Source organism: Arachis hypogaea, chromosome 4 (genome assembly GCF_003086295.3).
Source record: "Arachis hypogaea cultivar Tifrunner chromosome 4, arahy.Tifrunner.gnm2.J5K5, whole genome shotgun sequence".
Lineage (NCBI taxonomy): Eukaryota > Viridiplantae > Streptophyta > Magnoliopsida > Fabales > Fabaceae > Arachis > Arachis hypogaea.
The window spans coordinates 117,909,564-117,981,652 of NC_092039.1; the positions used below are offsets into that span (position 1 = coordinate 117,909,564).

Below are 72,089 nucleotides of genomic sequence, written 5' to 3' on the forward strand. Positions count from 1 at the left end.
AAAATATCAAATAATTGATGCTTAAGCTTTTTCCACTTAATCTTTTTTTTTTTTGAGTGAAAGAAGATTCTTTTATTATTATATCGATTTTTTTACATGGATATATCAATATCAATAAAAAATATTATATAAGAAAACCTTTCACTGTAAACGTCGATTTTTTTTTTTTGGTTTCTCTAATGTTTGAACATTAATTATGCATACGCCATTAAATTATATGTAATATTATGGTAGATTTTTTTAACAAAAATATTATTTATACATTAAAATTAACTATTAAAATTAGTCACCAATATATTTGTATATAAATACATGTATAGTTTAATTTATTTTTAATGTGTATTTATATTTCACTATGCATTTTATATTAGTGACTAATTTTTGTGGTTGATTTTAGTATACAAATAATATAGTTGTTATCTAAAAAATAAAATATATTACCTCAGACTAGGGTAAATGCAGATCGAATCGGATATACCCAAAATCTCGATCCGATCCACACTAAAATCATTGGATCCAATGCTCATATTTACAGATTGGATCAAATTTCAGATATATCCACAGAACATAAAAATATTTTACAAATAAAATATCAATAAATTTTTTTCCCTACTCTTTTAAATATGTTCACTCTTAACATATTATTAAATATACTTTTTTTAAATAATAAAAATAAAATAATATAATATATATAATAATTATTAATTAAAATAAAATATAAAAATATTTATTTATTTATTTTTTTTTTTTTTTTTTACAGAACTACATATATCCACATGAAATCCACCGTCTAATTCTATTAGTGTACAAATGGAATCAAATCCAATCTATGATCACCCTCCCTTTTGGGCTACTGGATTTATGTTCTTAATCTCCTGGCGCGGATATTGGCAGGAATTGATTGAAACTTTAGCATGGGTCGATACGCGCAGCGCCTAGTATCCATCGTTTACGGCTAGGACTACTGGGGGATTCTCTTTGTAATGTATCCGAGATTTTTTTTGACTATTCCCACCCTTGAACTTTCCAAAGAAGTTCTAAATGTTCCTGAAAATTCTTGCTCCCACTGGACCATCTGTATCTACATGCATTAAGATCCCGATTGATTCGTTCTACGGACCCCTTAAAAATTAAGGAATTTGTAACTTGCTATCCTCTTGCCTAGCGGCAAAGATTTACCTCCGTGAAAAGGATAATTCAAACACCGTGAAAAGGATAATTCAAACAGAATCATCTACAGAGATGCGTTTGAGATGTCTCAAACGCTAAAATAAAAATAGAAAGAGGCTCTTACAAATACGACGAATTCACACCATAATCTTTCGAAGATAATGAAATATTCATGATAGCAAATTTAAAAAGAATAATATTACACATCTAAATATTTTGTTAATTAAGTCTAATTAAATTAGTCTAATATCAACAAAAATTAATTATAAATAACATTATTTTAACTCTCATTGTTTAATTTAATTTATAAAAAGACTTGAATTCGTAACCTTACTCATTTAAAAATATGGTAATGAGTAATGACAGTCATTTTTATTTTTTAAGGGGGAAATAAAAGGAATATAAAACTCAGCCATACATCTTTTCAATGCATCATAAAGTGGTCTCTGTCAATTTTTCTGAGGTTTGAGGGTCTAAATTACCCGATGATGTTTTAAAAGTTACGATGTAAACAAGTAAAGTGATTTTGATACAAGAATACAATACAGAACAAAATTGATAATGATATTAAATAAATAGTCAAAAGGTATGGTGATATAAACAAGTAGAGACTTTAATACAACAAAACAAACACTCCTTAATAGGATTCTCTTCCACAGAATTATTCATCCGCAAGTTTATGTTGGTCACTTTCAAGGTTTCAAACTCTAAAATTCAATGTTTCTTCTCTTATGGTATCCACATAAATTTACACACAACTTATTTACTTGATATCTAAATAAATATCACAAACTTTTCTTTAAATATTGCCAACCTTGACATGACCATCGCCATCTGATGAATTCACAGGCAACCTTGACCATGATAAAGATTCCCTTGATCCAATCATCTTCCTTCTTATCACTATTGATAAGCTCAAAATAATGCACACAGCAGCTGCCAAAGTAAGCAACAACCCTGAATAATTTCCCCTCGACCAGCTTTTCAGAACAATACCAGAACAATCCTCTCCATCAAAACTACCATGAGAGTTATTCATCTTCATAACCTCAACACCATTCAAGATACCATCAACAGCATGGGGAATGCTATTCTTTGAGGGACCTATACCAACACTCAAATCCCCACCTACATTGCCATCTCCATAATCAACCACAAAATCAGCATAAAACGGTGAAGCCAATGATCTTGTAATGTAAGACAGATCCAAATCTTCATAAGCCAAATAACCATTGACAAAAACATTGAAATAGAGCATATTAAGTGAAATGCTAGCAATATCACAGAAATGCAACCGAATCAAGTACTTATACCCTCCAAGAATTGGAAACGCCCAAGTCATGTTCACATTGGTAACAGAATCATTCACACTTCTGATCAACCTAGCACTATTATACACATTATCAGGTGCAACCTCACGGCTAGCACCTCCATCATGATACTTGATCCTCCCACCAAAAACAAGCCTTTCAGACCCAAAGCTTGATCTCAATAACCCATCATCAGGAACCCAAGTTCTCCACAATGAATCATTAAAAGGTGTAACTTTGGGACCCCCGACATTGACCCTATGCACAACTTCAAGGGCTTGTTTGTTCAACCCATCAAAATTCACCAAATTCCCTGAACTACCGATAAACTGTGCTGTTTCAGGGACAAGGTCGTTGGGTGCAGAAATCACCTCAATTGCGTTCACAAACGCCAATTTAGAGTCTCTACTAGGCACAAAAACTATCACGATCTTCTCATCTTCTACGGGGACAAGAAATTCCAAAACCTTAGGGTTTTGCCCTGTGCAATTCAAACGGGTGAAGTTGGTCAATACGACGTAGTCATCAAGCAAGACTCGAAATTGAGCTCGACCCAGATCGAGTTGGGGTGATTTGAAGGCGTGGAAGTGGAAACGAACGATGTGAGGTCCTTTGTCTTTGAGGGAGAAAGTGTAGCTAGCCGGACTAGTGAAAACCCTAGCGGTGTGGTAGATTGGGGAAAGGCCAGGGAAGGGGTTGTCGTTTCGGAGTGAAATGGCCGCACGGAGTGAAGGGGAGTGGAAGAGAGAGTTGGGTGTTCGGGCGAGGTCGCCGGAGAAGAGGCGGTGGTCGGCGGAGAGGGAAGAAGTGGCAGCGGTGGTGAGTGGGGCAGTGGAACCACAATCGAGGAGGTAGTTGTCAAGAGGGGAAAAGTGGTGGGAGAGGGAAACGGTGGAGAAGGAAAAGAGAAGGAAGAAGAAGAACAGGGTGGCGTGCTGGATGAAGAACATGGTTGAGAGTTGAGACTTGACAAGGTGAAGAAGAATGAAGGAAGAAGAGAGTGCTTTTGTTGGACGAAGAGCGAGTGGAGATGGGCCCACACGGCTACACGGTGTTCACAGCTTGGGTGACTGGCACACTACCAACTGCCAGCTCGGATCCACTTAAACTCAAAAGTGTTTCTCAACGAATTTTGAATTTTTAAAAAATAGAATCATAAATAATTAGCATCAGTTTGACAGTTTCACGAAATTTTAAATGATTTTTTAGATAATATTAAAAGTTTCTTACATAATTTTTAGATGTTTTTTTTTATATTTTTTAGATATTTTATTTTGTTAAGTTTTAAAATTCTTAAAATCTACAAAGGAGAGTGATCAATATTGGTTGGAGGTGGCGCAATGGTGTGACTGGAGTGGGAGAGGAAGGAGAGGGTGAAGTGTGAACGTCCTTGAGTAGTATTGGAAGGAAAGAGTGATGTGGTTTTGTTTTTTTTTTATTTATTTATTTAATGTGAGTAATAATAAAAAGTAGGTTTAATTATTTTGTTGGTTTCTATAATTTCATAAAATTTTTAATTAGGTCTTTATACTTTTTTTTTAATTGGATATTTGTATCATTTTTTTTAATTAAATATCTTTTGATAGTAATTGGTTTAATTTTATATGGACCCAACTAAAAAATATTTAGTGTAAGGACCCAAATAACAGAAAAAAAAAAGTATAAGGATCCAATGAAAAAAAAAATAATACAAAAATTCAATTAAAAAAAATATAGAGACTTAATTAAAAATGTTACAAAACTATTAGAACCACATAATAATTAAGCGTAAAAAGTAAAAATAGGATTAAATTTGAGTAAAGTTGTTGGATATTAGGCCATGCGAAAAATCCTTTGGATCAACGCTGGTATGGATTCGAGTCTCAGGACTTCCAATTTGGTGCTACCATGAACAAGCAATGCTGCGAATTGCTTCTGCAATAGGGATTCCGGTAAAAGTAGATTTGGCCACTAAGCTTGCAGAAAGAGGAAAATATGCCCGAGCTTGTGTTCAAATTAATCTTGAGTTGCCTGTAATCAAACATATTATAGTAGAGGGTGTGACTTATGAAGTGGAGTACGAGAGTTTACAGTTGATTTGTGCTACTTGTGCACGGTATGGGCATGATAAATCGTTGTGCATGGAGAAGGAGTCCTTGGAAGGAAACGGAAATTTCTTTGGTGATGGAAAAAATAATGAAGCCCCGACGCTAGTGCCACACAACAATCATGAGATTCAAAAAGAGGCTGAATCAGAAGCTCGTGATTTGGGTGAGAATCCTCGTAATTTGGGTGAGAAATTAGGAGTTGTTAAAGGGAAGGATGTGGTTATGGAATCATTGGCTCCTCACGTGCCTGATGGTCATGTTAATGAGGCATGCATGGATGATGGAGAAGGCTGGCAACAAGTGCTGCATAAGGGAAAATTCACAGTGGGCCAGTCATCAGGTTTGAAGGACCAAGATGGAAAACAGCACAAGTTTAGTTCGAGAAGGGCTCCAAGGCCCAATTTGCATGGTGATGGAGGAAAATCAATTGGCATTAGGATGGGGAAGCGAGAAAAACATGAAATTGCACCATCTTCATCGCGTAGAACTCCTGCATGTCGTGGAATTTCTCTACGGAAGCGTCCTCGGCCTTCCTCCTTGCAGAACTCGCTAGTTGATAAAAATGGTGGCACAACGGAGGAAACCTTAGTAGATGGAAGCATGGCAGGTGCAGTGTCTGGGGGTCCGAAGGTGGCAATTATTGAGGATCAGAGTGTGCCAGTACCGCAGGACAAACCACTTATTGAGGTTGGTGATTCTGTTTAGAGTTTATGTTCTTATTTATTCTGTCCCTATTATTTATGGATAGTTTAAATATGATTGTTTGGAATATTAGGGGTGCTTCTAATAAGTTAGCCCGGGTGCATTGTAAGGAACTTGTTAGGAAATTTAGACCTGTTTTCTTTATTGTGGTTGAAACTCACTCCCCTTTTCAGCATTTAAAATTATTTTGGGAAAGGTTGGGGTATCACTCTGTTGGTATAGTAGAAGCGGAGGGGCATAAGGGGGGTATTTGGTTTCTATCCTCTATGAAGGGTGTTTGTTGTAAGTTCATTGATGCTTTTGATCAGGATGTTACTGTGGAGGTTCACTTTGATAATTTAATTTGGAGGTGTAGTGGTATTTATGGCAGTCCTCAATTTAATAAAAGGGTTCTCCTTTGGGATTATCTTGTTGCGCAATCCATGGTTTTTCAAGGACCTTGGATTGTTCTTGGTGATTTTAATGAAGTCAAATTTTCTCATGAATCTAAGGGCTGTCAATTTTCTCATCAAAGAGCAGACATGTTTGCTACTTCATTAGGGGATAGTGGTTTGTTTGATCTGAAGACTATCGGGAGGCGGTTTTCTTGGTACAGGAGGGTGAAAAATTATGTTGACGTGACAAAAAAGCTTGATCGAGTCTGTATAAATAGTAGTTGGTTATCTATCTTTCCAGAGGCTTATGCAGAAGTTTTAAATAGGCTTCAGTCTGATCATTGCCCTATTCTGGTGCGTTGTAAAGGTCGTCCTCAGCCTAAAGGGAATCGACCTTTCCGATTTGTTGCTGCTTGGGCTACTCATCCTGGGTATAGGGATATTGTGAACCAGTCATGGTGGTCTGGTAATAGAGAGATTCATGGCAAGCTTTCGGAAGTACAGAAGAATTCACTAGAGTTTAACTCGAAGGTATTTGGTAACATTTTTGTTAAGAAATGTGAATTAGAGCAGCAGATTAATTACTTACAAAAGCGTTTGGAAGTGGTGGATAGTATTTATTTGCGTCAGAAAGAGCAACAGTTGCTTGATGATTATAATAATACTCTAGTGCAAGAAGAGCTTCTATGGTTCCAAAAGTCCAGAGTGCAGTGGGTAAGGTTCGGGGATAGGAATACAAGATTCTTTCATATTCAAACTCTTGCGCGAAAGAAGCATAATAAGATTCATGGCCTTTTTCTCAAGGATGGAGTGTGGGAAACTGATCCAGAGGTTCTGAGTCAAGAAGCAGAGTCTTTCTATAAAAGCTTATTCTGTCATTTGGATGATGTTGATTTAAGTTGCCTTGGTGATGGCCTCTTCCTTCTCTAAATGAGGAAGCTTGCAATAATCTTACGGCACCAGTTACTATGGAGGAAGTCAGAACAGCTGTTTTTCACATGAACTCTTTTAAAGTTCCGGGTCCTGATGGGTTTCAAGCTTTCTTCTTCAAAGAATATTGGGAGATCATTGGTCTTGATGTTTGGAAGATGGTTAAGCAGGCATTCTCCGGGGTTACTCTTGATCCGAGAATGTTGGAGACTTTACTGGTTCTCATTCCAAAGGTTGAATCACCGGTATCTATGAAAGATTTCAGGCCGATTAGTCTCTGCAATGTAGTTTACAAGATCATCACGAAGGTCCTTGTTAATAGGCTTCGTCCTCATCTTGCGGAGATTGTTGGCCCGCTTCAAGGAGGATTTATTCCAGGACGAGGAACTCCTGACAACATCATTATTGCACAAGAAGTCCTCCACTTTATGAAGAAGACTAAATCAAAGAAAGGCACACTGGCCTTTAAGATTGATCTGGAGAAAGCTTATGACAGAGTTGACTGGAGGTTTTTAGCTCATACCCTTAAGAGCTTTGGTTTTCCTATTCCTACACTTAATTTGATTATGAATTGTGTCACTGCTTCTTCCTTATCTATTCTTTGGAACGGGAGTCGTCTGAATGGCTTTACTCCTAGCCGAGATCTTAGACAAGGAGATCCTATGTCACCTTATCTTTTTGTGTTGTGTATGGAGCGATTGGCATGCTTTATTAGTCATCAGGTTGATTTGGGCTTGTGGGAGCCGGTTGCTATTTCTAGAGGGGGACCAAGAATATCCCACTTAATGTTTGCGGATGACTTGCTTCTATTCTGTAAAGCTACAAAGAAACAAGTGCAAAATGTGATGTTGGTTTTAGAGACTTTTTGCAAAGCATCTAGGATGAAGATTAATGTGGAGAAGTCTAAAGCGCTTTGCTCCAAGAATGTATCTGCAACAAGGAAAGAGGTTTTCACTGGGGTATCCTCTATTAGATTTGTCCAGGACTTGGGCAAGTATCTTGGAGTTACCCTTAGCCATTCTAGGGTGACTCGTTCAGCTTTCAATGGTGTCCTGGATAAGATTCGGAGTAGGCTAGCAAGCTGAAAAGGGAGTTTACTCAATCGGGCTGGTAGACTCTGCTTGGTTAATTCTGTTGCCGCCGCTATTCCCACGTATCAGATGCAGGTCTCTATTTTTCCCAAAGGAATTATTAGTAAATTGGAGTCTATGATGAGGAATTTTCTTTGGAAAGGACAAGTTGATGGAAGATGATTGAATCTTGTTAGTTGGAAGGTACTGGTTACTCCAAAAAAATATGGAGGTTTGGGGATTAGAGATCCTTATTGTGTAAATATTACTCTTCTTGGGAAGCTAGTTTGGACTTTTTTCCAGCAGCCAAATAAGTTATGGGTCCAATTGTTGGATGCCAAGTACCGATCATCTCTATATGACTGTTTTAGTTATTCTAAGAACAAGGATTCTCCCATTTGGAGGTGTCTTTGCAAGGCTTGGGAAGTGTTGAAGGATGGGTTTGCTTGGTGTATTGGAGATTTGAACCAGAATTTTTGGTTTTCTAGCTGGAGGAGAGAAGGACGGTTATCTAATGAGGTGGATTATGTTCACATTTCTGATTCGAATCTTCGGATACAGGATATTTGGTCGGTTGGTAGGTGGCATTTGGATACTCTTTATTCTCCTTTACCTCAAAATCTGAGAGATAATATTCTCTCTTACAATCCAGATGAACAAGCAGGTCCGGAAGTGGGTTGGTATTGGAGTGGGCCTGCTGCCAAAGTCTATGACTCACGCAATGGTTACTTGTGGTTGTGTAAGCAGCTGTTTGGTTGGGAGGAGCGGGAGAACTGGCTTTGGCTTTGGCGTCAGCTTGTTCCGGAAAAGCATAAGTTTTTGGCTTGGTTGTGTCTTAAGGAGGCTCTTCCTACTGCAAGTTTTCGCTTTAGAAGAGGGATGTCGTCATCGAATAGGTGTCCAAGATGTCTTTCTAGCCAGGAATCAGTTTTACATTGTATTCGGGATTGTCCAAAAGCTCAGCTTGTCTGGCATAGGTTGGATATTTCTTGTCATCCTTTGGATTTGAAGAACTGGTTCTTGTATCATAGCAGAGAGCACCCGTTCAAGTTCTTTTCAGGACTTTGGTGGATATGGCGAGCAAGGAATAATGACATCTTTAACCCCCATGAAACTTGGCCTCCGGAAAAAGTGATTTGTCTGGCATTAACTTCAGAAAAAGAGCTTCGGAATATTTTTGAATTACAACGTATGTCCCTTCCCTCTACTCTAAATGGTTTTTGGAATCCCACATCCATTGGTACTTTTAAGATTAATTGTGATGCTAGTTATTTTGGTTCGGGTGATAGTGTTAGTTTTGCTTGTGTTATTAGAGATTGTAATGGGAGCTGGCAAAAGGGGTGTTTGGGAATGATTGAGAGTAATAGTATTCTTCAAGGAGAATTGTTTGCTATTTGGAGAGGATATCTCTTAACTTGGGATGTGGGTCAACGAGATGTTATTTGTGAGACGGATTGTGTGGAAGCATTTAATCTTGTTACACAAGATGGTTTTGGGTTTAGTGATCCATTGGTACTCAAAATAAGAGATATCATGCATTGGAATTGGCGTGTTGACTTTCGTTTGATTATGAGAGATGCAAATACGGTGGCAGATACTATGGCAAAGATGGCGATGAAGTTACAACTTTCGCATGTGGAGCTTCTTTCACCTTGGGAGGAGTTTAAGAGTAGTCTTAAACGGGACTGTTCCCCTATTTAAGCAGTTCCTTATTTTATTTGTTTTGTATTTCTTTGTTTAATTTATTTCAGTCACCAAAAAAAAAAAAGTTGTTGGATATTTTTTTTATGTTATTAGATTTTGTTTTTATTGCCGTCTACATTATAATTGATAGAATTGGTTGATATTCTTGTTAGTTATTTAACAAAATTATTCACCAATTTTTTTTTTCTATTTCTCTCTTTTTTATTTAAATTTAGGGGCCAAGATTAGTTTGTGGAATAAAAATTTCTTAATTAAGAAAATTGTAAGAATATCACTAGACAAATGAAAATACGAATACAAATTTTTTATATAATTTGACTGATTTATAAAAACATATTTGTACACTAAATTAGATGTGTTATTTAATTTATTTTAATATGTATTTTATATTTTAATATATATTTTATATTAATAACTGTTTTTAGTGATTAATTTTAATAAAAAAATTTATTTATAAACTAAAATTAGCTGCAAAAGTTAAGCATTATGTATTTATGTATAAATATATGTATTATTTAACTCATTTTTAATAATTTTATACTAATAATTAATTTTGGTGACTGATTTAAATATGCATTTAATATATATATATATATATATATATATATATATATATATAATCATTAATAAAAAAATCTGTTTCTAAAATATAAATAAAGAACAATAATACTTATTTTCGAAAATTATTTTTAATATAAAAACAGAAATTGTGTTTTGGTTGAATTTTGATATTTGAAGTGTATTACAATAACATGCCCCTCATGTATGACAACAAAATTCACATGTTGACTTTTTATCTACAAAATTCATTCACGTATAATTATACCAAATAGTTTTATTTCCAACAAAAATATCAATATTTTTTTCGTATAAAAAAAATTAGCCACTTATTTGAATCATAAAAGTTATTGTTCATACCCTGACCCAATGATAAGGCCCAGATCCAAACGAAAGGCCCAATCCAAAGGATTGAGCCTTGCCTTATACCGACCTCCTCCCTACGAAGTCGGTTCTTACCACGACTTACCCTAAAGAAGTCGGGAACGAAGATTAGCTGGCAGATAAACGCTCATTCAAATGAATAATCGCCCCTAAAATCTCTCTACCCACTTCCAAGAGCCATATCTCAACTTCCCTAAGATAAAGGGATGGTTATCCACCTTAAATGGCAGAACTACTCTAACGGTGGTTATGGGTTCACCACTATAAATACACTGACACCTCTCAAGTATTTTATAAGTCCAATACTCTCTAAACCTGTCTTGCTCCTTTGCTGACTTTGGCATCGGTGTGTCAGGTACTACCCCATTCTCTCATGCACAAGTCGGACGGGGACCTTGGATCACAAACCCACTTGGATACTTCATCGTTTAGACGATTGGGCCAGCCAAACTAATTCAACCCATTAATCTCCGGTTACTTATCGTAACAGTTACATTTTTTTTTTAAATATTCTTTACTGTGGTATACTATCTTTTTCTTTTTTGGGAGTGCTATGCTACACGCTAACACAATGCTACCAAATTCTCCAAATAACATTTGAACATGATGATGTATGAAATGAAGTAAAATGAGTACGTGATTAAGGCATGAATATAACTATTTACACATGCCCGAATCTACAATTCAAGAACTTCATCTTCTCTACATTCCCTTACATCAATCACAAGAGTCCCTTCCTCTTTTCTTGGTCGAACCCTGCAACAGTTTCTTCTTGGAGCCTGCAAAATAGAATGAAATGGAACCAAAACAATCCTATAATGTAATTATTTCGGTTTCGAAAACTATGTGCAACTGTGCATGATCGATAAATATTAAGAGTGCATTTAGTCTATATTTTTGTCTGATTTTTAACATTTTGTGAAAAATTATTTTTCTATTTTAATTCATTGTTTTCTTTTTTTATAAATTAAAAAAAAAACCTAAATTCATCCATGAAAAAAATAGTCATGAAGTCACATACCTTCTCCCACATATGCGGGTCAGGTTTCTTGTGGACTTCTATTTTTCTGACCTGGGTAGGACCCGGAATTTTCCACCTACAATCCGGGTTCGGATCGACTCGAACATAGTCGCTTATCGTTTCATCAGCGAAGGCATCATAGGTGACATTAGAAAAGTAAAAAACAAAAGGCTTCTGGCAAACATTACGATTAGAAGGACGCGTGCTGAATGGAAATGCATCGTGATCGGATTTGCGATTCCAATTCGAGAAGGTTGTCGCCGGCAACTCTACATCCCGGGGCAAGAAGATGCCCCGGAATATTTGAACCGCATACCCCCAAGACACGGATATGGTCCAAACCCGGGTTTTGTCGTAGCAAATGGATTGTTGCATAAGGCCATAAGGGTCAAGTTTCATTGGGCCCTTGAGCCTCTGCAGGGCCTGGACTCTTGTCATGTTTGGGAATATGGGCTCCACTAGGTCCAGGTGATGAAGAGATATTAGTGGTGTAACTGGATGGGCTGCTAGGAGCCCAAATAGATTTCCTTTTAAATCGAACTGCACAAAAATAACATAGAAAATGTAAATGCAAGCCAATCCCAAAAAGAAAAAACCTATAAATGTAAGCTCAGTAGCTAAACTCAATTAACCAACAAGGGTATTACCAAAAAAAAAAAAAAAAGACAACAAGAAGCATGAAATTGTTTGGGTTTTTTTTAGTTAATTAATCTTAGGATTTTAATAACCTAATTGTTGGATTATACACCGATTTGCCAATGAGCTTTAGCTCAAGGGGTCTCAAGTTCAAACTTCATCTAGTGCAAACTTGACCAAAAGAAGGGAATATCGTGTGTGTGAGTGTGTAACCTAATATTGAGGATTTTCCAATCCATCGACCAAAAAAAAAAAAAACACCGATTTTATTCTTGATTTTTTTTACTTTTGAAAATGAATTGAGATTCATTTCTTGTGTTGGTATGAAATAACGTATATATTAAAAATTAGTGATTAAATTAATTATTAACGTAAAATAAATATTAAAATATATATTAAAAATAAATAAATGAATGCATGTATATTTTTCCCCATAAAATCAAGAACATTGGCCTCGTCAGAAATGAACTTGCGTAGGCCAACTCATCAAGCTGAATATTTTGACTTTAACAGACTTAAATTCTTGATATTCAATAGTCGGTCCATGCTATCTTATAAAGAGTGCCAAAATTAAGTAACAGGTGTTGCAACTTCTATATTCATGTCATAAAACAAACAAATCAAGTGACCTACAAATGTAGAACATAGAGCAATGTAGCAGGTGATATCATTTATCATTTTTAATATTTATCTTGAATATATATACAAATATGATGACATGAGTGGGGTTAATTCAACTAATACTTAGACACCTCACATCACCTCAGTATAATAAAATGCCACGTGTGACACACGTGGAAGCTGGTCAAGATTTATTAGATAACTCTAAACATTCATTCATCATGTTGAAAACAATTTGTTTTCTTTCTTCAGAAGTGGAAAGCAAAAGAAAAAGAAAAAACAAGTTGGTGTAGAAGCCAACAACTTTTCAGAATTGGCTTTTTATGTTTTCATGTTATGTATGTAGGTCGTGACATTTATCAAATGATGGTCTTGGTTTGGTAATGATAAGAGAGAGCCAATAAAGAGGGTAACAAACTTTAGGATTTTCATTTTCCAAGAACGCTTTAAAGTGACAAAAATAAATACTGTCCAATAGTGGCACTAGATCTTTACTCCAAGTCTCCAAAATATAAATTTTGAAAGGTTTTTAGTTAGACAAACTTTGGCCTTACTTAGTTTCAATAAAAAAATAATTCACTTGGATAAATTAAGATAGTTCATAGGAACAAATCAATGAGACGGAGCAGACCACCTTCTATTTTGTCTTATAAGTACTATTTTAAAAGTGCTTAATCCCCACTTCAATCATATATTTGACCAAATAAAGTCAAGAACCAAAGCTTCACTACTTAACTAACACTAACATTTCAAATATAGAAAAAGAAGTTTTTATTTTCATTATATATTAAAGAAACGATCATTCATGTTGGATAAAATATTGCTTCAAAGTAAGTAACCTAAAATACAATGCTTTCAAGTCTTTAAATATTACTAAATAAAATATATAAACCTAATTAAGATATATACTTCTCATGGACCAATAATTATGCGATCCCACCTTTTCTTTTGTCCTTTTTTATTTTTAAAAAGGTGGTTATCATTCCCAATTCAATTAATCATATGTTACCAAGGTCAAGCACTAAAGATCCCACTTAACTAATGCTAATTATTACCAAAAATCAAAATCAACTTGTTTTTCTTCTAAATATTTAATTTATTCCTCTCTAAGTCCCTTTTCCCTTTTTCCTATATTTCCTATATATAAATTATATAGCATTAGGATGAAGATGCATCTTTTTAATTTTTTTCTCAATTAAGATGATTAATTATAATTTTTTATTGTGCAATATATTCTCTTATATACATATTTTTATTATAATAAAAAATTACACTTGACAACATTAATTGAAAAAAATCTAATTTTTTTACTAGAATCAAAATTCACACATTCACTAGATATTTATTTTATTATTTTATATTTACAACCAATAAGAGATACATTATTTTATATAAGAATTTTACATAAGAATTTATTTAATTAGTTTGCTTTCTGATGAATCATATTTAAAAAAACCATTTTTTTATTTAATTCTCACTATATTTACATCATATTCCATGAACCAACATCCAATCACTATTTCTCCACTTTAACAAACAACCAAGCTAATAAATAAATTAATTAATTAAATAGAAAATTTCAAGGGAGTGGTAATTAATTAATTAATTAATTAATTAATTAATTAATTAATTAATTAAATTGATGACAAACCTGATGAAATCCATTCTCCTTAGTAAGTGGAACACCAAGCTCAGCCATGCAAGCTTGAATCCTATCATCTGAACCAAACAATGAAGGGTACCTCTGAATGCACCTATCTTGCATCTTCTCCAATGCCAGTGCCAAAGAGTAACTAATTGCAAACCCACCTCCTCCAAATGCCATGTTATATGAGAAATAAATGTTCTGCATGTGACTCTCTGAACTTGACCCTATGTAATAGAATTCATTATGATCATATTTTTGTAGCACCTTAACCAAATTCTCTGTCACAAACACTGTGTCATCATCCCCCATCACAAACCACCTCACGTTCTTCATCTTTAGCCTCACTGTCTCAGATACTATCCGTGATAAACGAATCCCTGACCTATATTATTCATATAATTCATAGTACATTAACAAAATTATGTTTATAATTAATCATTTTTCTTATTTATTAATTATTAGCCAATACGTGAACAAAATTAATTTACTGAATTATTCATGTACTAATTCAAATCCATAATGTCATCGGTCTAGAATTGAGTGTAATTGATAAGCAAGAAAAACAGGACACGGATTTCAAATGTCTCGGTGTTTCAAGTATTTTAATAATTGTAATCATTAATCTCAATTATAAACGATTGAAATTAGAGTTTATCTATTTTATGTTTTAAGGATTCATATTAATATTATTAATTAAAATTTTTTTATTAAAAATATAAAAAATTTAAATTTTTAATATATTGTTTTATGTTTATTAAAATTTTTTATTAATAATAAATTTATCATATGTCTGTAGAGCATATATTAGCTAAATTCTTAAAATTAACACTAAAATACTAAAATGCCTATAATATTTTTTATATTATATAAAAAAATAAAATATTTTTTATTAATATTTATTATTTTTAAAATTATTCATAATATTTAATTTTATTTATAATATTTTTTATTTATGTTAAAATTATTATTGGACATTTTTAATTTTATGTTTAACGTTTTAGATAAAATTAATATTTAAGAGTAGTTCTGTTGCAAATAAAAAATGTTAGAGATAAAATCAAATAATATTAATTATTAAAAATATTTTAAGAAAATCACAAATATTGGAAAAAAATCACTTTAGCGGAGATAGAATAAGACATATGATATATAGTTGAAGTTGATTGAATGGAGAAATTAAATTTCGTGAGATGACCTGTGTCCATTGGGGTGGTTGTACTTGAACTTGGAAGTGTCACTAGAAACCCTCAATGTTGGAAGCAATGATTCTTCACCATGTTCAATTTGAACCTTTTGGTCAAGCCACACATTACCCCTAGTCACATTAGGCCTCCACCATAGTTTAATGTACTGTTTCCTATGGTTCCAGAAATTTGATGTGGCTCCTATGCCAAACACTATGTGGGATAAGTTGGTTCTACTTTTGTGATCATCAAGAACAATGGGTTGATGGTGGTGTTGTTTTGTTGGGGTGGTGGTTTGTTGAAGAGATAGTGGTAATGGTGGTGGTGCTGATGATGGTGGGTCGGATATTTGAATCGTCATTGATGTGGGGTGATGAGAACATTGATTATTGTATGATGAATGGGTTAGGATTGTGAGGGAGGAGATGGAGATTATGAGGAAGAAGAAAGCCATTAGCTTTGTGATGGGCCATGATGATGTTTGAAGGAATATTTCTGATGTTGAATCTTTTGGACTTATTTTCATGGTGGTGTTGTTGGATTTCTGTGAAATAATTAAGAAGAAGAAGGGGAAATCAGAGGTGGCAATAACAGAGTGAGAGAGAGAGAGAAGGGTATGAACAATCTGAGAGGAAGATTTAATAAATAAAGGGGAGTTCACAAATCACAATTCACAATTTAATTTATTATTAATAATTTTTTTATATACCGAAAATGGTCGTTCTTAAGTATTTATTTTGAATAAAAAAAATGGAAATAGAGCATGACCGAGTTAGTGAAATTAGACTATTTATTCAACATATGACTGGCTGACATATATGGGAGAGACCAAGTTCAATTATTCAACATTTATGTTTAAAATAGCTTTTTTTGTCTATATAATTAATTTTAGTTATGAGGCCAAAGTTAACTTATTACTCACATTTATTATATTGAGGGATATGTTGTGTCTCGTCAAAATTTACCATCAAAAGTAAAATAAACTCGTGTATCCATGCCTTACTTTTGGAGTTTGGAGTACACTTTCTTTTTCTGTTATGTTTTCATATTTGTGAATAAGTATTTCGGACTCGGTTGAGTTATGGACTAATTCTTTACTCAAAACTCAAAAGTAGTTAAAGTCACATTTCTTAAAGATGGAGTCCAACTTCTAGAAGATTTAATTATATTGTTTACCACTATTCTAAATGTTGAAAATTTAGGGGTTTTATCTAAATTTTATAAATAATAAGACGATAAAGAAGAAGAAAAAAAAGTTATTTTTGCCTATTTGTTATGCTTGTCGACTAAAATCTTTAATTTAATTATATTTTCTATGTTTAATATAATATATCATGGATTTTATTCATCATAATGATTATAAGGCGTTCAATTTATCATCTGATAAGAGCGGAATAAATTTAACTTTTTAAAAACGAAATTTTCAATAAACGACCCAAATACAACTCAATTTTAACTATTAGAAAATGTTTTTCTTAAAACTTGCGCCAATTATATTTTCTTAGAATTTAGCTAGTAAAGTCTTCTGTTCTTCTGGCTACTAAAACAATGACAATAGTAGCACCAGTTTTATTTTAAAATTTATTTGGGTATAAGCATGAATATAGAGTTTGTAATGATTCTGTCTAGGTTATCTCTATCAAGCGGTGTGGCAAGATTCGTTTAATTTGGTGCAAGGTGGCATCTGCATATATATGGATAAATACCACCATCAACTACAAAATAAATCATAGCTTTAAGGATATTTGGTTAAATAAATTATAAAGAAAATAAATAAAAAATATAATTATAATCTCTTATCTTTTAATCTCGGTTTATTCATATACATTTTATTAAAAATATTAAATGTGTAATGACACTTTTATATATATAGATGAACAATTTTAGAAAGAGAGTGTTAATAAAATATTTCTTTTTTCATTGTTTTATAATCTCAAAGTGTTAAATTATAAATTTATATATATTTTTTATAAGTTATAACTATTTAGATCTAAAGACTAAAGAGTATATATAATATAATACATGAAATAAATTAAAGTAGTTAGGGAAATTAAATCCATTTTTGGCTAAAGAAAATAATTAATATGTCTATTAAATACCAGAAATAACATCTGCATCATTTCTTTTTTATACATTCTTTTTTATACTTTTTTTTTTATATAAAAGACCATTTTTTTAATCTCATATCACTTTTTATCAATTATATTTAATAATAAAAATAAATAAGTATATAAAAAAGAGCATATAGATGATAAATATTTTTAGAGTATTATTTTTTATATTTTTAAGAAGTAAAATGATTTAGACTTAAAATATGTATTTAAGTTGATTGATGAAATGAAATTGATATTATTTTAGAGATACGATATTATTTTAGTATAGAAGAACCAATAAAATTTTGTCATTAGTATAATTATATTGATAAAATAATTTAAAATAATATAAAATTTTAATTGAATTAAAACTAAATATTAAAAAGATAAATTTTATTTTTAATTTTAAATTATTATTTATGACAAATAATTTCATAAATATTTATGTATTATTTTTTAAAATTTAAAATAAAATTAAAAGTAGAATTAATGTTAGAAATGATCAAAAGAAAAAATATAAGGAACAAATACTTTTATTAAAATTTGACAAATATTTAACCATCAAAAGAAAAGTAAATAATTCTATATTATTAGATTAAATTTCACACGATTAAAAATATATACCAATAATAACTAATCGATTATTACAAATAACAAAATTTGGTGCTTCGTGATACTCTTCTGATCTATATACCTGCTACTCGGATACAAAAACAAATGACAATAATAACGTAACTTTTAGTCATCATTAATTTCGGACATTTTTACCCCTTTTTTTTTGTATTCTGCATGCATGAATCTGCAGTTTTATTTAATTTACACACATCTTCTTCATTGACTAGTTTATACATGGTTCCAAACTATAAAGCCAACAAAGGAGTTATTGCCAATTACTCTACTGCTGTCTACTAGTAAGTGTTTTATTTATTTTCAGGTTCAGCTCTCCATTAAATACGTGAGCCAATTCGTGAAGCAAGAAAAGTGCCACTAACTCAATTAATACTATATAAGATTATACACTACTGCAGCCTCCAAGGATTCTTATACAAGCAAATGTTATTTAATTACCATTTAATGCATAATCTTTTTAATTAACCAACCGCTATATGATGCTTCTTGATTGAGTGTACTTTCATTAGTTCATAACACAGCTTTGATTTTTTTGCCTTATTTAAATATTTGATTGAATGCCAATGGAAATTAGCAACTTTCATAATTACTGTACGTTAGAATATGGAGCGTATCAGCAGAAGCGCAAAATTTATATAATTAATAGTTTAATACAAAAGAAATATCAAATATTTTATTAAAAATATGGTATAACAAATTTATAAAATTAAATAATTATTTTATCTTAATTAAATTTCTAACTAAATATAAAATGATAATTTATGATATTTTATTTAAAATCAAGTCCTAATTACACCCAAAACCAACCCATTTATAATATTTTTTGGAAGTAATAAGATACTATTAACCATGCAATTCTTAATTCTTCTATAATTATTTTTTTTACAACTTATATACAAGTTAGATAATATAAATTGTATAATACAAAAGGAAGAGGACCGGGTTGGGATATGGGTTTGTTGTTTGGGTTTGGTTCTAGTTTGGGTTGTCCTGTTCTGGTTCCGGGCTGGATTGTTGGCTCGGATCCTGTCCAAAAAAAATAGAGATAATACAAATTGTATAATATTGACTATGAGTATTAGTCAAACATTTCATTCATATCACAGTATATATGGCATGTGCGACTAGACATTAGTAATTTGGTTCATTGATTATTCTAAAATATAAATTTAAATTGATTTTGACTTCTTCACACTATAAACGGGCACATTATAGATAACTTTATTTTCATGACCAATAAGTCATTAACGGTTAAATCATCGTTATATGTAAAAAGATGTGAGTTCAAAGAGAGTACAGTAGCAGAAAACTTCACGAACCTGAAGAATGTGACCAGATCGTTTAAAATAATGTGTTCTTAGTCTCTAAAAACTTTATTTTCTAGACAAATCCTCATAAACAAGTCACAGGCTCCATATATATATATATAGTTCTAACTACCTAGTGTGCGTTAGTTGGACAATTTATGTACTGACTTAATTTTTTTTACAGCATATCCGATTTCTGACCTAGTGTTAGTCAAATAGAATAACCTTTTTATCAATCTTCGATATTCTGAGTTTGACTGCAATATAGTTCCTGTGTCCTTTGTCAATTTTACAATGTAGTCCATGGTAGTTGATACTTCTTTGACATTTAACAGACCATAATCTATCACTAGATAGAGACAATATTTTCGTTGGCAAACCGTTATCCCCCTCTTACTTCGAGCTACTTCCAACCCAAAAAAAAAAAAAAAACACAATTCACCAATATCCTTGATTTGGAATAGGTGATGCAAACGCTACTTGATAGCACTAATTTCATCCAAATCATTTCCTGCCAAAATTAGATCATCGACATAAACTAGAATCACTATGAACCCAGCTCCTTTCTATTTAGTGAACAAATTATAGTCATTTCATGATTGTTGATACTCAGCCTTAATAAGGACCGAAGACAATTTGGTGTTTCACTGTCTACTGACTTGTTTCAAGTCATATTGTGATCTGTTGAGTTTGCAAACCAAATTAGGTGTGGGAAGAGTTAATCTGGTGGCGGCCTCATGTAGACTTCTTCATAGAGATATCCATGCAAGAATGCCATGTTGACATCTAGTTGATGTACCAACCACCCTTGTGCAGTGACAACGGATAGTAAGATTAGAAGAGTGCTCATCTTGACAACTGGGCCGAAGGTTTTAAAATAATCCACTCTAGCAGTTTGAGTGAATTCTTGAGCAACTAGTTTGGCTTTGTGTCTATCTATACTCCCATCAGGATTCAATTTGAGTTCGAACACCCATTTACATCCACCGATCTCTTTCCATTGGGCAGTGTGGTAAGTGACCAAGTTTGATTTTTCTGTAAGGCAGCCAGCTCCATATTAATTGCATCCTGCCAATTCTTGTTATTGATAGCCTCAGCATAAGATCTAGGTTCTATGTGTTTAGGCTGTAATGTGAGAGTGATAGACGACTCAGACAAAGAAATGGTAGGGAGTTGACTGGGTATTTAGGACTTAAAAAACAAAATGGTTGAATTTTCAAAATAATATTGTGTCAATTGTTGAAAATTATCAATTGTATCAGTAAAGTTTGATTCAAAGAAGTTATGTGAAAAATTCAAGTCATTGTTGTGCAACTTATATGAGATAGTCATGCATTGAAAGTCCTCTAGGTATGCAGGTTTCCTCTTTTCCCTTAATGATCTTCTAATATCTTTTAATATAAGGTTGTGATGTGTGTGCATTATTGTTGTTGTGACATGATGCATGTGATGATGCAGATGCATGTTTATTGGGTATATCATGCAGTGTAGGTGCAATATTGGTGTTAAAATTTGATTAGGTGAATGATGATTCATCGGGTATATTACTAGTAGTGTAGAAAGGATCATCAAATATAATGAGTTTATGCATATGAGATGGTTGAGTGATGTCTGTGGAAGTGTTTAATTTGGCATTATGCATAGAATCTTGTAATACAAATGGTAGAACATTTTCATAAAAAAAAATACATTTCTAGATAAGAAGATGTCGCTATTACTCAAATAATACAAGATATACTCCTTTGCACTCTTTAACACCTAAATGCACACATTTTCTAGCTCATTTATCCAATTTGGTTCTGTAATTCACTAAAGTAGAAGCATACACTAAGCAACCAAACTCCTTTAAGTAGCTGATATCAGATAATTTTTCTTTCAAGCATTTATAGGGCGAGGCATCTTGCAACAATTTGCTAGGAATTATGTTAATAATATGCACTGAATATGCAATTGCATAGTTCCAAAATCTCTTAGGCATGTTGGAGTGAAACATCAATGCCTTAATAATTTTTAGTATGTGTTGATGTTTCCTTTCAACAATATCATTTTGTTGAGGAGTCTCAACACATGTTGTTTGATGAATAATTGCTTTTGATGCATAAAAAGTTGGCAATTATTCAGGTTCATTATCACTTCTGACCTTTTTAACCCTTGTTTTAAATTGATTTTCAGTTAAATTCACAAAATTCCTAACAAGTTCAGTAGCCTTACTCTTATTTTTTATAAAATATACTCAAATAAATCTAGTGTAATCATCAACTATGGTTAAAAAATACCAAAAATCAGATATGGATGCAACATTGATAGGACCCCATAATCTATATATAAACAATATCAAATTTATTTGTGCTGTTTGTAGTGCTTGATACAAAAGGAATTCTTTTTTGTTTTACATAGTGACATAAGTCACATGGCTTATTACAACTAAAAATCTTTAGATCAACATAATTCCTTCTTATTACATCCAATATGTGCATAAGTAATTGTCCTAATGTAAATGCTAGAGTGTAGAATGATCTCTGTGAGTTTGAATAATGTGTGTATGTGTGAATGCTGTGTGCAGTGTTGCTGGAGCATGTTCTAATGACTCAAAAGCATATAAATCCCTCCTTTGTTCAACTACATCAACAATCTTCAATATGTTCTTTTCCTGAATTTCATAGTAATTTTCATTAAAAATCATTTGATAATGTGAATCTACTGTCAACTTTGACACAGATATCAGGTTGAATTTAAAACTGGGGATGAAGAACACATGTGAGAGGTACAAATTGTTAGAAAATCTAATTGTTCCTGCTACTGATGATATGGTGTTTGTGACATCAGACATGTTGATTAGTACTGGTTTAATGTGGTAAAGTTTGTAAAATAATTTGTGAGAAAATACAACATGATTAGTTGCACTTGAGTCAATAACCTAAAACTTTGGAGTAAAGGTTGACAAGGACATTATGTAAGATATACCTGGGTTTGATGGGAGAATGGTGGTGCTAAATCGGTTGACGCCATGCCTTGGCTGTGTGTCTTGTTGGCTAAGGAGTGCAAGCAATGCTTTCTTATGGTCTGCAGTGAGATTAAACTTAGACTTACCATCCACTTTCTTCTGGATGTTGTTGCTATTTCATCTTCACTCTCTTTAGCAACTAGATTGAAAGTTGAGGTCTAGTTTATCTTGAGATGAGGAGGGAATCCATATTTTCTATAGCAGACATCTACCAAGTGGTCACTCTTGCCACAGTATGTACACTGTTTCTGGCTTCTGTTACTCTTTTCATTGTTACTATGATTACCTTTTCCCCTCTTTCCTCTGCCTCTGCTTCTTGCATTGCCAGCCTCAATTCTTAAAGCTTCATTGTCAATTTTTTAACTCATAATGAAGAAACTATTATCAACTAGCTCATTCACATTCAGCTACCTCTCTTGTTGCAGCAAGAAAGAGAAAACATAATCTATTCTTGGAAAAGACTTCATCAACATGATTTATGATCGCACTGTTGAGTATTGATCACTCAATCCTCTCAAGAATCTAACCACTCTTGATTCTTCACTATAGCCTCTCATGATGCTCACAACTCACTTCACAGCTACACTCATCAACACATCTTGAACATGTTAGTATTAGACAATAGTTATCCAATTCTTCCCAAATTGTCTTCAATTTGGTGTAGTAGGATGTCACTGTTAAGTCACCTTGTCTGCTTGCAAATGCATCTTCTTCCAATTCAGCTATTCTTTATACATCTTTTTGGTAGTATCTGTCTTTCAACTCTTTCCACAGATTTTCGACTAAGTTAATTCACAAGACATTTTGTGCAATTTCAAAATTTAAGGAGTAATTGATCAAATACACGATGTATGTGTTGCACCTTTTCCAAGCTTCAGACATCGAATCTTCCCTTGACGGCTTTAGAATTGAACCATCAATGAATCCAATTGTGTTCCTGGACTTTAATGCACTCCACATAATTCTTTCCCAACTTTGATAGTTGTTTGGTCCTAACACAATTGAAGTTTATGTCGCGCCTAGATGTAAAAAGTATGGATTGTTTCCTAGATCAAAATTTGGATTGGACTAATTTTGATTTGGTTGCATGAGGTTGAGTTGGTTGATCAAACTCACTAATTGTTGAATGTCAATTGTGGATGACACTGGTGGAGTTTCTGACACCATTTTCGTCTCTGATTCAAAAAATTATTCTTCAAATTTTCTTCATGAAATTCACTGATCGGAATACTGTTACCTTGTTCTGATCTTACAAACTAGATAATGCAGCTCTCATCAGACTCTATGGTGTGAGTCTCGATGGAAGAGAATAAAAGAATGAAGGAGAGAAGAACGATAGGAATAATGACGATCTAATTCTGAGAATTTGTGGTCAAGAACACTAGAGAAATCGATCAAAAAAATTGCAAGCAAATGAAAGAAAGATCTAGATCCAGATTCTTTTAAAGTTTTTTGATCTTTTACTTTACTGTTTTCTCTTTTACGCTCACCACACCATGTAAAATGAGGTGAATTTAGAGAGAGTGCAGTAAAAAAAAAACTTCACGAACCTGAGAAATGTGACCAGAGCTTTTAAAATAATGTGTTCTTAGTCTTTAGAAACTTTATTTTCTTGACAAGTTCTCACAAGCAAATTAACAACTAGTCAGCTAACTCTTATAATTACAATTAATTTAATTACCTAACTAATACAGTTACAATTACAATTAATTAACTATATTTTGCTATTAGACTTTAGCTTATGTAACACTATAAAATGCAGAATTGGTAATTTGACCAAAAAGTCACTATTACTAAAATAAATTGTTAACCTTAGTGGGAATATATAAAAGCCATTTATTTTTATTTGATCTTCGACTAGTTATTTTCAAAATTTTTTTATCTATTATTTTTATATTCATAAAGTAATGTATTTAGATGTAATTCATACTTAAATATACTGACTTATAGTTCATATAAATGTAGTAAAATTTTAGAATGATTAAATGCTAAAAAATGAATGATGATTAAGATTTATATGAAGAAAAATATGATGTTGTATGATTTGTAAGCGCGCATGAAATAAATAATGCCTGGACGCTCTCTCTAATATAGTATGCTATTTTGAATGCAATTAATGTTAATAAAATTAGTCTCACATCGAATAAAATAAAAAAATAAAAAATTTATAAAATGAAAAATCTATTAAATTAAACACTTTGAAATTTTAAATTAGATATAGTATTTTTTTAATTTTTAGTTTTCTCACTTGACTTTTCTGATCCTTTAAAATTTCATGACAGGAATAACTGAAAAAGTTTACAAAACTAATTCAGTTCACTTAAACTATGCTTTTCTTTCTTGTTATTATATAATGTTTTGTAATCACATAATTAAATATGTATATAGTAGTTAGGCATTAAAATATTATATATATAAAAAAATTCAGGTATTAAATTTAGTTTCATATATTTAAGTATATTTACATGTATTATTAAATATATTTTTTAATCTAAATACATTCTATATATATATATATCTATACGTATGATTAAATGTATTTAGTTTTTTTTTCATAAATATTATTGGTTAAAAATTTTCATTTTATTAAATTTTATTCTTATTTCTTTTATATATAGACAACTTGTTATTCTTATTTCTTTAATTATCATGTATAGCTGAAAAAATAATGGTATGGATATTTGTTTATCACTAAAACAGTAAAACTCGAAACCAAAATAACAAAATTAATAAAGGTTAGTATATAGCAACCCATTTTACATGATTTCGTTTTTTTTTACCCCCGGGCGCTAAGATGAGTTTGATGTCAATCTGTTTTTTCCTCTGTTCTCAACAATATCTACTATTTTCATAATAGATTCTATCCGTAGCGACGCGCATGGCGTTGCTATAGCCAAAACTATAGAGAGACAAACAGGGAGGAACCACGAGAAGCGATATCCATGGCAAATGCACACGCATTAGAGGAAGAGGAAGAAGAAGGAGAGGGACACGAAGCGGTGGAGGAAATCCAACGCGTCATTGAATCGGTTGCGCAATTCGGACAGTATAGAAAGACACAGAGAAAAGAATGTCACAACTTGGTGCGGCGGTTCAAACTCATGCTGCCTATCGTGGAAGAGCTCCGAGATATTCCGGAGCCCTTCCACGAAAACGGCATCGTTTGGTTGAAGAAACTTAGGGATGCACTCTTGTTTGCCAAGGAACTCTTGAGGTTATGTAGCCAAGGAAGCAAAATTCTCCTTGTAAGAACCTTCTCTTATGACAACATTAAAAAATATAAAATAAAAAAATTAATACGAAATGTTCAAATATAAATTGGATAATGTATATTTGATTGTTTATTTATAATTTGGTTTAATTTGTGTTTAAGGCAATGGAGACGGAGGCATATATGATAAAATTTCAAGGTGTTTATGAGAAATTGAGTCAAGCATTTGAAGATGTGCCTTGTGAGGAATTAGGAATCTCAGATGAAGTCAGAGAACAGGTAGGTCTGTTTTCAATTTTCTCATCTCCAAATTTAATCAATTTGTCGGATGATTACTTACATGAAAATGTCTGAACATAATAGTTGAGATGTATACACATATTATGTCAAACAGTTTAATAAAATAAATATATATCAAATTATCTCATAATTCTTAACTATCATCTTCGTATAATATTTTCATAGTGAATAATCAAGTGTTTCTGAAAATAATTAATGAATATTTTATGAACAACCACCATGATTTGCATAGAAAAATAATTGGGAGTTCTATTATGCAGATTGAGCTAATGCACACTCAGCTCAAGCGGGCGAGGAGGAGGACGGATACACAGGACATGGAGCTTGCAATGGATATGATGGTGGTGTTATCCGGCGATGAGCAACGGAGCGCCGACAGTGCCATCATTGAGAGGCTAGCAAAGAAATTAGAGCTTCAAAGGGTTGAGGATCTTAAGATAGAAACCTTGGCGATCAAGCAACTGGCTGATGAAAGAAAAGGGCAACAAGTAGATAGCACCAAGAAAATAATTGGCCTCCTTAACAAGTTGAAGAGAATTGCTGGCATGGAAGAAACAAGTGTTCTTGATGATCCTGTCCTGCCTAGGGTGCTTGTGAAGAGCATATCTTTGGTTATTCCTCATGAGTTTCTTTGTCCTATAACCCTTGAAATCATGACAGATCCTGTTATTATTGCAAGTGGACAGGTAATAATAAAAATAAAGTACTTGCTTTTAGTTAGAATTATTTTTATATTTAAATTATTTAATCTTTCTCTAATTTAATAAGAAAAAGTGTTATATGAATTCTTAATTTTAGCATATTAACAAAGGAAGAAAGAAGAAAGTAAAACAAAATATATTTGGATATGTGGAACTTAGTTCCCTTCTTCAGGTCGAGTAGCCTTAAACTTTAGAATAGAAAAGGACAAAAATAATATATACATCAAATTATGAATTCATATTATGTTGAGTACTTGTATTAAAAATGGGTAAAATGGGAGATAACAATGACCCATAACAATAAAGTATTAGAAAGGGAAGATTGTTAGGATTTTCATTTCAATTAATGGGTTAAATACTTAAGGTTTTTTAATTAACTTTTTAATATAAATCTTCAATCTTTTAATCTTAGACATTGATTAGTTAACCCCTAGATGAAGATTCAGAGTAAAAACTACATTCTTTTGGTTGCTGTAAGTTCATATTCTTTTGTTGAATTCCATTTGACAATTAAGTACAAAACATAATATGGATGTTAATTGTATTAAGTACTAGTTGAAAAAATGAAATTTGATGCCTTTTCTACACATATATGATGCTAATAAAACTTTTGCTACCTTTTCTTATTTGTTTGTGTTTTTCTTATCGATATGTTTCTCCACCAAAGACATATGAAAGGGAAAGCATAGTGAAATGGTTTGAATCCAAACATAATACCTGTCCAAAGACAAGGCAAACCCTTGATCACTTGCAACTAGCACCAAATTGTGCCTTAAAGAGCATAATTGAAGAATGGTGTGAGAAAAACCACTTCAAACTACCAAAGAAGTTCAAATCCTCAAGCCAAAACAATGGTCCAATTATCAACATACAAGAAATCCCACCTTTGGTTGAAAGCCTATCATCAATTCATTTAGAAGAACAGAGAAGAGCGGTCGAGAAGATTCGAATGCTGTCGAAAGAAAGCCCCGAGAATCGGATATTGATTGCTGAGCATGGAGGAATACCACCATTGATACAAATCTTATCTTATCCGGATTCAAAGATTCAAGAACATGCTGTGACAGCATTGTTGAATCTTTCAATTGATGAGAAGAACAAGAGGCTAATATCAAAAGAAGGTGCTATTCCAGCAATCATAGAAGTTTTGGAGAATGGTAGCATTGTTGCTAAGGAAAATTCAGCAGCATGTTTGTTTAGTCTCTCAATGCTTGATGAGAACAAAGAACTTGTGGGATTGTCAAATGGGATTCCACCATTGGTGAAACTTTTGAGGAATGGAACAGTTAGAGGGAAAAAAGATGCTATTACAGCACTTTTTAATTTGTCCCTTAACCATGCAAATAAAAGCAGGGCGATTAGTGCTGGTATTGTCGCACCTTTGCTTCAGTTGCTTAAGGACACAAAAACAAACATGATTGACGAGGCTCTATCCATTCTGTTACTGCTCTCCTCGATTTCCGAGGGGAGACAGGAGATTGGACAGCTGTCATTTATCGAGACACTTGTTGAGTTCATTAAGGATGGGACCCCCAAGAACAAGGAGTGTGCTGCTTCTGTGCTCCTGGAGTTGTGTACAAATAACTACTCTTATATACTTGCAGCACTTCAGTATGGAGTTTATGAGCATTTGATTCAGATCAAAGGGAGTGGAACAAATAGAGCACAGAGGAAAGCAAATGCTCTCTTAGATCTTATAAGTAGGAGTGAGCAAATTTAGTTTCATCTTTGCTTTCTCCATTATTGTAGGTTTTTTTCCCCTTTAATCATTGTAAAATTGTAAATTAACCAACTATTGCCACCTACTTTGATGTACAAAAATATACTTGTTTGATAGTTAAACTTTTCTCCTAAATTAGTTTAGGAAAATTATATTGTAAATTAAAGGATTATGTGCATATAAGTATATTTGTAAAGTATTATGTTGTTATTCATGAATGATTAGGAGGCTTATGTTACGTCTTAATGTTGTTCTTCTTTCTAGTATACTGTTATATTATTGTTGAGAGAAAATTATATATTGAAGCTATGTTGTATTGTTGTTGAGGTATTTATATAATTATATGTAAGTAAGTAATTCTAGACGAATTAATTGTGGGATTTAAAATTACATTATCTTACAGATGCATTCTCTTGTTAATTATAAGGGCTATATTTTGGTTTCTGCATTCTTCTAGGCAAAATTTGTTGTGTGTTTGTGGCTAAGGCATTATCTTACACTTTGAATTCTGGCGATACTTGTAACCATGGTATGTAACAAATCATTTGATTCTTTCATGTCAATCAAAGCAAGAACATACTTCCGGAGGATTTCATGTCGATTAACACTCAAAGGATCGGTCTATTCGCTTGGTACATGCATCATTTGTGGTTTCTTGTTCCACAAGTCTCATTAGCTTTGTTGATTTTGTACAGAAACCTTGGCCTTGCTTCAATTGCAAGAGAAATGTCAAGGTAAGTTGATGGAGTCAAAAGATACAAGAATGAAGAGAACCTCGGAAGCTCTTAGAAATATGAAGATTCACAAACTACAAGGATGGAAAATGAAGTTTGTTGTGACGATAATGAACTCAGGAAAACTCGTTAAAAAGATTCATTTATACTTCTACCATGACCACATTTCTTTATTCCATTGCCTTAACATTCATATTTGTGTTTTTAGTGATCCTTGTCTTTGTGGAAAATTTAGTGTTTCTTGATTGAAATTATCTTTCTAAAATAAAAAATTCTATCTATCTTGATCTTGTTCGTGAATTTTATGCCAACGTAACCTATCATAAGGAAAACATTCATTCTTATATAAAAGGCCGTGAGTTAAATCTAAATAGTGAAACCATTAGTGATACCCTAGGATATTCTGATGTGAGTATTTGTGCTTATACCTTTGAAAAATGGGATGAAGGCTTGGATATTTCATATCAAGATGTTTTAGCCTATGTTTGTGAAAATATATCTCTCATTGATGGTCTCACTCCAAATCATAAGGTTCTAGGTTCCCTCTATGCTCAACTTCCCCGCATTGTGAATCACATCATCCTGTTTTAAAGCGGTTCTTATCAAAGAGTTTCTTTTTGTGACACATTAGTATTATATGCTATCATTACAAAAACTGAGATTTTATTTGCTTATCTAATTATGGGCACATGTATGATTGCATAAAGAGTGATAAAAATGTGTCTCTTCTTTCCAGCATATTTTTAACTTGTATTTTTAAATCATTTGGTCTTGATCTGACCAATAAGACATTTGAAAATAAAAACTCTTACCTAAAAGGGAGTAGTGCCATGAAACAGCAAACGAAAAAATCTACAAGAACTAAAAAAAGTGATACTTGATGATGATAAAGATGAACTTGATGACCTCCTTCCTCATTCAACCCTGGAACATCTGCCTCTATTGAATACAAATCACTCCTTTGTGAAATTGTTAAAAATGTTTTGCAAGAGTTTGTGAATCTAACCAACCATCTCATATCAACCAGCAAAGAAGAAAGGAAGCTTGCGGTCAGAAATAAAAATGCATTGAAAAAATCTAATGATAGAGTGGCAATCCTTCTAAAATATGTGGACAATATATATGAGGATGAAACAATGGCCACATATCAAGAAAAATTTCTGGACTTCGAAGAGGATAGTTCGGATGCATAAAATTGTCTCTTGAAGAAGATTTTTAGTGCTATTGAACTTAGTTCTTTGCAACTTTTTAGTATTCGACATTGTCTTTATGGTTCTCTGGATGATTATACAACTTTAATTTGCACCTGTTTTCGCTTAATTTTTATGGTTTTTGAAGTTTAACATCATTTTCTGCAAATTTGACTTGAATACTAATTCTTCCTTTAATAATAAAAGGGGAGTAATATTTTGGGTGGACAGTTTTTATGGCTGTTTTGTGTTATAATTATTTTGCTGTTTTGGTGTTAAGTCTGGTTGGTATATGCTATTTAAAAGGCTGTCTTGGTGTTGTTGTTTAAATAGCTTTGGGCAAGAAAAATGTGATTGAATTGTTGTTTTAAATTGTGATTGGGCAAACATATATTTTGTATAAATTTAGGGGTTTTTTGATACTCTCTTGCTTGGGATGCTGAATTATTACTTACATTTTTGCCAAACAAGATAATATTCTTGCATCATTGGCTTGTTTTGTATAGATATGCTTTATGTGTACAAACAGGGAGTTGCAGAAAAGCATATATTCAGGGGGCAGCAATCCTTATAAAAGAAAAGGGAGCTAATCATCAAAGAAAATATTTTTATCCAAAGATTATAATTCCATTTCTTTCATTTTTTTTGTTTAATTGATGTTTGTCCAATAAGGAGATTATTGAATTTAGAAATAAATAACAATATTTTGATGATGACAAACGTAATACAACTTGGATTAATAGCCCAAGTGAATTTGATACTTGTATTAAGTGATGCAGGCTCATGTTAGTGTGAAGCCCAATAAAAAAACCAAAGTAACTCTCAAGGTTGCTGAATGGAAATTGAAACCACAACCCAGCCCATTACTATTCAAACAAAGGAAAACAATCTTCAGCTGGGATATAAGGTGTTTTCAGGCATTGCACAAAGAACAAAGAGGAAATCAATTTTTTTCTCTAACACCAAAGAGGAAGAATGTGAATGCTAATAAAACAAGCTAATGTTAAATCAAAATAAATAAAAACAAGAAAAAAATTTAAAGGTAATTTATTTCCACTTGCATGCAAGTTAATTGTTTGTCATTTTTTTCTTTCCTTTACACTATTATTTTGGGTAATAAGAATCATTTTTTTCTATTGTGAATGAGTGAACTAATGATTAATATTATTTTGGAGTCAAAGTACAAGATTAAGAGTTCGGATTTAGGAATCTTACTGAGCAAGCAAGTTGCTGCTGCACACATCTCCTCTATCAATATTTTAATCAATCTCAGATTCTTAATTTTATGGTCTAAATGAAGAAAAAGAAAAAGGAGTTACAACTAGTTCAAGACTCAGGGAGCTAATTTTGGTAAGCAAACTCTAATTGTGGAGATAGAGAATACAAAAAGAAAAATCAATTCTGAGTGAAAGACCAAAGAGAAAGAATAAGAGTTTTGAGTTTTCATTGAAAGTTTCTCTGTGATAGTTCAACGTGTTGGACAGTATTTTTATATCAAAAAAATATTCTGCCAACATTAAAAGCTTCATTAGAGAGTGATGAATCCGATTTATACTATAGCTTCAAAGTTATGAGAAAAAGCTATTGAAAAAAAAGACAAAGAGAGAAACTTAGAGTGAAAAGTCAAGATTGATTTCAGATTTTTTTTGGAGGTATTTCTGTCTTGTATCTCATGTATCCCTTGTTAATTTGGGTAAGCACTTAGTGTGTTGAGTTTAGGTAGTTAGATAACCAAGTCAAGTTTATGTTGAAGCTTGAGTTGCCTCTGATAGGATTAGATTGAGTCATTGGAAATTAGTGTATGTAATACTTGAAAAGATAGTGAAAATTTCACTGTTGTGATAGAGATTGGATATAGATTGCATTGTACTAGGCAACTGAATCAGGATAAATGGTTGTGTCATCTTCTTCTCTCTTGCCTGATTCTATTTTTCACGATTTATAAGACAAAATAAAATTATTTCTTGCATAATTCATTTCGCAGATAACATAAAAAACAAAGTTTAAAGATCTGGTCTGAAACTTAATAATTAAGTTTTAAATTTTTTTTAAAAAATTATTATTGGACTTTTCATATAGAATATGAGTATAAAAAATTAAATTTTAATTAGTCAATATTAATTAATTTTTTATCATAAAATTATTTTTTATCTCTTATTTTTTTTAGAAGATTTAGAAATTAAAATTAGGATTGTGAATTTAAAAAATTTAATATTTAAAATTTTAAATTGAGAATTTGAAACTTAAAATAAAAAATATTTTTTGATATTAACAATAAAAATTAACTGCATGATTAATTAAACTCTTTCTATTATATATTTTGGATAATTAATTTTGTTGGCCTGATATGAATCATGCATGAGTGGATATTCCCTCTCTCCGTTTCTTTCTACTAACAAGTGAACGCATACTTTTCAATTCATGAGTTTTATAAAAGCCTCATTTCTCCCTTTTATTTTTTAATAAAGAATAAATAAAATCGCTTTGTTTACGCTGGCCTTATTATCATCATAGCGCTAATTACCTTTTGGACATGAACGCAAATCCAATAAATTATCATAATAATATAGGGTGGTCCGAGTAGAGTCACATGAATATTGGAGAGATAAAAAGATCGAATAGACTGTCAAGGAAGATTCTGTGCTTCCTTTTAGATAATATTTTTTAATAATGAATAATAATAAAAAGTGTTTATTTATAAGCTACCAAAGGACTAGATTATAAGCTACCAAACTTAGAACTCAAAACCTGGTCCACCAGTTGAATTGTGTCGGAACGATGATGATGATGATGATGATGATGATGATGATGATGATGATGATGCAACTTGAAAGTAGGATTTAGTCAGGTAGCAGGGACTAGACCCACCACATTGAATGTTGTTCCATATATAGAATGTCAATGGTTGCGGCGGTTAACATAAATTTAAGGGGATAAATTACAAGTTATCAAATTAAAAGTTAAAACTTGTTCCGTTCTGAAGGTGCTGAGGTCCACTGCTTTCAGTTGAGCACCTGGGTCCTTGATCGAGTTAAAGGTCGTCCAAGTATCACGGTGCGGCTTTAATTTCAGTTTTTTGGAACACGGCGGTGGGAGCACCTGCACAAAGCACTCCAACACTCAAGTAAGTATATGAATTATAAGAGAATAAGAATAATATATGAGAATGAGTTCTGTAATCTGTCCTTTGTGGTTGGATTAGGTTTGGTTTTATAGACGTGTGGTGTGTTAGTTTGTTTCGGAATGTCAGGTGAGTGTTGTTACTAATATCTTTGACCTGCGCAAAGACGTGATTGAATATGAGGGAGTGAGTTCCGTGATTGTGGATGACGCTGCTGACTTGTTCGCGTTTTAGTTGGAGGTTTTTATGCTTTTGTTTGGTTCAGCCAAATCTTTAGGTAGGTGATCAATTTTGAGTTTATCTCAGAGTTTGGTGGTGTACACGTCATAGTCCCCAAGTTCGGCTAGTGTTGTATGTAAGAACAGTGGGCGAACTTTAGTTGATTTATTGCTGACTTCGTTTTTGTGGCTTAAATAACTTTTTGTTGCTGCTGGGCCTCCGTGGCCCATTTAAAGGAATTTGAAAGGAAATTGGAGTGACTCTTTGGTTATTCTTGTGACTCATTTAATGTGCCATTATGTGGATTGGTTCCCCACGTTGACGATAGTTATTGACTAAGGTTCCCACTAATTTAGTGGGCTTTGTAATAATAGCTGCACTTCGCTTCGGGACTTTACATTTTGCTGCTACGTTTCTTTTTTACAGTTTACCTTCCCTCATGTCTTCGCAAGGTTAGTGTTTTTCTTCATTTACTTTTTGTTATTACTGCTATGGCGAGAGAGAAGTCGAAAGCGGTTGAGGAGAGGGAAGACGACCCGTATCATTGGGTCCATGACGACGTTAAGACTCGTTCTTCCTCGTTTACCACTGCGGAATCCATATCTGATTTGGGTAGTTTGACTGTTGTTAGGGTTGGTTCTACTGTTGCTATCGAGCTTCTTCCCTGTTCTGATATTGATAGGGTTTCTGAGAGGAGGGGAGATTGGGGGTATTTCTATATGTATACCCCCTGTATCTTTGAACTTGGTGTGAGATTTCCCTTTACTTCTTTCGAATGTGACGTTCTTACGCAGCTCAACTGCGCGCCTTCGCAACTTCACCCAAATTCGTGGGCATTTCTTCGTGCCTTTGAGTGTTTGATGGACTTCCTCAATTTTCCTTGTTCTTTGCCACTGTTTTTCTCTTTGTTTCAGTCAAAAGGTGTTCGAAAGGGTCTGTGGGTTTGCCTTAGTAGTTTCCCAGGTCGTTCCTTGTTTCTCTTGTACAAATCCTCATTTAAGAATTTTAAATCTTTGTTTGTTAAAGTCAGGGCAGCTGATGAGCGGATAATTTGTATGCTTTTTGGCATTGTTTTTAGTATGTTTTTGATATGATATAGTTAGTTTTTAGTATATTTTTATTAGTTTTTAGTTAAAATTCACTTTTCTGGACTTTACTATGAGTTTGTGTGTTTTTCTGTGATTTCAGGTATTTTCTGGCTGAAATTGAGGGACCTGAGCAAAAATCTGATTCAGAGACCAAAAAGGACTGCAGATGCTGTTGGATTCTGACCTCCCTGCACTCGAAGTGGATTTTCTGGAGCTACAGAAGCCCAATTGGCGCGCTCTCAACGGCGTTGGAAAGTAGACATCCTGGGCTTTCCAGCATTATATGATAGTCCATACTTTGCCCAAGATTTGATGGCCCAAACCGGCGTTCAAAGTCACTCTCAGAATTCCCAGCGTTAAACGCCGGAACTGGCACAAGAATGGGAGTTAAACGCCCAAACTGGCACCAAAATGGGAGTTAAACGCCAAGAAGAGTCTCTACACGAAAAATGCTTCATTGCTCAGCCCAAGCACACACCAAGTGGGCCCGGAAGTGGATTTTTATGTCATTTACTCATTTCTGTAAACCTTAGGCTACTAGTTTTCTATAAGTAGGACCTTTTACTATTGTATTTTCATCTTGGTTCTTCTGGTTCCCTCTCTGGGGCCGAAACCAATGATCACTTTTGTACTTATGTATTTTCAACGGTGGAGTTTCTACACACCATAGATTAAGGTGTGGAGCTCTGCTGTACCTCGAGTATTAATGCAATTACTATTGTTCTTCCATTCAATTCCGCTTGTTCTTTATCCAAGATATCACTTGTTCTTCAACTTGATGAAGGTGATGATTGACGCCCATCACCATTCTCATTCATGAACAAAGTGACTGACAACCACTCTTGTTCTACAAGCATATGAGGCTTAGTGAATATCTCTTGGATTCTTTAATCGGAATCTTCGTGGTATAGGCAGGACCTGATGGCGGCATTCAAGAGAATCCGGAAGGTCTAAACCTTGTCTGTGGTATTCTGAGTAGGATTCAATGATTGAATGACTGTGACGTGCTTCAAACCTGTAACCTACTGGGCGTTAGTGACAGACGCAAAAGAATCACTGGATTCTATTCCGGTAGGGGAGGGAACCACACCGGTGATTGGCAGCACTGTGACAGAGTGTGTGCATTAGCTTTCACTGCGAGGATGGGAGGTAGCTGCTGACAACAGTGAAACCCTACACGAGCTTGCCATGGAAAGGAGTAAGAAGGATTGGATGAAGACATTAGGAAAGCAGAGAGACGGAAGGGAAGGCATCTTCATACGCTTATCTGAAGTTCCTACCAATGAATTACATAAGTATCTCTATCTTTACCTTTGTGTTATTTTCGTTCATCACCATTATCATTTGAGTCTGCCTGACTGAGATTTACAAGGTGACCATAGCTTGCTTCATACCACCAATCTCCGTGGGATCGACCCTTACTCGCGTAAGGTATTACTTGGACGACCCAGTGCACTTGCTGGTTAGTTGTGCGAAGTTGTAGTGATCACAATTTCGTGCACCAAGTTTTTGGCGCCGTTGCCGGGGATTGTTCTTGTGTATGGACAACTGACGGTTCATCTTGTTGCTTAGATTAGGTATTATTTTTCTTCAGAGTTCTTAAGAATGAATTCTAGTGTTTCAAGGTGATGTTCTTATCATCACCAAAGCTGATTGATCATCATCAATTTAGCTCTTGAATGCAATGTCCTGCTGAAGCTTAGCTAGCTATGTCTAATTCCTTTAGACTAAAGCTTTAGACTAACATTGCATGATTCCTGGAATTCTCATTAAGAATTTTGATACCTTTATTTTCTTTTTCACTTAATTTTCGAAAAATCCAAAAAAAATTTTAAAATCATAAAAACCAAAAATATTTCTTGTCTAAGTCTAGTGTCTCATTCTAAGTTTGGTGTCAATTGCATGTTTTTGTTCTTCTTGCATTTTTCGAATTCATGCATGTGTCTTCATTAATCTTCAAGTTGTTCTTGACAATTTCCTTGTTTTGATCTTTAAATTCTATTGACTTGAGTATTTTGTTGTTTATCATGTGCATTCATATTTTATTATTGTCAGTAGTATACAAACTGCTGAGTTTGGTGTCTTGCATGCATTGTTATTTGATTTTAGTTGCATTTTAATTATTCCTTATTATTAAAAATCCAAAAAATATTTTTAATTTGTGTCTTTTCAAGTCAATAATACAGAGAATTGAAGATTCAAGAACATACTGCAGAGGAATCACACAGAAAAAGCTGGGCATTCAAAAATGCCCAGTGAAGAAGACAAACTGGCGTTTAAACGCCAGCCAGGGTGCCTGGCTGGGCGTTTAACGCCCAAAAAGGTAGTAGTTTGGGCGTTAAACGCCAGAATGTGCACATTCTGGGCGTTTAACGCCAGGATGGCAAAGGGGGAAGATTTTGTTTTCAAAATCAATTTTTTTTCAAGTTTTCAAAGTTTTTCAAAATCAAATCTTTTTCAAATCATATCTTTTCAATCAAATGTTTTCAAAATCAATTTCTTTCCTTTTTCAAAGATACTTACTAACAATTAATGATTTGATTGAACATTTTTTGCCTTTTCTGTTGAGGAAGGTTTTATGTTTGAATCATATCTTTTCTTGTTAGGCAAGTCATTAATTTTTAAAATCATATCTTTTCAAGTTGTTTTCAAATCATATCTTTTCAAATTGTTTTCAAATCATATCTTTTAAAATTGTTTTCAAATCATATCTTTTTAATCACATCTTTTCTTCAAAATAAGTTTTCAATCAAATCTTTTTAATTTCTAATTTCAAAATCTTTTTCAAAAATCACTTGATTTCTTTTCCACTCTTATTTTCGAAAATCAATTAAGTGTTTTTCAAAATGTTTTCAAAATCTTTTACTTAAATTTTCGAAAATTACTTCCCTTCTTCTCACATCCTTCTGTTTATGGACTAACACTATCCCTTAATGCAAAATTCGAACTCCATCTCCTTTGATAAGTTCGAATTTTCTACTTCTGTCTTCTACTCTTCTTTTCCTCTGACACTTCAAGGAATCTCTATACTGTGACATAGAGGATTCCACATTTTCTTGTCCCCTTCTCTTTCATATGAGCAGGAGCAGAGACAAAGGCATTCTTGTTGAAGCTAACCCTGAGCCTGAAAGGACCTTGAAGAGAAAGCTAAGAGAAGCCAAAGCACAACTCTCTTTAGAGCACCTGAACGAACTCTTCAAGGAAGAAGAACTCATGGCAGCCGAAAACAACAACAATGCCAACAATGCAAGGAAGGTGCTGGGTGACTTTACTGCACCTACTCCCGACTTCTATGGGAGAAGCATCTCTATCCCTGCCATTAGAGCAAACAACTTTGAGCTTAAGCCTCAATTAGTTTCTCTAATGCAACAGAATTGTAAGTTCCATGGACTTCCATTGGAAGATCCTCATCAGTTTTTAGCTGAATTCTTGCAAATCTGTGACACAGTCAAGACTAATGGGGTTGACCCTGAGGTCTATAGACTTATGCTATTCCCTTTTGCTGTAAGAGACAGAGCTAGGACATGGTTGGACTCACAACCTAAAGAAAGCCTGGACTCTTGGGAAAAGCTAGTCAATGCCTTCTTGGCAAAGTACTTTCCACCTCAAAAATTGAGTAAGCTTAGAGTGGAAGTCCAAACCTTCAGACAGAAGGATGGAGAATCCCTCTATGAAGCTTGGGAAAGATACAAACAATTAATCAGAAAATGTCCTTCTGACATGCTTTCTGAATGGAGCATCATAGGTATTTTCTATGATGGTCTCTCTGAACTGTCCAAGATGTCTTTGGATAGCTCTGCTGGAGGATCTCTTCATCTGAAGAAGACGCCTACAGAGGCTCAAGAGCTAATTGAAATGGTTGCAAATAACCAATTCATGTACACTTCTGAAAGAAATCCTGTGAACAATGGGGTAAATCAGAAGAAAGGAGTTCTTGAGATTGATACTCTGAATGCCATTTTGGCTCAGAACAAGATATTGACTCAACAAGTCAATTTAATTTCTCAAAGTCTGTCTGGAATGCAAAATGCACCAAGCAGTACTAAGGAAGCTTCATCTGAGGAAGAAGCTTATGATCCTGAGAACCCTTCAATAGAAGAGGTGAATTACATGGGAGAACCCTATGGAAACACCTACAATCCTTCATGGAGAAATCATCCAAATCTTTCATGGAAGGATCAACAGAGACCTCAACAAGGTTTCAACAATAATGGTGGAAGAAACAGGTTTAGCAATGGCAAGCCTTTTCCATCATCTTCTCAGCAACAGACAAAGAACTCTAAGCAGAACCCCTCTGACTTAGCAACCATGGTCTCTGATCTAATCAAAACCACTCAAAGTTTCATGAATGAAACAAGGTCCTCCATTAGAAATTTGGAGGCACAAGTGGGACAGCTGAGTAAGAAAATCACTGAACTCCCTCCAAGTACTCTCCCAAGCAATACAGAAGAAAATCCAAGAGGAGAGTGCAAAGCCATAAACATGGCCGAATTTGGAGAGGAAGGAGAGCAAGTGAACGCCACTGAGGAAGGCCTCAATGGGCGTGCACTGACCTCCACTGAGTTCCCTAATAAGGAACCATGGGAATCTGAGGCTCAAAATGAGACCATAGAGATTCCATTGGAATTACTTCTGCCATTCATAAGCTCTGACGAGTATTCTTCCTCTGAAGAGGATGAGTATGTCACTGAAGAGCAAGTTGCTAAATACCTTGGAGCAATCATGAAGCTAAATGACAAGTTATTTGGAAATGAGACTTGGGAGGATGAACCCCCCTTGCTCACCAAAGAACTGGATGACTTGTCTAGGCAGAAATTACCTCAAAAGAGACAAGATCCTGGGAAATTTTCCATACCTTGTACCATAGGCACCATGACCTTCAAGAAGGCTCTGTGTGACTTAGAGTCAAGTGTAAACCTCATGCCTCTCTCTGTAATGGAGAAGCTAGGGATCTTTGAGGTGCAAGCTGCAAAAATCTCATTAGAGATGGCAGACAACTCAAGAAAACAAGCTTATGGACTTGTAGAGAATGTTTTGGTTAAGATTGAGGACCATTACATCCCTACTGATTTCATAGTCCTAGAGACTGGGAAGTGCATGGATGAAACCATCATCCTTGGCAGACTTTTCCTAGCCACAGCAAAAGCTGTGATTGATGTTGATAGAGGTGAAATGATCATTCAAGTGAATGAAGAATCCTTTGTGTTTAAGGCTCAAGGATAACCCTCTGTCACCATGGAGAGGAAGCTTGAAGAGCTTCTCTCAAATCAGAGACAAACAGAGCCCCCACAGTCAAACTCTAAGTTTGGTGTTGGGAGGCCACAACCAAACTCTAAGTTTGGTGTTGAATCCCCACATTCAAACTCTAAGTTTGGTGTTGGGAGGTTCCAACACGGTTTAGAGCATTTCTGAGGCTCCATGAGAGTCCTCTGTCAAGCTAATGACAATAAAGAAGCGCTTGTTGGGAGGCAACCCAATGTTTTATAGTTAACTATTTTCTTTGTTATTTTATCTTTTTTGTAGGTTGATGATCATAAGAAGTCACAAAATCCATGAAAAAAGCAAAAACAGAATGAAAAACAGGAAGAAAAATAGCACACCCTGGAGGAAGAACTCACTGGCGTTTAAACGCCAGTGAGGCTAGCAGTTGGGCGTTTAACGCCCAGTCTGGCACCATTCTGGGCGTTTAACGCCAGAAAGGGGCACCAGACTGGCGTTAAACGCCAGGAAAGGGCAAGAACCTGGCGTTAAACGCCAGAAATGGGCACCAGCCCGGCGTTTAACGCCAGAAATGGCTCAAAACGTGATTTTGAGTGCCATTTGGTGCAGGGATGACTTTTCCTTGACACCACAGGATCTGTGGACCCCACAGGATCCCCACCAACCCCACCACTCTCTCTCTCTTCTTCACCCATTTACCAATCACCTCAATACCTCTTTCCCAAACACCCTTCACCCATCAAAACCCATCTTTCTCTTCACCACTCACACCCTAAACACTACTTCTTCCCCCTTTTGACCAAACCACACAACCTCCTTCATATCCTCCATTTTCTTCTTCTTCTACTCTCTTCTTTCTTCTTTTGCTCGAGGACGAGCAAACCTTTTAAGTTTGGTGTGGTAAAAGCAATGCTTTTTGTTTTTCCATAACCATTTATGGCATCCAAAGCCGGTTCAACTGAGAAGGCATGACCTCAAGCCCATCACTAAGAAAAAAAAAAGATGGAGCAAACAAGAGACCCCTCTCATCATGAGATCCCTGAGATACCTCAAGGGATGCACTTTCCTCCACAAGACTATTGGGAGCAACTAAACACCTCCCTAGGAGAATTGAGTTCCAACATGGGACAACTAAGGGTGGAGCATCAAGAACACTCCATCTTCCTTCATGAGATTAGAGAAGACCAAAGAATCATGAGGGAGGAGCAACAAAGACAAGGAAGAAACATTGAGGAGCTCAAGCACTCCATAGGATCTTCAAGAGCAAGAAAGAGCCGCCATCACTAAGGTGGACCCGTTCCTTGATTTCCTTGTTATTTATTCTTCTGTTTTTCGAATTTTATGCTTATGTTTATCCATGTTTGTGTCTTGTGATCATTAGTGTCTTAGTGTCTATGCCAAAAAGTTATATGAATCCATCACCTTTCTTAAATGAAAACTGTTTTTATCACAAAAGAACAAGAAGTACAGGATTTCAAATTCATCTTTAAAACTAGCTTAATTAGTTTGATGTGGTGGCAATACTTTTGTTTTCTGAATGTATGCTTAAACAGTGCATATGTCTTTTGAATTTGTGGTTCACGAATGTTAAAATTGTTGGCTCTTGAAAGAATGATGAAAAAGGAGACATGTTACTGAGGATCTGAAAAATCATTACAATGATTCTTGAAGCAAGAAAAAGCATTTCTATTCAAAAAAAAAAAGGGGGGGGGGGAAGGAGAAAAACGAAAAGAAAGAGAAAAAGAAAGAAAAAGAAGGAATAAAGTTGTGATCCAAGGCAATAAGAGTGTGCTTAAGAACCCTGGACACCTCTAATTGGGGACTTTAGCAAAGCTGAGTCACAATCTGAAAAGGTTCACCCAATTATGTGTCTGTAGCATGTATGTATCCGGTGGTAATACTGGAAGACAGAGTGCTTTGGGCCACAGCCAAGACTCAATAAGTAGCTGAGTTCAAGAATCATCATACTTAACTAGGAGAATCAATAACACTATCTGGATTCTGAGTTCCTAAAGAAGCCAATCATTCTGAATTTCAAAGGATAAAGTGAGATGCCAAAACAGTTCGGAGGCAAAAAGCTACTAGTCCCGCTCATCTAATTTGGAGCTAAGTTTCATTGATAATTTGGAGTCTATAGTATATTCTCTTCTTTTTATCTTATTTGATTTTCAGTTGCTTGGGGACAAGCAACAATTTAAGTTTGGTGTTGTGATGAGCGGATAATTTGTATGCTTTTTGGCGTTGTTTTTAGTATGTTTTTGATATGATATAGTTAGTTTTTAGTATATTTTTATTAGTTTTTAGTTAAAATTCACTTTTCTGGACTTTACTATGAGTTTGTGTGTTTTTCTGTGATTTCAGGTATTTTCTGGCTGAAATTGAGGGACCTGAGCAAAAATCTGATTCAGAGACCAAAAAGGACTGCAGATGCTGTTGGATTCTGACCTCCCTGCACTCGAAGTGGATTTTCTGGAGCTACAGAAGCCCAATTGGCGCGCTCTCAACGGCGTTGGAAAGTAGACATCCTGAGCTTTCCAGCAATATATGATAGTCCATACTTTGCCCAAGATTTGATGGCCCAAACCGGCGTTCAAAGTCACCCTCAGAATTCCCAGCGTTAAACGCCGGAACTGGCACAAGAATGGGAGTTAAACGCCCAAATTGGCACCAAAATGGGAGTTAAACGCCAAGAAGAGTCTCTACACGAAAAATGCTTCATTGCTCAGCCCAAGCACACACCAAGTGGGCCCGGAAGTGGATTTTTATGTCATTTACTCATTTCTGTAAACCTTAGGCTACTAGTTTTCTATAAGTAGGACCTTTTACTATTGTATTTTCATCTTGGTTCTTCTGGTTCCCTCTCTGGGGCCGAAACCAATGATCACTTTTGTACTTATGTATTTTCAATGGTGGAGTTTCTACACACCATAGATTAAGGTGTGGAGCTCTGCTGTACCTCGAGTATTAATGCAATTACTATTGTTCTTCCATTCAATTCCGCTTGTTCTTTATCCAAGATATCACTTGTTCTTCAACTTGATGAAGGTGATGATTGACGCCCATCACCATTCTCATTCATGAACAAAGTGACTGACAACCACTCTTGTTCTACAAGCATATGAGGCTTAGTGAATATCTCTTGGATTCTTTAATCGGAATCTTCGTGGTATAGGCAGGACCTGATGGCGGCATTCAAGAGAATCCGGAAGGTCTAAACCTTGTCTGTGGTATTCTGAGTAGGATTCAATGATTGAATGACTGTGACGTGCTTCAAACCTGTAACCTACTGGGCGTTAGTGACAGACGCAAAAGAATCACTGGATTCTATTCCGGTAGGGGAGGGAACCACACCGGTGATTGGCAGCACTGTGACAGAGTGTGTGCATTAGCTTTCACTGCGAGGATGGGAGGTAGCTGCTGACAACAGTGAAACCCTACACGAGCTTGCCATGGAAAGGAGTAAGAAGGATTGGATGAAGACATTAGGAAAGCAGAGAGACGGAAGGGAAGGCATCTTCATACGCTTATCTAAAGTTCCTACCAATGAATTACATAAGTATCTCTATCTTTACCTTTGTGTTATTTTCGTTCATCACCATTATCATTTGAGTCTGCCTGACTGAGATTTACAAGGTGACCATAGCTTGCTTCATACCACCAATCTCCGTGGGATCGACCCTTACTCGCGTAAGGTATTACTTGGATGACCCAGTGCACTTGCTGGTTAGTTGTGCGAAGTTGTAGTGATCATAATTTCGTGCACCAGCAGCCGAGGTTGATTACCCGTTCTATTTGGACAATGAGCTTATCGAGAGATTTTCTCTTTATTGGTGTTCTGAGCCGAGTCAGATTCTTGAGGCTTCAGAGTTGAGTGGGGAGGAGGAATCTCTTTTGGATTTTTTGGTTGAGGGTTTTGCCGCCGGAGAGTATCTATCAATTTCTGAGCTTCTGCGTTTGTATGACTCTGGTGATAATAAGGGCTTGAAAGCGTATATAGGTATCATTGTTTGTCTATTATTAGTTTTGCTGAAGTTTGTAGTATTTTCTAATTTTTGGTGTTTTCAGGTGGCCGAGCTCCTCTTATTGATCCGACGAAGTTTCAGTCCTTCCTGAAGAAGAAGAAAGAGAAAACTATTGGTGGTGCGGGTGTGTAGAAGGACGATGGTGGTCAAGTTGCTCATTCTGCTGCCCAGCCGACATCTTCGCACAAGAGGAGGAGGGATGAGAATGAGAAGTCTTTGGAGATCATTCCGGAGGGCAAGCAGGAGGCTCATGGAGGTGGTGAGGTTGCTTTTGACCATCAGAAAAAACTTCATGGCTTCGTTCCCGGGTCGAGTTCTCAGTCTCTGTGGAGTGAACAATTTAATTTTGCTGGGCTTTTGGATAGGGCGTCTCATTACCTAGGGGACATGCTCATGACTCGAAGGGTTGGCGTGGAGGCCCTTGGGAAGTTTGTTTAGGTCGGTTTTCTTTATGGTCTTTTTTATTTTCTTTTGGTCTTTGATCCTTACGTTTTGCGGTTCTTTGTAGATCGTTTCCTCTCGCCTACTATGTGTTGGTTGTACCGTCGAGCTTGTAGGTGCTGAACAACAAGAGGTAGTAGATAAGGCTTCTTAGCTTGAGCCGTCTTATAAAGAAAAAGTTGCCAAGTTGGAGAAGTCTTTGAAGGAAAAAGATGATGCCGTGGTTAGTGCTGTAACCAGGGCAAAGGATTCTGAGGATGAGGTTGTACGCTTAAGGGATCAGGTTCGATTGTTGCAAGCTGAGATCAAGGAGAGTGATGTTGCCAAAGGGAAGTTAACAGCTCGGGTTCATGAACTGGAGGAAGTAGGGATGGAGATGTTTTCTTCTGGATTCGATCGTGCTGTTAGTCAAATCTCCTTCTTGGCTCCTAAGTTTAATTGTGATCTTTTGGACGTGACTAAGATCGTGGTTGGTGGAAAAATGATTGTGGATGGTACTGCTGAGGAGCATGATGAGAATGCTCCTTGATTCGTAGTTATTTGTAACTTATTTTTTGTTTGGCCGAGTTTAGCTTTGTAGATTGATGTTTTGGTCTTTTTGACTTCGTTTTGTAATTTGAATGGTGTTTTTTCTTTCGGCCACATGTTGGACATGTTCTGAAAATATCGTTTTACTGTGATTGATTTGGCATATGCTTTTTTGTTTCCGGATTTGTGGGTTAGAATTAGATTTGTCTAAAAAATAGCCATTCGTATTTCTTTGAATGTATTGTGCGTCCGGCCTCGTTAAAACCCTCCTTAGGCAAAACCCTTCTCTTTTTGGGAGAAAAACTCTAAGGGGGAAAAAGAGTGCCTTCATTCGCTAATTGTACAAGTCATGATCTGTACATTTTTAGGGAGGAGACATTCCAGTTCCCCGATATTGTGTTGCCTTGTAGTGTTTGAAGTTGGTAAGCCCCCATTCCGAGTACTTTTGATATTCGGAATGGGCCTTCCCAGTTTGCGGCTAGCTTGCCGTGTGAATGAGGTCGCTTCTTCTGTTCGTCTGAGGACTAGGTCGCCTTCCGAGAAGATCCTCGGCACAACCTTTTTGTTGTGCTTCTTTTCTGCCAGTTGTTTCTGAGCTCTTTGTTTGATGGCAGCGATTTCCCTGTCTACCTCAGCTAGGTCAAGCTCGGCATTTCTGGCTCTTATGTTATGTTGTTCGTCATATAGCTCGGCTCTTAGCGTTGGGATCCCGATTTCTACAGGGATTAATGCTTCCGAACCATAGACTAGTCTGAAGGGCGTCTCGCCCGTGGTGTTTTGTACTGTGGTGTTGTAGCTCCATAATATTTCCGGTATTAGCTCGGCCCACTCGCCCTTCGCGGTATCGAGCTTTTTCTTGATCGCCTGTAACACAACTCGGTTAGCGGCTTCGGCCTGCCCATTGGTTTTTGGGTGTTCGACCGAGCTAAAATGATGTTGTATATTAAAATTTCTTAAAAAAGAGCCGAGCTTATTATCCGTAAATTGTCTACCATTGTCTGATATTATTTCCTTTGGTATTCCGAACCGGCATATTATGTTTTTCCATATGAAAGATCGTACCTTTTCGGCTGTTATTCTTGCTAAGGGTTGTGCTTCTATCCATTTTGAGAAGTAGTCTATTGATACTAAAAGAAATTTTACCTGTCCTGGTGCTATTGGGAATGGGCCGAGGATGTCGAGTCCCCATTTATGAAAAGGCCAGCTTACCTCCATGCTGTGCAATGCCTCGGCCGGTTTTGTGGAGATGGCTTTGTGTTTCTGGCATTTGTCACATGCCTTGACTTTTGCTAAGCAGTCTCTCTTCATGGTCGGCCAGTAGTAACATGTCCTGGCTACTTTTGCAGCGAGGGCTCGTCCTCCTATGTGATTTCCGCATATGCCCTCATGAATTTCGTCTATCACCTCTCTTGCTTCATCTTTGCTTAAGCATTTTAGCAATGGTTGTGAAAAACTACGCCTGTATAGCTCTCCTGCTATCTTTGTATAGAAGCTCGCTTTACGTCTGAATTGTTGTTGGTTGGGCTCGTCACTGTGTATGGTACATGTATTTATGTATTCCAAAAAAGGTGTTCTCCAATCATGGAGGCGGTTAATGTTTTCTATGTATAATAGTTCAGTGTTGGGTTTTGTGAGTGTGAGTTGTGATAATGCCGATGTTTATGTATCTACCCTAGTGGCGGCAAGTTTGGATAATATGTCTGCCCTAACATTTTGTTCTCTATGCACATGCAGTGTAGTAAATGAGCTGAATTTTGAAATGAGATCCTTTGCTATGAGCCAGTATTGCACTAGAAAATGATCTTTTACCTGGAATTCACCTCGGATCTGTTGGACCACCAGGAGGGAGTCGCAATGTGTTGTCAGACTATGTACTTGGTGGCTTAGGGCGAGCTTGAGTCCTGCCATGAGGGCCTCATACTCGGCCTGGTTGTTGCTTGCTGAGAAATGGAACTGGAGGGCTTGTTTGGCTATTACCTCGTCACCTTTTTTTAGGATTATTCCGGCCCCACTTCCTTTTCGGTTTGATGCTCCGTCCACATGTAACTCCCATGTTTTGTTATGTTCGTCAGGTGTCAGTTCCGTGATGAAATCAGTGAGGATCTGTGCTTTCAGGGCCGATATGGGTTGAAACTGAATGTCGAATTCCGAAAGCTCGATCGACCATTTGGTCAGGCGTCCGGCGAGTTCTGGTTTCGTTAATATTTGCCTTAACGGGTGGTTTGTCCTTACTACTATCGTGTGGCTTTGGAAATGGTGCCTTAGTCTTCTTGCTGTGATCACTAGTGTTAAGGCTAGCTGTTCTATCTTCGGATACCTTTGTTCTGTCGGTTGCATGACTTTATTGACAAAGTATATTGGCTGTTGTGTTTTTCCTGTCTCAATGACAAGAGCCGAGCTTATTGAATGATTGGAAACGGACAAATACAAATATAGAGGTTTACCGACTATAGGTCTCTGTAGCACGGGTGGTGACGCTAAGATGTTTTTCAGGTCGTCAAACGCCTTCTCGCATTCTGCTGTCCATTGGAACTTTTTATCTGTTAAGATCATCTAGAAAAACATGTAAGATCGGCTTGATACTGCTGGTAGGAATCGAGAAAGTGCGGCTACCCTTCCTGCTAATTGTTGCACCTCTTTCATCGTTTTAAGGCTTGCCATGTTGAGTATTGCTTTGCATTTTTTAGTGTTCGCTTCAATTCCTCGTGAGGTTAGCATAAACCCGAGGAATTTGCCTCCTTGAACTCCAAAGGCACATTTTTCTGGGTTGAGCCTCATATTATATGATCGGATCTGTTCGAATATTTCCTTGAGGTCGTCACAGTGTGACCGTTCTTGGGTGGTCTTGGCTACCATGTCGTCGACATAAATTTCGATGTTCCGACCTATTTGATGTCGGAATACCTTGTCCATCAATCGTTGGTAAGTTGCACCTGCATTCTTTAGGCCAAATGGCATAACTCTATAGCAGAAATTACCATGTTTAGTTATAAATGCAGTCTTGCTTTGATCTTCTGGATGCATAAGAATCTGGTTGTAGCCAGAGTATGCATCCATGAAGCTTAAGCTTTTGAAACTTGATGCATTGTCTACGAGTTTATCGATGCACGGTAAAAGGTAAGCATCTTTAGGGCATGCCTTGTTCAAGTCTATAAAGTCGACGCACATGCGCCACTTACCTGAATTTTTCCTTACCATTACTACGTTTGAGAGCCATGTGGTGAAGCGGATTTCTTTGATGAAGTTGGATTTAAGGAGTTTCTCTGTCTCTTCTAAGGCTACCCTTGATTTTTCCGTCCCAAGGTTTCTCTTCTTCTGAGCTATAGGTTGGCTTGTCCTGTTGGTGGCCAATTTATGGCAGATTACGTCTGGCTTATACCGGGCATGTCTGCCGGGGTCCAGGCAAACAGATCGGCGTTTGTTTGCAATAATTTTATCAGTTTCGACCTTTGTTGTCCTTGTAGTGCTTGGCCGATGTATGTTACCTGTTTCGGTAAATGGGTCAGTTGGATCTTCTGGAGCTCGTCTGCTGGTTGAGGTCTTTCTTGGGTGTCCCTTCGAGGATCAAGTTCGACCAAGGACAAGACTTCCATGCCATGTATTGATTGGACTTCGCGTCGTTTTAGACTTGTGTCCGATCTTTTTAGGCACGCATTGTAGCACTGCCGAGCTTGTTGGCGGTCAGAATGTATTGTCACTATCTTGCCGCCCTGTGCCTGAAATTTAACACATAAATGATAAGTAGATATGACTGCTCTGAACATGTTCAGAGCAGGTCTTCCAAGACTAATGTTATAAGGATTAGAGCAGTCAACTATTAGGTATTGTATGTCCAAGGTTCTTGACAATGGGTCATTTTCCATTGTAGTCCTTAGCCATATATAGCCCTTGATCGGCACTCTTTCTCCAAAGAATCCTACTAATTCTCCGGATGAGGGTTGCATCAGTTTTTCAGATAGATTCATTTTTGAAAAAGTAGAGTAAAACAGGACATCTACACTACTACCTGGGTCCAAAAGGACTTTTCTTACCAGAAGGTCGCCTGTTCGAATGGAGATTACTACCGGGTCGTCTGTGTGAGGGGCGGCCAAGTATATATCTGCTTGGTTAAAAGTGATTTCTAGGTCCTGCATATCTTTGTTGTTTGGCGGTGTTGTTCCTTCGATTGATAGCATTGCACGGTAACTTCGCTTCCGTGCTGAGGTTGTTTCACTGCCTCCTACGAATCCTCCGGATATGCAATTTATAACGCCTTTGGGTGGGTTGTTGTTTGACCATTTATTGGTGTCTTTGCTGGCCGAGGTTTGATGACGTTCTTCCTTGTTGCTTTCCCTGTGTTTTCACCCCTCGATGTACTTATCCAATAGGCCCTGCCGCGCTAACCTCTCCAGGAGATCTTTGGCTATCACGCATTCGTCGGTTGTATGACCATATTTCTGGTGGAAGGCATAGTGCTTGCTTTTGTCGACGAATCGCTGATCTTGGTAGCTCCCCGCTCTGGTTGGTGGTTTTATAATCTTGGCATTGAGTATTTCTTTGATTATCTTTTCTCTCTTCGTATTGAATCTGGTGTAGTTATCGAATTTTGGGGCGAGCTTGAATGGTTTGCCGAGGTCTCTAGTGTTCGCTGATCTGGAGGGTCTGTCGTCCTCTTTTCTTGGTCTCCTTTCGGTTTTGTCGGCCTCTCGGAGTTCTTCGATCTCCATTTGTTCTGCTGCTCTTTCCCGGAATTTGTCCAGTGTTTCTAACTTGGTAACTGCGATCATTTCTCTGAATTTTTCGGGCCTGAGTCCGGCTTTGAGGGCATGTAGGTGGACGGCAGAGTTCAGGTCAGGTATTTCCATAGTGGCATCTGTGAACCTGGTCATATAATATTTTAAGCTTTCTTATGGGCCCTGGCAGATGGTGCTGAGATAGTCTGATCCATGTACATAGATCCGAGCTGCTGCAAAGTAGTCGATGAAAGACCTAGCCAGATCTTCAAAGGAAGCGATTGATCCTGCAGATAATTTCAAAAACCAAAGTAGGGCAGCCCCGTTTAGATAAGTAGGGAAAGCTCTGCAAAGCACAGGATCGTTATTAGGTCCATTAAAAAACATCATAGATTGAAATTTTTTTATGTGATCCCGGGGGTCACTAATCCCCTTATATGGCTCAAGAGAGGAAGGGAGTGTGAAATGCTTTGGCATTTGGAAATTCGTGATTTTCTCAGAAAACGGGTTGTCCAAGGTCAGGTTCTCCTTGGGGGGGTTGACACCTATGAGTTCGGCTCCGTCTTGGGTTGAACCTTTGGAGTTGCCTTCCTCTTGCTTGCTGCTCTGGGTGGATAGCTCAGCTAGTCTCTTGATTTCTGCTTGCAGTTCGGCCATCTGGGCCATAAGTTCGGCCTGACTGGGTTGATGAATTCCGTTGTCGGCCATGTCACCAGTTTGATGAACCCTGCGTAGAAGAAGAAAATAAAAAGGAAAGTGGGAATAGAGTGGGGTTAGATTTCGGGCCCCACGGTGGGCGCCAAATGTTCCGTCCTGAAGGTACCGAGGTCCACTGCTTTCAGTTGAGCACTTGGGTCCTTGATCGAGCTAAAGCTCATCCAAGTATCACGGTGCGGCTCTAACCTCGGTTTTCTGGAACACGGCGGCGGGAGCACCTGCACAAAGCACTTCGACGCTCAAGTAAGTATATGAGTTATAAGAGAATAAGAATAATATATGAGAATGAGTTCTGTAACCTGTCCTTTGTGGTTGGGTTAGCTTTGGTTTTATAGACGTGTGGTGTGTTAGTTTGTTTCGGAATGTCAGGTGAGTGTTGTTACTGATATCTTTGACCTGCGCAAAGACGTGATTGAATATGAGGGAGTGAGTTCCGTGATTGTGGATGACGCTGCTGACTTGTTCGCATTTTAGTTGGAGGTTTTTATGCTTTTGTTTGGTTCAGCCGAATCTTTAGGTAGGTGATCAATTTTGAGTTTATCTCCGAGTTTGGTGGTGTACACGTCAAAACTGTATATGTCAAACATTCCTAATTCAGAGATTACTATAAATTAAAGAGGTTTAATTTCTATTTTCTGTGTAGTATATAATAAATAAATTAAGAAACAAAAGATATATGATAAAGTAATGTCGGTTAAAAAAAATGAAAAAGCACCCGACCTTTTCCATTATCGATCTCACACAAATTAATAGTATGGTCATAAGATAGAGAGGAAAAAGCAGAAATAGAAACCATTAAAGCGACATGAAAATAAGCACCCGACCTTTTCCATTATCTCACACACACAATTAAAAATAAGTTCATGGAAAACGAAAGAGAGGAGATAGAAACATATAGAATTATTGATGACTTTGGTAACATATTGATGACTAGCTGAGATCCACTATATATTTGGATCAAATAGTACCAAATTATTGTAGATGAAGTGTACCCCACAATAATCGGCAACCACACTCATTCACGAACCGACCTCAAAGAACAGAACCAAACAAAATAGCACATGTCACTAATCATAAGGCTAACGTTATCTTCTGAAACCATTATCCTCAAACAGACTACACTACTCAAACACGACTCTATACAAGTCAAAGATACTAATAACTACACTCACCAGAGGAATCGGAACCTACAAGGTCCACCATTAACGCACAACGTCTATAAAACTAATCCCCCTAACTCATAAAGGCTCAGGTCACATTACTCACTCTGATATTATTATTATCATCCCTTATAACTCACATACTTACTTGAGCGTCGGAGTGCTTTGCGCAGGTGCTCCTGCCACCGTGTTTCAGAAGGCCGAGGGTAAAACCACATATTTATACCTGGACGATATATAGCTCGAGCAAGGATCCACGTGCTCGACTGGAAGCTACAGACCTTGGCGCATTTAGAACGGAACATTTGGTGCCTACTGTGGGGCTCGAAATCTAACCCCACTCTATTTCTACATTACACTTTATTTTCTTCTTTTGTGTAGGGTTTGTCAACCCTCTGAAATGGCTGACAACGGAATTCATCAACTCAGTCAGGCCGAAACTATGACCCAGATGGCTGAGCTACAAGTGGAAGTCAAGAGGCTAGCAGAGCTATCAACCCAGAATAGCAAACGAGAGAAGGGCAATTCCAAAGGCTCAACCCAAGGCGGCACCGATCTAATAGGTGTCAACCCCCCAAGGAGAAGCTAACCTTGGACAACCCATTCTCTGAGGAGATCACGAATTATCAAATGACGAAGCATTTCACACTCCCTTCCTCTCTTGAGCCATACAAGGGGATTGGTGACCCCCGGGCTCATATTAAAAAATTTCAATCCATGATGTTTTTTAACAGACCTAATAATGATCTTGTGCTTTGCAGAGCTTTCCCTACTTACCTTGACGTAGCTGCTTTACTTTGGTTTTCGAAATTACCTGCAGGATCAATCGCTTCCTTCGAGGAACTAGCGAGGTCTTTCATTGATTACTTCGCAGCAGCACGAATCTACGTGCACGGCTCGGACTATCTCAGCACCATCCGCTAGGGTCCACAAGAAAGTTTGAAGGATTATATGACCAGATTCACAGATGCCACCATGGAAATACCTGATTTAAACCCTGCCGTCCATCTACATGCCTTCAAAGCCGGTCTCCGACCCAGAAAGTTTAGGGAAATAATCGCAGTTACAAAACCAAAGACACTAAAAGAATTCCGAAAAAGAGCAGCGGTTAAATAGAGATTGAAGAACTCCATGAGGCCGATAAAACCGAAAGAAGACCAAGAAGAGAGGACGACAGAACATCCAGATCGGTGAGCACTAAAGACCTCGGCAAACCATTCAAGCTCACCCCAAAATTCGACAACTACACCAGGTTCAATACGAAGAGGGAAAAGATAATCAAAGAAATACTCAATGCCAAGATTATAAAACCACCAGCAAGGGCTGGGAGTTACCAAGATCAGCGATTCGTCGACAAAAGCAAACACTGTGCCTTCCACAAAAAATATGGTCACACAACCGACGAGTGCGTGATAGCCAAAGATCTCCTAGAAAGACTAGCTCGGCAGGGTCTCCTTGATAAATACGTTGAAGGACGGAAGTACAAGGAGAGTGACATGAACAAAGAGGAGCGCCAGCAAACCTCGGTAAGCAAAGACACCAATAAATGGTCAAACAACAACCCACCTAAAGGGATCATAAACTGCATATCCGGGGGATTCGCGGGAGGAGGCAAAACAACCTCGGCACGGAAACGAAACTACCGTGTGATGATAGCAATCAAAGGAACAACCCCACCAAACAACAAAAACACGTCCGATCTAAAAATCACTTTCAACCAAACTAACATATGCTCGGCCGCCCCTCACTCAGACGATCCGGTGGTAATTTCTATCCAAACAGGCGACCTTTTGGTAAGAAAAGTCCTTTTGGATCTAGGTAGTAGTGCAGATGTCCTCTTTTACTCTACTTTTTCAAAAATGAATCTATCTGAAAAACTAATGCAACCCTCATCCGGAGAATTAGTAGGATTCTCTGGGGAAAGAGTGCCGATTAAGGGTTATATATGGCTAAGGACGACGATGGGAGATGACCCGTTGTCAAAAACTTTAGACATACAATACCTAATAGTCGACTGCCCTAGTCTTTACAATATTATTCTTGGAAGACCTGCTCTGAACATGTTCAGAACAGTTATATCTACTTATCATCTATGTGTTAAGTTTCAGGCACAAGGCGGCAAGATAGCAACGATACATTCTGACCGCCAACAAGTTCGGCAATGCTATAACGCAAGCCTAAAGAGATCGGACACAAGCCAAAAACAACGTGAAGTCCAATCAATACATGCCACAGATGTCTTGTCACTAACCGAACTTGACCCTCGAGGGGACACACAAGAAAGACCTCAACCAGCAGATGAACTACAGAAGATTCAACTGACCCACACACCGGAACAGGTAACATACATCGGTCAAGCACTACAGGGACAACAGAGGTCGGAGGTGATCAGATTATTGCAAGACAATGCTGATCTATTCGCCTGGACCCCGGCAGACATGCCTGGCATAAGCCCAGACGTAATCTGCCACAAACTTGCCACTAACAGGACATGCCGACCTAAAGCCCAAAAATAGAGAAATCTCGGGGCAGAAAAATCAAAGGCGGCCTTAGAAGAAACAGAGAAACTCCTAAAGGCCAACTTCATCAAAGAAATCCGCTTCACCACGTGGCTCTCAAACGTGGTAATGGTAAGAAAAAACTCAGGTAAATGGCGCATGTGCGTCGATTTTACAGATTTAAACAAAGCATGCCCTAAAGACGCTTACCCTTTGCCGTGCATTGATAAACTCGTAGACAATGCATCAGGTTCAAAAGCTTGAGTTTTATGGATGCATACTCTGGCTACAACCAGATCCTCATGCATCCAGAAGACCAAAGCAAGACGGCATTTATAACTGAGCATGGTAATTTCTGTTATAAAGTCATGCCATTTGGTCTAAAGAATGCAGGTGCAACCTACCAACGACTGATGGACAAAGTGTTCCGGCACCAAATAGGGCGAAACATAGAAATTTATGTAGACGATATGGTCGCCAAGACCACCCAAGAGCGGTCACACTGCGACGACCTCAAGAAAATTTTCGGCCAGATCTGATCATACAATATGAGACTCAACCCGAAAAAATGCGCCTTTGGAGTTCAAGGAGGCAAATTCCTCGGATTTATGCTAACCTCACAAGGAATCGAAGCGAACCCTGAAAAATGCGAATCAATACTCAACATGACTAGCCCTAAAATAATGAAAGAGGTACAACAATTAGCAGGAAGAGTAGCCGCACTTTCTCGATTCTTGCCAGCAGTATCAAGCCGATCATACCTGTTCTTCCAGACGATCTTAAAGAATAAAAAATTCCAATGGACAACAGAATGTGAGAAGGCATTTGCCGAGCTTAAAATCATCCTATCATCGCCACCCGTGCTGCAAAGACCTGTAGTGGGTAAACCACTATATTTATATTTGTCTATTTCCAATCACTCTATAAGCTCGGCTCTTGTCATTGAGACAGGAAGGACACAACAACCAGTATACTTCGTCAGCAGAGTCAGGCAACCAACGGAACAAAAGTATCCGAGGATAGAGCAGCTAGCCCTAACACTCACGGTCACAGCAAGAAGACTAAGGCGCTATTTCCAAAGCCACACAATAATAGTAAGGACAAACCACCCATTAAGGCAAATATTGATAAAACCAGAACTGGCCGGACGCCTGACCAAATGGTCAATCGAGCTCTCAGAATTCGACATACAGTTTCAGCTTAGATCGGCCCTCAAAGCACAGATCCTCGCCGATTTTATCACAGAACTGACACCTGACGAGCACAACAAAACATGGGAATTACATATGGACGAAGCGTCAAGTCGAGATGGAAGTGGAGCCAAGATAATCCTAATGGAAGGAGACAAAGTAGTAGCCGAACAAGCCCTCCAGTTCCACTTCTCAGCAAGCAACAACCAGGCCGAGTGTGAGGCCCTCATAGCAGGACTCAAGCTCGCCTAAGCCACCAAGTACAAAGCCTGACAGCATATTGCGACTCCCTCCTGGTGGTCCAACAGATCCGAGGAGAATACCAAGTAAAAGATCCTTTGCTAGAACAATACTAGCTCATAGCAAAGGATCTCATTTCAAAATTTAGCTCATTTACTATACTATATGTGCATAGAGAACAAAATGTTAGGACATACATATTATCCAAACTCGCCGCCACTAGGGCAGATATACAAACATCAGCATTATCACAACTTACACTTACAAAACCCAGCTTTGAACTATTATGCATAGAAAACATTAACCACCTCCATGATTGGAGAATACCGTTTCTTGAGTACATAAATACAGGTACCATACCCAAGGACGAGCTCAACCCACAACAGTTCAGACGTAAATTGAGTTTCTATACAAAGATAGCAGGAGAGCTGTACAGGCACGATTTCTCACAACTATTGCTAAAATGCTTAAGCAAAGATGAAGCAAGAGAGGTGATGGACGAAGTTCACGAGGGTGTATGTGGAAATCACATAGGAGGATGAGCCCTCGCCGCAAAGATATCCCGAACAAGATACTACTGGCCGACCATGAAGAGAGATTGCATAACAAAAGTCAAGGCATGCGACAAATGCCAAAAATACGAAGTCATCTCTACAAAGCCGGCCGAGGTGTTGCACAGTATGGAGGTAAGCTGGCCTTTCCACAGATGGGGGTTCGATATCCTCGGCCCATTTCCTATAACGCCAGGACAGGTAAAATTTCTTTTAGTATCAATAGCTAGATTCCCAATCTCGACCAAATAATGAGCAACATATTCACTAGTTGATTCTCCCGCTTCACCAGCAAATTTTGTGGTTATTTTCAGATTTTTCACCCCTCTTGGCACTTCAGCCATTTGAACTACTTGGGGAAAAGCGGACACAAAATGTGATTGATTCATAAAGCCAACATTCAGCCCAACCCGATTTAATACCTCTTCTACAATTTTAGTGACTTGATAGCGATCACCACGCAATCCAGTTAAAAAGTCATCAGCATTTTGACCTCGGGGAACCACGTGAGAATTTTCTCGATTTGGATTATTGTTTTCATTTTGAAAAATACTTTGCATCCCTTCGTTATTTCCCCTAGCATTATGCCTTTCACCTTCATCATAATCGACAATTCGGGCAATCCTCTCGACTTGTCTAGCAAGACGCTCGAATCTCGATTCATGATCAGCCATCATGGGATTCAGAATTGTAGTCATTTGCTGAGTCAATAAATTGACCAAGACATGGAGACTTTCCTCCACTTGTTGTCGATATACTACCATCGAATTCACAGCATTCGAAATGGAGCCCACATTATAATCACGAAAATACTTGGAGTGTTGTGATGGGTTTTGAACATTATTCACTCCATTTACATTTCCAAAACAGACAGACGGCACAAAACCACCCACCGGTGGGGTATAACCAGGAGGAAGACCATAAGGGGGCCAACCAATGGTTAATGGAGGTTGATATGGTGGCACAGGGCCATGTGGACGAATATTTTGCCCAGCATTTTCAGTTTGAATAGTCGTAACGACTATACTTTCAGTTCCAATTGCGCCTTCCGATCGTGAAGATTCGTCGGCTTGTTGCATGGATACTGGTATGCTATCATTGGTGGACGAACCACCATTCACATTTGATAATTCATCAGTCATGTGAATGATTTTCCCATTACATAATCGCATACACTAACAATTACTGGTGTTAATTTGACACACTTCAATTTAAAAATTGTCCTACCGGGTGTGCCAATTTGTTTTTATCGATTTTAAGCAAATCGACGGTGGTTCGATATCTAGTGATCTGGGAGCGAAACCTACTCCTCTGTGCGAGTACCAATTTTCTAAAGGTGCATCAAAGCGTCTTCGGTTAGACAAGTGTTAAAAATAAAGATAAAGAAAGTTTGTAAATTGATAAACGAAACTTAGAGATTAAAGTTTTCGAAAACTAAAGACATGGTAAATGAAAAGGTTTGCATCAAAATTAAAAGAAAACAATAAAAACACCTTCGATTAGATCAAAGGACTTTAACGTAAGCGATAAAATGTAGAAGGATAAATTAAACAAAGAAAGTAGAAAACACTTAATAGATAAAATCAATTGAAATGTTAAGTTTACAAAAAAAAATAAAATGAAAGAAAGAGGAAGGTGAAAGGAACCCTACAGAAATGTAACTCGATTGCAAATTCAGGAATTTCCTGGGATGTGAGTGTGCTTGAGTGTTTTTTCTGAGTAAAAGTTTCAACCCTTATTCCCTAACACTGCCTAGTATTTATAGGCTATCTTACATAACGGACAATTAAGTTACAGTTAATTACAATAAAATAAAATTATAAATTTGAAATGCAATCCCTCTTGGTAACCGTTTCCACTGCGTAGTTGTAGATATTTCCCATATTTTTCTCGTGTGATAGAAGCTACTAACATTTCCACTTCTACAACTATTTGACCAGCTCTTCGAAGGCCTTTACTCAATTTCTCGAATGGAGTCTCCTATTCGATTTGACTTACTCGATCAACAAAACAATCGAAATATAAATCGACGCCGATTACTTTCAACTCCATACTCATGCGCCTGTCTTCTCGAAAAACCACACTTGACTCATTTCAATTCAGCTCACTCTTATTGAAAATATTTTTTCGATCAACAGAAATCAAATTAAAATTTCACAAAATTATAGAAAAATTCAGATATAATTTGCCCCCTTTAACTTTAACTATAGCCTAGAGACATATTAAGGGAATGAAAAAGCTCCGTTTTTTTTTTTTTCAGGATTGTTAGCATATAGTGATTCGGTCGATACTTTATTTAACAAATTCTAATAACTAACTTTTGCCGTATCTAAATCAATTATCAGTTCATCATGAAATTCGAGAGTATATGTTATACAGATTAATAATATACATTAATATTGTTTATATTTTGGCTCCATAACAAAAGGCTACATATAATTAAGAAGTAGGAACACTCAAAAAATGAACATATTGAATCATCGTTTGATATTTGAATTCTAACAAAGGTTGAAGTTTATGCAAAATGTGCAGTTCGTGGTGCAACTTGAATTTAATTTAATTTAATTTATTTGATGAACAGATTTTGCACATAAACTCATTCGGTTTTTCAAATTTGCATGCGAACTATTGTTGCAGTATTAAGTCAACAATTTATTAGTCTTCTATTCAGAAAGTTGAAAGCCATTTTTTTCTAATAACAGATAACAAATTAATGGACTCTTCACTTGCTTTAATCTAGTCTAGCATTTACCAACATGCATATATTGATTTTTTTTATTTTAATTATCAAAAAGATAAATAAATGAAACATGTTATATATAATTAGATTTAATTATTATTGCTAAAATAATATCAGTATAGAAAATAATGGACAAATGAATTTTTTTTTCTGGTAATCAGATTGAAATGAATATGCCATAAATAATTACTCAAGGACAGTGAGGTTCTCCGTTATCCAACCACACCAAACAGTGGTCCCATTCGTATCCTATTGGAACCGCATCACGAAAAGAAAATAATAATAATTTTAAGAATTTAATTAATTAATTTATCTATCTTAAAAAAATTTATCTATTTTGTGTTCTAGAGAGATATATATGTTAAGATTATAAATTAATTTTTTTTATCAGAAATTTAAAAAATTTAAATTTTTAATATATTTATTTTGTATTTATTAAATAAAAAATGTAAATTTTTTTCTAATAATAAATTTATTATGTATCTTTAGAATATATATTGGCTAAATTTATTTTTAGAATATAATAAATTTTTTTATAAAATATTTTTTTTGATATATTTAACTTACATTTTTAGAATATAAATTAATAAATTTCTAACTTTAAGAAAATTTATTAATTAATCAATTCTTTTGTTGGCTTGATGATCCATATGAATTGGATGATATTTTCGTTTATTTCTAGTTTCTATTAACAAATGAACACATACTTTTCAACTACAGAGTTTTCTAAAAGCTTCCGATCCCTTTTTCCTTTCTTCTTTTAATAAAAAAATAAACAAAATCACTTTTAATCTTTTTCTTGTATCTGTTTTAATAAACAAATTTTATATTTCATAAGAATGGTTCCAATGAGTCCACCTTTGACCACGTCATGATCATAATATAGGGTGGTCTGAGTAAAGTGTTCTATTTGAAAAGATTATCACGCCATTACCGAAAATTTTCTCTCAATAGGGCCTTCGATTCTTTCTCACAAAGAAATAGTGTGTTCTTTCTCCTTGTGAATTTTCTAGCTATTTGCATCATCCATATATTTTTTCTTGAAAAAAATATATTTAAAATTTAAAATTTATTTTAGTGATTTAAAATATTCATTAAATATTTTGGAAATGATCAATATTTTTTATTTTTTTAAATGACTTGTGCTGATTCTATTTAACATATTTAACCATTTATGTTAATAAAAAAATAATATATATGTATATATAATGATAAATTGGACTGAAATAAGATAGTTTATTAATGAGCGCTTACCTTCATTAGCCTCTGTCCTTTTAGGAGTTTGAAAATGGTGCAAATATTCAAATAATGAACGAAACAGCTAACTGAATAAGATCTTTTACATTCCTAAATTTCACATAATTAAGTAACTAACATTCATGGTCTCTAGTCTATCAAACCCATTATTATTGTAAATATATATGTACAAGCATGGTCAGAGTTGTGTAAGAACGGAACCGATAATCAAATCGTCAGATTATTATTATTAGTTCATTAATTTATTAATTTAAGTAATAATTATTGATTAAATTAATAAAATCGATTTTACATAAATAAAAACTAAAAAATATTAAAAATAATTATAAATTTTAAAAATTTAAAATACATATCTTCAATTTTTTATCAATATTTTAAAAATAATTAAATTTTAAAGTTTAAAAATAATTAATACAAAAATAAACATAAAATTAATTAGTACTATTATTATAATGGTATTTTAATTAGACACAACAAGGATAATAATTCATAAACTATATCCAAGAAATAATTTTGAAGTCGGAAAATTGTTTTTTATCTGACAAATATAAAGCTATATTCTGATTGATTTCATTTTGATTTGTATTTTTCACAGAATTATTAACTTCATCATCATTCCGATCATCTTCTAAATTTAATTGATCTAGCATTATAGATAATGTTTCACAAATTAAGATAAAAAATAATATAAAATATGTTATAAAGCATACCAAAATTATAATTGATCATAATTCATAAAGCATACCTAAATCATCTAAAGGTGATTGAAGAGACATATTTGTAAGATCATTTCGTAAAGCATCAATTTTTTCAGGAGTTGAAAATGGTGGTGAATCTTCCAATATTCATTCCAAATGATCCTCAAATATATCAAGACAAATTGGATCATAAACTTGCTTTCTCATTTGATTCCTATGTTATCAATATACTTCGTTACTCTTGTGATGATTAAAATTTTAAAATAATGCTTTCAACTTAAAATAATCAAAAAAGTATCTTTGTTGTAACCTTAAGTTGTAATGAATAAAAACAAGATCATTAAGTTTTTTATGCTCTAACCGATTCCTCTTCTTTGAGTGAATGTGTTAAAAAATACTCCAGTTACACTCACAACCTGAAGAACTACAAGTTTGACTTAAAATATGAATCGCCAACTTTTGCAAATTTGACGCTCCACAACCATAAGATTCCCACCATTGATCTTAACATAAAAAACAAAAAAATAATTTATCACAATCATAAATATCAAATCATGAATACATCACAATCGTAAAAGACCAAATTTATGAAGAAATTTACTTGGCATAACAGTGTTTCATTCACATATTGCAGACGGTCTTTCAAAATCTTGTTCAGCATTCTTAAAGATCCTCATCTCACTTGTCAACTTAGAATTCAAATCAGGACCACCATAAACATATTTCTCAATGACATCCAACAAGCCATAATTCGTTTGTTTGTGCTTTTCAAATTCTTCAGTATTAAATTGAATAGCTGGATTTAACCAATAACCAACAGCATGAAGATTTTTCTTAAGTTGTGCATCCCAAGGGGTATCTAAAATATTTAAATAAGGATCAACAACTTTATTTCTATTTTGAAATCTCTTCACCATTTCTCCTCTAACCTTATAAATAGCTTGATAAAGAAAACTCATGGAAGCTCTGTCTTTACTATCCACAATACGTAAAACACGAATAAGTGGCTCAGTAAGCTTAACAATATCAGTGCATTGACTCTAAAACTTAGAATTTAAGACTTGATCCACAAATCTTTTAGCTTTGGCTTCTTTGGAGTAAGTTGAGCTTGTCCATTCTTTAGAGGTCACCAAAGCTTTCAAAAGATCCTTTTGAGCAAAAATACTTTACAAAGTAATAAAATTAGTGGCAAACCGAGTTGGAGCCGAATGAAGTATTTTTCGCCCACCTATAAACTTTCTCATCAAGAACAGTGGATAGCAATGATTATAGATATACTTGGTGATCATTGAAGCTTGTGACATTATTTCACCCACTTCTTATAACTTTTCAATATCTTGAAACATCACATTAACACAATGAACTGCACAAGGGAACCAATACAATTTAGAAAATTTGGCCTCCAACAACCTTCTCACAGCAACATAGTTTAAAAAATTGTCCGTTACAATATGCACAACATTCTCAGGACCAACAAACAATACAACATCCTTAAACAACTTAAAAAAAGCATCAGTAGTTTATGAGACATTCGAAGCATCAATTAATCTTAGAAAAACAGTTCCTTTATGACAATAAACTAAAAAATTAATCAAAGTACACCTACAACGATCAGTCCATCCATTGACCATATTCGTACATCCAGTTTGTTTCGGAATTTCACGATAACAATCAATCATTTTTTTCACATCCTCAACCAATTTATTCAACAAATACCCACATAATCTTGGATAATTTGGCCCTTTATACCATGCACCCACGCTTGCAATAGCATCAATCATTGGCTGATAATAAGCTGAATTAACCGCATTAAATAGAACAGAGGCATCCATCATCCATTTTGCAATAGCAATATCACACTTCTCCACAATTTCTTTGCTTTGAAGAACGCTTTTGATAGTTGGTTGAGCTCTGAGTGTTATTGCCGATGAAAATAGGATTGTAATCCTTTGACTTGTTTTCTTTTTCTAGAGCTAGGTGCTGGACCTCTGTATTTTTATCGTTGTTGTATCTCATTACGTTCGATCTCATCAAATTCTCTTTCAATTTCATCACAAGCATTATAACTTTCTGCATATTGTTCTTGATTTTTTTCTTTTCTTGCTTCGAAACTCTTCAATGCTTTGATGGAATTGGTGTCTCATTGCAGCTGGCACCTTTCGACGTGATTCAATATCTCCTCCTTTTCCAGCCAAATGAAGCTTAAACTGATGAATTCCTCCACCCCTAATAAGCTTCTCACAATATATGTATAACAGAATGGTTTTTCTAGATTTCACAACTTGTTTACAATGATCCATGCAGGATTGGTTTTTTCTCTATTATTGTTTCTTTGGGTTTCAATTGATGCATCAGGAGTTGATCCTTGTTCTTACGAAGATGGTGTTTCTGATGGTGTATTCACGGAAGCCATTCTAAAATAGTATGGAGTAGCAAAAGTATAAAACAACAGCAACCCTAAATTCTCTATTTCCTATTCTCTATTCAGCAAGACAATAACCTTAGATGCACAGAACAAGCAAATTCACATTTTCATACTAAACAATTACTTCAACATCACCTATTTCAACAAGTAGCTATTTCAACAATATAAATTTCACCTATTCATTCCACAAATTTCAAGTTTTTATAACAGAACAGAATAACATAACAACATTATTCATAACAGCTTCATAATTTCAAGTTTTCAACAAGCATTAGAAGAACAGAGCAGAACAACATATTCAACTAACTTGTTTGACAGAGCAGAGGACGAAAATGACAGCAACGGTACGGCGACGGCGACGACAAATATGAGAGACAGGGACGAAGGTGAGACGAAGCGGAGCCGCGGTTTTATTCTGTTCCTTGAGACCTCAAAATGGATGTCGCGGTGAGGTCTTTTAAGGTGTGACGAAAAAGACGACGGCAGGTGGCAATGGTGCGGTGGGTGATAGAGTGAGGTGAGGTCGCGAGGTGAGGAGGTGAGGGGGAGAGTTAGAAAAAAAAAACGTCAGTTCTTCTATTTTCATCAAAATTGATCAATCTAATTTTCAACGGTTTTATTTTTTGTCCGATCATATTGATCAACCGAATCAATGAAGAGTTTGATTTAATTTTTCGGTCAAATTGACTGATCCGATCCGATTCACACAACTATGAACATAGTTGTTAGTGATTGAGTGGTAACTTTATTAACAAATTAATTACTCATAACTAACTTTTGCTATATCTAAATCAATTATCAGTTCATCATGCTAATGAAGTGATCAAACTCGAATTTCATTTAATTTGATGAACGATGTGGCACATAAACTTACTTGGTTTTTCAAATTTGCACAGCAACTACTGATCTATTATCTTTTTCCATATATATGTAAATCAATTATCAGTTCATCTTAAAAGTTGCTGGGAGCAATTTGTGTTATATTTAGACATGATTAAGTCTTAGTTTAGTAAATATTTAATTTAGTTTATAAAAATTAATTTTTAAAAGTTAATTTTTTAAAAATTATATCATCTGTATTTGATAATTAAATTAAAAATAATTTTTAATAAGTACAAACAATAATAAGTATATTTGATAAAATAATTTTTAAAATTAAAAAATATTATAATAGACATTAATATAAAAATTAAATTTAAATATTAATTAATGTATAAAGTTATATTAAATTTTTTAATTTTAATAAATATAAACTAAGTTTAAAAAAAAATTTCTAAATTTTTTTAAAAATATTCTAAATTTTTAAAAGCTGCAAATATTTGAAAAACACAAATACCTCTTTAAAATATTTTACCCAAACTAAACTTCAAATTCCAGCTAGTTTTACTGCTTGCCTTTTTCATTGGCTAAATAATAACAAATGGCACATTTAGGAAATAAACACCAACAAAATATGGAAATGGAAATGGAATCATTCAATATTTAATCTTCATTCAAACAAAGACTGAAGACAATATTAGGGAGGGTGAGTCCAATTTGACAATTTCAGATTTTCTCCCCATTATCCCAACACAACCCCACCAAACAGTAGTGGGTCCCATTCATCCCCCTATTTTCACACCGCCATTATCTTCGTTTAGTAAATTTCAAAATGGAAAATGATAACTTAATAATAATAGATCAATAATTTAATAATATTTAATGATAAATTTAAAAAATCAGTTGTCATTTATAAAAATGTACTTTAGTAGATATAATTAAATTTTTAAAAACCACAATATCAATTATCGTTTAAATAAAAATCATTTGGTGGTAAACTACTAAATTTTTACAAGCCAATATATGGCGGCTAACAAGACATGATTACATGGAAGAAATATATGCGTGCACAACCTTACCGATTCATAAATTCATTGAAGCTTAACTTTTATCTATTTTCTGTTAATAAAAAAAAATTAAGCGGACAATAATTTTTATTTTTAAATTAACACTAATTAATTATTTTTTTATTCTAAAAATATTAGTTGTTAACAAAATTTTTTGTGATTTTTATAAAAGAATACTATATTTTTTGTGATTTTTTAAACATATTATTAGTTATTAACAAAAAAATTACAAAAAAATATATACTCAATGAAAAATCATCAAATTTTAAAGATAATAATATCTCATTTTTTAAATTATGTTTGCAATAAATTGTATAAAAATGCAATCTCTAATATATTTTTTGAGAAATACATATTTAATGTTAGATAATCTTGCAAAAAAATTAACATTAAATATGTATTCACTACAAGAAAATGGAACATTTGTAACAAAAAATTTGTATCAAATTTAAAATTGTTACAAAAAAATAGTTTTTTGTAATAATAATTAATGATTGTTATAAAAGAATAATGTTTTGTAACAACATTATAAATTGTTACAAAACATGATAATATTTTGTAACAACCTGTTTTATTTTGTTATAAATTATGTTAGTTTTTGTAACGATATGGTGTTTTGTTACAAAATATTGTAATATTTTGTAAAAAAAAAAAAGAAGTTGCAAAAATTCGAAATATTTTGTAACAATTTTTTTTTGTTTCAAAAACTCCAATTATTTTGTAACAAAACAATTTTTTGTTTCAAAAACTCCAATTATTTTGTAACAAAAAATTAATTTATCACAAAATTCAATATTATTGATAACAAGTTAATTAGTTGTCACAAAATATAAGTATATTTTATTTTCAAAACGTTAAACACTTTAAGAATAAAAAAATTGGGTATATAATTTTTTACATACTATTTGTATTCTTTAATTTTTAAAAATTATAAATATTATTTTATATTCTTCAAAAAAATTAGTATATAATTTTTATTAATAATTAAATTTTTAAAATTAACTAAAAATTAATTCATGTAACTTAAAATAATTAAATTATAAATATAAATAACAGTAACTAAATTTAAAAGAAAAAAAACAAGATACTAAACTTAGCCGCCAGCTATAACATTCCGTATTTTTTAAAAATTTAAATATGAATAAATTGTCATTTTATATAAAATAAAATTAAAGTTTTAGTAATAAAAAAATAATAAAAAATTATATTATATAATCTAAATAATTAATATTTTTGGATTTAAAACATATTTTACAAAATGTGATGAATATGTTTATTTTATAATTTAAATTAAAAATAATTAATTGAACTTAATAATATGTTGATAAATAATGCTTTTAAATATTTTTTTATATAATTTAAAATTATTCTACCTTCCAATTTTATTAAAAAATCTATTTATATTTATCTTTATTCCTTTATAAATTCCTAATTTCTAACTTTAATTCCCAAATTAAAAATTGAAAACCTAATTTCCTAAAATGAAACCCTAATCCCTTCACTATACTCAGCTGCGCCTTTAACCCCTGTGCCTCACCCTCACTGCGGTGCACACACGCTCAGCACCACACCCACTCAGCTCACACTCCTTCTGTCACACACCTACACACTCTGAACGGAGCTGCACCACGCCCAACTCGTTCCGCCACCACCGAACTGTCGAGCCCAGAGAAGAGAGAGTTGCTACTGTGCTGTCGAGAAGAGAGCTCGCACAGAGAGGGAGGACTCACGAATGAGGGGTTGTCTCCCAGAGTCGCCGCTGTTTGTGCCTTGCCGTCGCCATTCTGGCTTCCATCAAGCTCGAAACGTAACTGTTTGTGGTGCTTGCCGTCATCGCTGGAGCTTTTGCCGCCGCCGTGAACCGCGAACAGAGGAGAGCGAGAGAGACTGAAGCGAGAGAGAAGAGATGATGAACGAAGCCGTCACTGGAGCCTTGGTCGTCGCTGCCAGAGGCGTAGAAGAAGGGAGATAGGACCGCATGAGCTAGAGGAGCCATTGTGATCGCCGCTGCTGTCGTGGGTGGAGTCTGCCGTCGAGCTGCATGCCGCCACTGCTGTCGAAAACCACTGTCAGAACCACTACTATTTTGGTAAGCTTTGCCTGTTTCTGATTCTTCTGTGTTTTCCCAATTCGTTCTACTGTGAAGCTTGTCACTGAAACTGCTTGTATTGGATAAAGTTGTCACCGTGAGTTACCCTGCCATCGCCATTACTGAAGGTTGCTGCTGCCACCAATGCTAGTTCATGGTAGAATGATGAGGCTACGATGTCGAGGGTGCAGTTCTGCTAGCTGTCCGGCCCTTATTCCGCCTTCAGTTTTTTTTAATTGCGACATCAAGGTAGGGGGTTTAACTTAAACGATTTAATTTAAGAATGTCCATAGAGTTTGCTGGATAATTACAAATAGGTTTAATTATAGTGAATAATTGATTGATTATATGAATGTTGAATTTTGACTGAGATTCTGATTGGAATGATTGAAATTTTGATTGAAACTTTGATTTAATTTGTTGATTTTATGAGATTGATTTTGCGTGAACTAGGAAGTGTTTGATGAGAGATTGTTGTGAATTCTATATTTTGATGGATTAAATTGAAATTGTTGTTGTTGAACTTATTATTTAATTATTGTAATGGACTTAGTTGGTGATTCATTGGAGTTGGGTTTTAGAGAAGATTTGGAGGGCTGAATCTTAAAATGTTGAATTGATTGCTGAAAATCTGAGTTTTGAAATTAAATGGCAACTTTGAAAGTGAATAAGTAATTTAATAGTGATTGAAATGATAAGAGAGTAAGAATAAAGTAAATTATATTAAGTGTAATTGTTAAGATTCAATTTTGAAGGTTTCGTATTAACTGGAATATTAGTTATGATCTTTCAAAGTTAAATCGTTGGATCTGATTTTCTGCATTATTTTAAATGAAGTTAGAAATTTTGAAAATCTATAACTAATTCTGTGATTATCAGAATTGCATAGAACCAAGTCTGGATTAAGCTAAGGAATATAGGGAGCTGGACTATTAAATTTGAGACTTTTCGTTAAGTTTATGATTTATGGTGAATTTTTGAATTATGGATGTCAAATCTGATTTTTCTGCAAAATGCTTAACACAACAGCAGCTTGTTTCTTCTACTGAAAATTCTCCAATTTGAAAAACATTATTGGAGTTTATATTATGTTATTTTGCACGTTTGATATTGTGTTCATGGTGTCATGGAGTAGAGTTTCTATAATGTTATGATCGGGTTTATCTGTTTTTTTTTTTGTTGGGGGGATGTTGGACTGGGTTTCTTGAGGGGTAAATTAATGCAATATGCAGTATATGGGAGTTTATGGGGAGGGGGGGTTAAAGGATGGAATATAAGCTTGACAGTGTATTCGATTTTCTGTTGGTGCAGCATAGATTGAGATTGAGAAAGTACAAGAGAGATTTGTATTCTTTGCAAAAGGAAGGAGAAAACTTGCTGGTCATGTAGAGCCCTAATGACAAATTAATCGCCATTCTTGTAAGTTCTTCTGAATGTTGATATGTGCATAGTGAATTAGTGAGCATTTTCAAAACAATTTAATTATATATGTTTGATTAAGAGGTAATAAGTAATCCTGCATATTTGTTGATGATTATAAAATGTGGCTTATAACCTTTTGAGGATGTATGCAAATGAAAAAATGAAACTGTCAGTTGGAATTTATATTATCTGATTGTTAGTAGGCTATATTGTGAAATGAAAAATGTTGCTTGCTCAGTCTATCTAGATTTAGAAAGTTTGTTGGATTAGCTTTTGTATCTAAAATAAGAACAATTAAAACTTTTATGGTTACTTGTTTTTCATGTCTATATCCAGGTACTAGTGAGATATTATATGTTTAATTTCATCTAGGGTCTTTATTTTGTTCCCAAATTTACAATTCTAGTAACTTGTGTCCTGGAATTATTATATTGTGTATTAGTTGAGAAATAAGTAATGAATTGGCTGTTTTTTGATGGAATCGTAAACGGTGGAAATATCCAAGTTTTAGGGGAGGTTTTGCCAAAATTTGTATAAAAATTTTGGATAAAAGTTAATGAAAAAATTTATAATTGGTGTTATATCTTGTTTCTAATTTTTGGTTTCGGTTTTTCTCATTTACAGGAGTGCTAAAATGGTGACAATATGATACCTAAAGGACTCAAGAATATTTTGATTCATAAAGATATTAATCTATGTTACACTTTTAACTTTTGGTTGAACTAGTGTATGAAATATAACTTGTAAAACTAATCAATGTAGACACTAATGTTATTTTGTTTTAAAACAATCTTAGTTAAATGAAGTATATTTGAATTATCTATGTTTTTACATATGATATAAATGTCGATTTGCTCAGTAAAGTAGTTAATATATCAGTTAATTAAAAAAATAATTTGATAAATTATACATGCAATTTATATTAAAAAATAAAAAATTTATTATAAAGTAAATATTGTGCTTTTGTAACTAAAGAAAAAAAAGTTACAAAATCAAGTGATATTTTGTAACAAAATTTTATGATAGGAAAAAATATTTTGTTACCAAAAATATTTTGAAGATCAAAATTTGTTATCACTTTCGTAACGAATTTCGGTTTTTTGTATCAAAAAAATTTGTTACAAAATATTACTTTGAATTGTAACAGTTCCATTTTTTGTTACAAAAATTTTTTGTAACGGGACATACTACAACGACCCCTTTTTTGTTACAAATTCTTTTTGTTTCAAAATTTCGGTTTTTTGTAACAAATTTTTTTGTTACAAATATTACTTTTTCTTGTAGTGATTTCTCAAAAAATACATTAGAGATTGAATTTTGATGTAATTTTTTGTAAGTATGGTTAAACATGAGATATTATTATTCTTAAAACTTGATAATTTTTTGTAAAGCATATATTGTTTTGTGATTTTTTAAAAGTATTATTGGTTGTTAACAAAAAAATTATAAAAAAGTATATACTTAACAGAAAATCACTAATTTTTATGTGTAATAATATCTTATTTTTATAATCATGCTTACAAAAAATTACATCAAAATTCAATCTCTAAAGTATTTTTTGAAAATATATATTTACTGTTAGGTATTGTTATTGTGTTTTTAAATTATTTGCAGGCATTTTTGTTGACAATAAAATTCGAGTGTATTTTTGTCAGTGTTTAAATAATTCGAGGACATTTTTGGTAATTAACCCTATTTTGAATATAATACTCATTGATATTCGTTTAACACGTGTATTTTTTGTGTCCAGCTGTGTTTTAGTAAAAAAAAATTTCGGATACACTTAGACATACTTCAATATCATTACATATCAGCGTATCCAGCCTTATTCTTAACATGTATTTTTAAAATAAATGTGGTAGTGCAAATATTTGATAGTTCAGATTTGTTTCATCGTTACTTTGGTAAAAGACACATCCTTTAATGTGGAATGGAATCTCATTGGTGTTTATTTCAGCAGCCATGAACAGATCCGTTCAACACAATTTCAAGAAGTTTTAGCAATCTTACAATAGCAACAAGGTAACTCATGTATTTTGGGAGATTTTAATACTATTGTATGTTGATCAAAGTAAAAATAGGTGGAGGTAGTCTTAAATCACAGTCTTTTATAATAGATTTTAATTATTTTATTGGTGATGATGCTTTACTTGACTTAGAAATGATTGGTAGACCTTTCACTTGGAGTAATAGGCAGAGAGCAGGGGAATTGATTCAAAAATGATTGGATGGAATCTTAGTGGGAGAAACATGGCTGCAATTGTTCCCTAATCCAGCAATTCTTAGATTGCCCGAGACGGATTCAGACAATGCCCCTCCCCTTTTTGATACTAATCCACAAATTGAATGTTCAAAAAGAATATTTAAATTTCAGACCCGATAGTGTGAGGAAGATTCAGTCCAAATTTTAGTTAGTGAGATTTGTAACACAGAAATTGAAGGCTCCCCCATGTTTTCACTAGCTAAAAAGGTTAAACTCGTTTAACATCGGTTGGTCAAATGGTAGAGGAGTAGTCTTTCTAACTCTAAAAAATAGATTGATAAAATTATAGGACAGCTAGAAGAAATGAGAGCATCAAGTTTAATGGGAGATCTTGAAATCATGGAACTTGAGCAAAAACTAGAGAGGGCCTGCTTGAATGAAGAGCTCTATTAGAAAGATAAATCTAGAATTAAATGGCTAAAAGAAGGAGACAAAAACATTAGTTTCTTCCATTAAAAATTTTAGGCTAGATATAGGAGGAATAAGATTTGGAGACTCAAGGCTGAGAATGGAGAGTGGGCTACTTCTAATGTAGCCATCGCAAGGATGGCAAAGGAGTATTTTAAGGGCATCTTTACTTTCACCAATTAGGCAGATTCTAGGCCTTTTTTCTTAGACTTTAAGCCTAAGGTTACAGTTAGGATGAATCGTAGGCTACAATGTCCAGTCTCTTTCGAGGAAGTAAAGAAAGCTACTTTTAGTGTACACCCGTAGAGTACTCAAGGAAAAGATGGGATAACAGCTAAATTCTTCTAATTTTACTGAGATACTGTGGGCAAAAATGTATTCAAGGCAGTTAGAAGTTTCTTTCGAGGAGAGTGCATTTTAAGGAGTTTCAATCACACTAACATCTGCCTCATTCCTAAGTTTTCTGATATTTGTGACATGTCCCAGGTACGATCAATTAGTTTATCCTCTGTATTCTACAAAATCATCTCTAAGATACTAGTTCATAGATTATAAGGATGTATGAATAAACTTATTAGCCCTAATCAGAGTGCATTCTTAAAGGAGACACTCATTTCAGATAATATTCTGATAGCACATGAGTGTATGCACTTCCTCAAGCAGAAAAAGAGAGGTATAGAGTATGAGATGGTCTTTAAATTTGACATGAGTAAAGCATACGACACGGTTGAGTGGCAGTTTTTGTGGTTTATCATGAAGAAGATGGGATTTGATTCTATGTTGATAGGTTGGATTCATGAATTGGTAACGACGATTTCTTACTCTGTGGTTGTGGAAGGCCAACCATACGATTTTTTTAAACTAAATAGAGGCATCCATTAGGGTGACCCTTTATCTCCTTTTCT

At 34.9% G+C, this 72,089-nt stretch overlaps 3 protein-coding genes and 1 non-coding gene across 4 annotated transcripts; 1 reads left to right on the forward strand and 3 right to left on the reverse strand.

Annotated features, from left to right (window-relative positions):
• Positions 1 to 1,713: 1,713 nt before the first annotated feature.
• On the reverse strand, positions 1,714 to 4,037 carry LOC112797512 (probable receptor-like protein kinase At5g24010). Its single transcript, XM_025840494.3, has one exon. It carries the CDS (start codon positions 3,428 to 3,430, stop codon positions 1,970 to 1,972), a length of 1,461 nt encoding a protein of 486 aa, XP_025696279.1. The 5' UTR covers positions 3,431 to 4,037; the 3' UTR covers positions 1,714 to 1,969.
• Positions 4,038 to 10,861: 6,824 nt separating this feature from the next.
• On the reverse strand, positions 10,862 to 16,036 carry LOC112797513 (uncharacterized). Its single transcript, XM_025840495.3, has 4 exons — positions 15,411 to 16,036; positions 14,219 to 14,597; positions 11,311 to 11,850; positions 10,862 to 11,068 (listed from the first exon to the last, which is right to left on the reverse strand). Exons 1-4 carry the CDS (start codon positions 15,923 to 15,925, stop codon positions 10,967 to 10,969), a joined length of 1,536 nt encoding a protein of 511 aa, XP_025696280.1. The 5' UTR covers positions 15,926 to 16,036; the 3' UTR covers positions 10,862 to 10,966.
• A 9,159-nt stretch (positions 16,037 to 25,195) lies between these two features.
• On the forward strand, positions 25,196 to 28,603 carry LOC112797514 (U-box domain-containing protein 15). Its single transcript, XM_025840496.3, has 4 exons — positions 25,196 to 25,678; positions 25,807 to 25,923; positions 26,205 to 26,630; positions 27,313 to 28,603. Exons 1-4 carry the CDS (start codon positions 25,376 to 25,378, stop codon positions 28,363 to 28,365), a joined length of 1,899 nt encoding a protein of 632 aa, XP_025696281.1. The 5' UTR covers positions 25,196 to 25,375; the 3' UTR covers positions 28,366 to 28,603.
• A 9,732-nt stretch (positions 28,604 to 38,335) lies between these two features.
• LOC112799167 (small nucleolar RNA R71) lies at positions 38,336 to 38,443 on the reverse strand. The gene has a single exon (XR_003200745.1). It is a non-coding gene; the product is annotated as a small nucleolar RNA R71 (small nucleolar RNA).
• Between the last annotated feature and the right edge of the window lie 33,646 nt (positions 38,444 to 72,089).

Coding starts and splice junctions, on each gene's coding strand:
- LOC112797512 (XM_025840494.3), bottom strand. CDS start 3,430: ATGTTCTTCATCCAGCACGCCACCCTGTTCTTCTTCTTCCTTCTCTTT.
- LOC112797513 (XM_025840495.3), bottom strand. CDS start 15,925: ATGAAAATAAGTCCAAAAGATTCAACATCAGAAATATTCCTTCAAACA. Junction 14,598..15,410: donor AACCACCCCAATGGACACAG/GTCATCTCACGA, acceptor TGAATAATATAG/GTCAGGGATTCGTTTATCAC. Junction 11,851..14,218: donor AGGAGAATGGATTTCATCAG/GTTTGTCATCAA, acceptor ATTTTTGTGCAG/TTCGATTTAAAAGGAAATCT.
- LOC112797514 (XM_025840496.3), top strand. CDS start 25,376: ATGGCAAATGCACACGCATTAGAGGAAGAGGAAGAAGAAGGAGAGGGA. Junction 25,679..25,806: donor AAGGAAGCAAAATTCTCCTT/GTAAGAACCTTC, acceptor TTTGTGTTTAAG/GCAATGGAGACGGAGGCATA. Junction 25,924..26,204: donor CAGATGAAGTCAGAGAACAG/GTAGGTCTGTTT, acceptor TCTATTATGCAG/ATTGAGCTAATGCACACTCA.